Below are 72,089 nucleotides of genomic sequence, written 5' to 3' on the forward strand. Positions count from 1 at the left end.
AGAATAAAATTTGAAGAAAAAATTAACAAGAAGTTAATAACAAAATTTAAAATCACAAAGAATTTCATAAGGTTGTATCAAAATCAATTTCATGACATGATATAGGGTCTCCTATTTCTACTCAAAGTATTATTAACTTTTGAAATGTTATAGATGAAGAGGGATTTTGAAGAGTCAAAAGTCGGTTAATAAATATTCGAGTAGTTATAGGGCTCATTACAACCAATTACACAAGAATTGATGTACATTGGGGCGCCTGTGGCATAAGGCTTGTGGATATAAGCCCCGCAATTAAGCCCAAGGGCGTTTCGTGAGTGCCTCGCTTCGGGGCGAGTCTTGGGCGAGCTCCTATTCTGCCTTTTAAAACACTAATCATCACATCTACTTATAATTGATGGACGTGCCTAAACGTCCAGCTAAAACAAAGGAAGTGGTTGAGAGTGACCGAGTCACGTTCTTGGATATTAGGGGGTCATTGTGAACATATCGTGACATATCGAGACCTGATCCACCAGAAAAATTACCACACGGCTTTAAAAAAAAATAAGTCTATTAAAATAAATGGGTAGACTTATTTTTTAGAACCCATGTGACATTTTCTAATTTAAAAACAAACTAAATGATTTTTTTTTAAAAAAATTGTCAGCCAAAAGGGTATATTTGCACCATTGTATAATGACAGGGATATATATGCACCACTTTTTTAACGAGGGGTATATCTGCTCTAAACCACAAATTTGAGAGTATATTTACACCTTTGCCCCTTTTTAAAATTATGAAACGAACCCCGAAAACATTTAATAGTTGTTAACAACTTGAGGCGCCGAAAATAAAAAGAAAAGAAAGGGGCTGTGTAATTTCTCAAAATGGAGGGAATAATTGTATAACTTTGAATTGGAGAGAAAAAAAAAAGGAGGAGATGCGATGGAAAGAACTACTTTCTCTGTCCTAGTTTATGTGGCACAGTTAAAATTTCGAGATCCAAACTTGTAAACTTTGACCGTGAATTCGGACATAAAAGCTTTAAGTTTTTTGAAATAAAATTTACATATTTAAAATCTACGTAATACTATAAATCACACTAATTAATAAATTATAATATTTAAAAGACATATAAAAAAATTCCAGTTAAAGAAAAACTTGGTTGACTCTCGAAATTCCAATTGTGCCACATAAATTGGAACGGAGGGAGTAAAAGAAGCTCGGAACGAGTGGTCAACAAAAGCTGAAGACATAAAAATACCGGCCCCTCTAGTACAAAATATCGTGTTATGATTTTAGGATAATGTACTATCTAGTTCATTATTCAAATTTTAATGTTGTGCCAAACGTATCTTGTATATAGAGGATTATGGTTTGTGATAATGATAATGAACGTCATCAATGAAGGTTCTACATAAGTTGGGGTTAGCAAGTATATTTGTTTGGTACAGTTGAGTTCTTGATAATTTTTAAAACTTATGAGTGTAAGTCAAATTTAATATTTTTTTAAAAAGTGAACTATGTTTTAAAAAACTAAGCGCAAACACATTTTCAAAATTTGAAAAACTTCACTCAAATAAGTAGGCATTTGGCCATGAAAACCAAATATTTTTCACTTTATTTGGAATTTTGAAGTTAAAGTTGAAGATGGAGTTGTGTTTGGTTATAGTTTTTACCGTTTCAACAAAATTGGGGGCCTAAAACGAACTTCAAACAGAGGCCCTAATTTATTTTTTAAAAAAGAAATATCGTCATATATATATATATATATATATATTTATTTATTTATTTATTTAACGTCTACTTTTCTAGCTTTTTCAGAAGAGAAGTCATTAATTGCTGTGCTATAATCAATTTGTTCTAACAATTCATTTTCAATTGATAATATATCTAATCCATTCAGTCTCAAGACTCTCTTGAGATATTATTGATCTTAGATAAGATTCTATCAATTTTAATTTTGAAAAACTTCTTTTGGTTGAGGCAACAATTTATATATAAAATATATCTTTAAGGAAAAAATGGGGCTCCAAAAAAATTGGGACCCCAAGCGATTGCTTTATTGGCCTAATAGTCGAGCCACCCTTGATTTTTACAAATAATATTTGGTTATTTTAATGTACTGAAAGTGAAAATAGGGTTTAGTTGTTTTCCAAAAGTTGTATTTGGAACATGGCTAAACGCTGATTTTCGAATAAAGTGAAAAAAGCTTCGAAAAATAATGAAAAATTCTCATGGCCAAACAGGTCAATTTTTCAGCTTTTGGAAAATCTATGGCCAACTGCTAGCTTCAAACAGGATTCCGGAACCTAAATGCCCCAAGAAAAAAGGGGAGGAACCAAAGTACCCCAATTAAAAAAAAAGTTACACAAGTAATCTTAACGCAGGAATTTTCTGCGTTAAAGGAGTCAATAATTCAACTAACTTTTCAGTAGATTCTACTACCCATCCGTACTTGATTTGACGTAAAGTTGCATGGTGCAATAATATTTTGTGTTATATGATACATTTAAGCTCATTCAAACTCTATTTAAAGCGGATTTTGGACGAGCGAAATACTCAAAAACTCATCCAACTCGTAAATTAGTAAAAATGGAGGATCCTACAATTGTTAGGGTTTCATTATTTTGGGATGGGGAGATTCTTCATGATTCTAATATTGTGCATTATAGTATTCCACCTAAATACCATGTTAGGTTTCCACTTGGACTGAAATACTCAAGATTACTCAAAGCCCTATATAGGAAAATTAGAGTTAGTACGCGAGATTTTAATTTATCTATAATCGGAAGATATCAAATATCTTTTTCACCGCAAGGTGCAGTTAATTATGGCGAGTGCAATATCATAGACGATGTCTCTTTGACTGATTATTTGAGAGCGCCAGATGATTATAGGAAATGTAGGACTCTAAACGTGCTTGAAATGTATATCGAGAAGATATCTATAAATTGTCGTGAAGTCAACACTAGAATTTGCTGGGAAGTCCCAGAAGTTCCACCTGAAGTCACAGAAGTCCGGCCTACTCATGCTAACACTTATCCCAATATGAGTTCTTATGGAGACATTTTGACGGGTCAAATGTCATAGGAAGCTTTAAGTCATCAATATAATCAAATTTATAGTGGAGAGTGGTAAATATCCATTATTTTTACGGAAAAGGGCCTAAACTACCCTTGAACTATTAGAATTGGTACAAAAATATCCTCCGTACACCTTTGAGCCCCCAAATACCCCCGCCGTTCACCTATAGGGTCTAATATACCCTTATTTCTAACTGCTCCATCTCATTTATTAAGTGTCATCATTTAATTGGTTAGCCCATATGATTAACTAAACTAATTAGTTTTAAAACCATTTGACCGGATCCCAACCCATCTAACCCGTCTACCCGACTAATTCCGCACCGCCTCAAATTAAATCCCCCATTTAAATGTGTCATAATCAGCATAATAGTTTAAACCTTTTGGATCCCATTATCTTTAAGCATATATGTACAGGTTTTGGAGTAATCACTTCTATCAATCAAAATGCACATATGTACAGGTTTTGGGTTTTGTATGATCACTGGAAACTAATACATTAAACTAAAAATGGACAAGATATCACTTTATTAAACTAAAGACATTTCAGCACAAGAAGATTGTTACATGTCGTGTTCTCATGCGTTGGAAAGTGTGCAAGTTAAATGATATTAGTAACGGACACGAGGTTATTCCCCAAGTTTATAAGTGGTTAAAGTAACAGTACACATGTATCGTAAGGATTTGAAGTTAAACCAATCGAAAAAAATAAGTTTGTCGAGTTTCAAAATTTATTCGAATAAAATACGGTCCACGCTATAATATCCCGTATTTTTGGACCAAGAAATGGAACTGTCCAACATGAGCGGTTTTACCGAGGCCGTAGGATTTGGTTATAATCAAGCACGAAAATCAAAAGCTTGGTGTATATGAGGAATGAAGTCCAAAAATAATTTAGGCCTTAACAAGTATGACCACGGTGATTGAGAATAATATTTTGTGTATACCAAAAGAGACTATGGACGAGTGCTATATCACATGATCGTAGCAATGAGTATATGAAGTGTATTAAAAATAATTGTTATTAAAGTGAATTGAGATCAAGAAATTAACTATGTGTATAATTGGTTAGAGGTTGGATTTTAAGTGGATTGAATAAATTAAGCTAATGCCACCTTTCCAATACGTGAGAGTAGCTAAACAAATTGATAGCATTACGTTCTTATAAGTGTAATAAATCAAGTGCACTTGAAAGTGCATAGTGCCACGTGAAAATAAGGAGACAAATGAGACAAATGACGATTTGTAGATAATTTCAAGGTGACAAGGATGTCCGCACGTGGCTTTATAGAAAGGAGCAGCAAGTGACTAGTACAAATTGTCATTTGGTGGCATCTTTATAGCCAATTTGTGTATACCAAAAGAGACTATGGACGAGTGCTATATCACATAATCGTAGCAATGAGTATATGAAGTGTATTAAAAATAATTGTTATTAAAGTGAATTGAGATCAAGAAATTAACTATGTATATAATTGGTTAGAGGTTGGATTTTAAGTGGAGGTTTAGAATTGAATAAATTAAGCTAATGCCACCTTTCCAATACGTGGCAGTAGCTAAACAAATTGATAGCCTTTAATTGTGTGGAGCCGTGGCCTTAAATAGAGGAATTCTTCACTTAATCTTTCATTTTAATGATATGGAAGTTAATAAAATAGGGCTGCTCTCTGCGGAGCCATGACAAACAAAAACGAACAGAGGATTGGTCATGATTTCGGTCTCGTTGTTCCATTTTGTGGTGTTGTTGAATCCGGGTTTTCTTCGTAGTGAAGTAAGGTGGAAGAAAATTATTTCTTGGAATATAAGGTAAGAATTTTCCTCTACTAGATATATTTAAATTCGTCCGGGTCATAGTTAAATTGTGAGACGGGAACTACGAAATTAATTGCGGGAAGTCGGATAAATTGTTATTACTATCATGTGGGCTGTTTTGGAGGTAATTTAAGAATGAATTTAATTTTAGTTGATATGAAATTATTGGTATTGTTTTTATTGGTATAATGATTGATATTTTGGCTAAGTTGGAAGCACGAGGATTATTATGTTTTTAGAGAAGATGTTGCCCGAATATTGTTAGATTTCTAAGTAATTAAGGATTGGTTTGAAAGAGTATCCTAATTTAATTATTAACATATTTGGTATTATTTGTAGATGGTATGAGATTAGTGAGACGTGGGCCGAATTCTATAGAGTTATGAAGTGAGTTATCGTTCTATTTCCATAGAATTTATGTGATGACATTGTTGCAGTCTTTATTTGTGATGCGGAAATGATATGAAGTTTGGTTGGAATGAATTATACAGGGGATTCATTAAATAATTTGTTAAGTTAATGTGAGTTAAAGCTAATCCCTACGGACTAATTTGAGCATATCGCTTTGGGATATAGACTTGCAGGTTCAAGAAATGAGACATAGGATGAGTAAGTAAGCGACGAGGTATGTAAAGTTGTCCCTTCCTTCTTTTGGCATGTCTCAGATGTAAGTGATGAATGATATGAACTTTGGGGTAATTCCATTCATAAGTTTGAGTGACATTTATGATTCTTATTCACTTCTTGATATTACCATTTTCAAGTGATTGAGCCTCCCTCTTCAGTTTTCTATACATCGTATAATAGTCGATATATACACGCTCCTATTCTTGCAAGTCTCAATATGTCTTTCACTGAGTCCCGGGCCAGGACACGTTTTCGTGCACAGCTTCACTGCATTGTTCACCGAGACCCTCACTAGAGGGTCGGGACACGTTATATGTATATGTATATGATGATATGATGACATGATGATATGATGATACGGTGATGGTGGCCAGGATGACATATGATGACTTTATTCACCGAGTCCCTCACTAGAGGGCCGGGACACGTTATATATATATGCATGATGATGATATGATTTTATTTACCGAGTCCCTTACTATAGGGCCGGGACATGTTATATATATACATATGTACATGATGATTACCTAATTATGTCACTACGTCCCATAACGGGTTGAGTATGATATATGATGTTGACATGCATGAATTATGTTTCAAAGGCAAAGTGTTTTGGTATTCTGAACATTGTACGTGTTTCCTGTACTCCTTATTTCAGATATGATCCTTTTACTGTATTTCATGCTTTACATGCTCAGTACATATTCCGTACTGACCCCCTTTCTTCGGGGGGGCTGCGTTTCATGCCCGCAGGTGCAGATACTCGCTTTGGTGATCCGCCAGCTTAGGATTCCCTTTCTGCTGTCTTGGAGAGCTCCGTCGTTCCGGAGCCTAGATTTTGGTACAGACTTCCTGATATGCATATATATATGTTTTTGTCCATGGGTACGACGGGGCCCTGTCCCGTCATATGTTACTGTTGATACTCCTAGAGGTCTGTAGACATGTATGTGGGTTGTGTTCAGATGTGGTCAGTTGTGCCTATATGGTCATTATGGATGTTCTAGCGCTGTAGCAGCCTTGTCGGCTGGCATATATTATCGTTGGTTGTGGCAGCCTTGCCGGCTTGCATATATTATTGTTCTGTTGTAGCAGCCTTGTCGGCTTGCGTGATATTCTGATATGTAGTGGCAGCCTTGTCGGCTTGCGTAGAATAATAATATATATAGTGGCAGCCTCGTCGGCTTGCGTATGTTATTACGTTGTGATTGATTGAGGACCTATAGTATCAGTCCGATTATGTTTGACAGGTACATATGGGTGTCCAGCTCGGGCACTAGTCATGGTCCACGGGGCTGGGTCGTGACAAAGATGAAGAAGAAGCCTCGGCTGATTTTTTTATGAAATGGGTTTGTGGGTTTCTAAATCGATTAAATGGGGGATTTAATTTGGGGCGGGTCGGGTTTTATCGGGTAGACGGGTTAGATGGGTTGGGATCCGGTCAAATGGTTTTAAAATTAGTTTAGTTAATCATATGAGCTAACCAATTAAATGATGCCACGTAATAAATGAGATGGAGCCGTTAGAAATAAGGGTATATTCCCATAGGTGAACGGCGGGGGTATTTGGGGGGCTCAAAGGTGGATGGAGGGTATTTTTGTACCAATTCTAATAGTTCAAGGGTATTTTAGGCCCTTTTCCGTTATTTTTATTATTATTTTGTGTAATAGCATATGTTAATTGTTTGTATAGTAATAGTAATGTTGTTTCTATTTTTAAGGGTTATACACCTGATATGAGTAATATCGGGCAGTCCTCTTAGTCAGGATGGATGAATCATGCTGGAACGTCCTCAGCCTATAAAACTTTTCAAAACAATGCTCCTTCCTCAAGTTTTGGTGCAGTTGATTATTATCGGTAGGTCTACTTTTTGAAGATTAAATAATATTATATTTGATATTTAGTAGTTAAAATACTTTACTTTCTTGTGTAGGAAATGTTTTACACAAAACGAGCCCGTGGTACCAAATGTGGACCCTTCCTCAAGCACATGCAATGTTGATTCTTATCGGTAGGTCCATCATTTTGATATTAAATAATCTATATATTTTGATGTTTGGTAGTTAATATATTTTACTTATTTTCTATAGGAAAAGACTTTTAGTAGATGGTATTGATTCCGAATCATATTGAAACATCATCGAGTGATAGTGACGACATACCTAATGCGGAGGTATGAGACGGTGAAGTCCCTTTCTTAACGAGTGAAAGTGAGGATGATATTAATCCTCAAAGTCAATTACAACAGTTAGAAGCGATGATGCAAAGTCAGTCACACTAGCAAGAACTGATGTCGCATCACCCATTTCACTAGCAAGAGCTGATGCCACAAAGTCCATTGCACTAGCAAGAATCGATGACGAAAGCAGACCCGACCCGGTGGAATTCCAATGATATTCCCTATCTTGATCATCTTCAAGGTCGCCCTGATGCCTTTGTCTATACTAGGGATGATGATCCTATTCGTCAAGTAATGTGGAAAGAGCCAAACGATCTTGTAACAGAGGAAGTTTATATTGAAAAAGGCATGATGTTCGCCTCGAAAAAGTCATTGCAAAGGGCTGTTAAGATTTTCCGCATCAAGAATATCAGGGAGTTCAAAGTGGATGATTCCACTCGAAAATTTTGGCGATTGGTCTGCAGGCAACAATATCAAGGTTGTTGATGGATGCTCTGTGGTAAGTAGACTCATGATCATATGTGGACTATTTCAAAATAACCCAATTCACATTTGTGATATGGGTGAATGCCGAGCAGATCATTTCAATCTAGATACCAATATGATTGTTGCTGTGTTAGTTGGAGACATTGGACAAACCCCCAGGTACCCCCTTCACCCAAGTTTATTTTAATTTTGATGTTATATGAGGCTCTTCATTGCTAAATTCTAATATTGAAACTTCTACAAGTTCGTCATTAAAGATTGCATTACAGCAGTTCTGAACGTATATCGCCAAAAGCATAAATAGGCAAAAGGCATATCTCGGGCGTAGACATGCTTTCGAGATGGTCTATGGCAATTGGGAAGGCTCTTTTAAGACGTTGCCGAGATACATGACAGCTCTATAACACTTCAATCCTAGTACTGTTGTTGAATGGAAGCTCAAGTCGAAACCTGGTGTGACCGGTAATATTTTTAATTTTGTGTTTTGGGCATTCAAACCATACATTGATGCTTTTGCACATTGTCGGCCAGTAATATCAATAGACGGCACGTATGTGTACGGGATATACAACGTCAAGCTACTAATTGCAGTAGGAATGGATGCGAATGGGTCGATATTCCCTCTGGCTTTTGCATTGCAGCTAATGAGAGCACGGAGACATGGGGTATGTTTTTTAGCTACTTGAGGCAACACATTATTAAGGATCGAATGGGTATATGCGTGCTATCAGACAGAAATCATGGCATATTGGCTAATATGTTTAGGTTGCAGAGGTGACAACCGCCCTTTGCCTACCATTGTTATTGTTTAAGGAATCTAATGGTAAATTTTCAAAATGCATATAAAATCAGTTGATTGAACAAATGGATGTGGGCGGCTGCAACAAAGCATCAAGCGAAGAAGTTTCTTATGCAGATTGAGTTGATTAGGGAGACGAATGAGGAAGTCCACCATTGGTTGAAGCCACTAGATATCGAAAAATGGACATTACACAAGTATGAAAGTAGAAGATGGGGGAAGTTAACAACAAACAACTCTGAATCATTTAATGGCTTGTTGAAATCTGCAAGGGATTACCCATTACTGCAATGGTGAGAATGATTTTTAAGCAAGTTGTGGAGCGGTTCGTGAGTAGATCAAAGGAGTATTAGCAAAAGGTCTTAAATGGATGTCAAAACCAGCACAACTATTCGAGTATCACAAAAGAAAGTGTGAGCAACGCTCAATGACTGGGTACAACCTGACACAACGTACATTTGAAGTCAAAACAAGTATGCACTAAGGTCGGGGTGGGTGGGTGGGTGGGTTAACATTCACAATATTTGTGACATATCAAGAACGTGCTCATCTGGCAAGTGGCAATCATACCACATGCCATGTTGTTATGCCTTAAAGTGTTTCGAGATAATTGGAAAGGGGGCATTGCAATATGTGGCTTCGGAATATACCGTGGAAAACTATGCAAAAACGTATGCTGGTTGGTTACTCCCACTTGGTGATGATTCCTAACAAAGAATTTATCCGTAAATTGCGTAAGTGAGCAACCACCCGTATTCACAGTGGAATGGATGTTTCAGAGGGGACATACTTTTGGAAATGCTCAATTTGAAATGAATTTGGCCATGATAAGCACAAATGTGCCCTAAGGGATCATGGTGAAAGTATCTCTCGTAGTGGAAGAACCTCTCGTGGTGCAGATCATCTCGTGGTGGCCGCACATCTCGTGGTGGCGGAACATATCGTGGCGGCGGAACCTCTATTCATGGGCATGAATTTTATGTATTTTCGGTTTGTTATGGATGATGTATTTTAAGTATTTTCGGTTTGTTATGAATGATGTATTTTAATATTTTCAGATTGTTATGAATAATGCAATTCAGAAATATTGCTTCGTGAAGTCGCGGTGTCACACTCAACCGGAGGCTTTTTAAACTTCGCAACCACCGTTTTATCCACGGGAACGTCATCTTCCCACCGAAAATATTTGCACCCACCATTTGCCTATAGAAATAAGAAATAATAATTAAGTTTTTTTAAAGTATAATATGTAGACAATGTGATTAAACTTTATAAAAAAATGCAAAAAAACTTTACATCGGTCGCTTATGACGGCCCGGATTGTCTGGGGTCCTTGATGTTTTGAGCTGACAATAATAACTGCACTTACAAACATCGCGTTCTACAACATATATTTGTATTCCGGAGTCTTGAGACATGACTTTTAGGGGGCTAAAGTATGAAAAAGAGTGAAAATGGAGGAGATGAAGGAATGGAGAAGTGTGAAAAATGGATGTTCTGCCCTAGTTGTAATGACTCCTTTGACGCGGGAATTTCTGCGTTAAAGGACTTAACTAAATCGTTACGGTTAAATTAAAAATTCCTATGTTAAAAGTACTTTGCCAACCACTTTTTTTTTTTTTTTTTTGGTTACTTTGTTTTTTCTTGGGGCATTTAGGTTCAGGACTCCTTCAAAGATACGAGTGTGGAAGACATGAAATACGGGCCCCCGCAGTGCTAAGAAATTGAAAAAACGAAGGGAATCATAATAGAAGGATCTAGAAACCCTAACAAAAGCTACTATATAAGCTCGCTACTCTTTCTACTAGTCCTGCCTTGTTTTTTCACTCTAGGAAAATCTCTCCTCTCTGTTCGCTTCGCCTATACAAATCGTATTAGCGAAAAAAACATCACAAAACAATGGCGGAAGCAGAGACGTTTGCTTTTCAAGCAGAGATTAACCAGCTATTGAGTCTTATTATCAACACTTTTTATAGCAACAAAGAGATCTTTCTTCGTGAACTCATTAGTAATTCTTCTGATGTGAGTATTCCTTCCTATCTCTCTTAGGGACAATATAGACATACTTGTGTTTAATTGTGAATACCTAAATATGTAACCAATGTTCATGTCTAGGTGATTCTATATTTTTATTACATGTATATTCAATTGTTTAGTAAAGCGAAAGTTACTTGATGAATTTAACTAGGGTTTGGACATAAATTTAGCTACAATGTGAATGTCTTAGGGTTATAACTTAGATTTTCTCTACTTTTAAATGTATTTACTCTAAATATGTCCCCGATGTTCATGTCTAGGTGGTTTGATTTAAATGTATTTACTCTAAATATGATATATGATTTGGTGTCAATTAGATGTAACGAAACAAACAATTACGAGAGCATTATAGGTCTATTTATGTTATGTTTGGAGACTCTATAGGGTAATGGTTTAGGGTTTTTGTGCTTTTAAATGTGAATGCAGTATGTATGTAACCAATGTTCATGTCTAGGCGGTTTGATTTATATGTCAGATGTATGATATATGATTTGGTATTAATTTTTTTTTTTTGTAAAGCAAAAGTTTGCTGGTTAATTTAGTGTTGTAGCAAGACGTACGGATTATTTTTTCATACACGCGCACCGAAACAAACACTCACAGGCAGTATAGGCTTATTTATGTTTCCTTTGGATTCTATATAGAATATTGACTTAGGATTTTTGTGCTTTCAAATGTGACTGCGCTAAATATGTAACCAATTTTCATGTCTAGGTTATTTGATTTATTATATCTGATGTATGATATATTATATCTAGGCATAGTTATATTTCCTATATAGACTATATAGGGTTATGATTTAGGATTTTTGTGCTTTTAAATGTGAATATCCCAAGTATGTAGCCAATGTTCATGTGTAGGTGGTTCGATTTATATGTCAGATGTATGACATGTATGTAACCAATGTTCAATGTCTAGGTGGTTTATATAAGAGGTATGACATATGATTTGGTGTTGATTGTTTTGTAAAGCGAAAGTTAGCTGATGAATTTAGTGGTTGCAGCATGACATACAGATTATTTTTCCCCTTGAAAACAATTAGCACGTATCTGTCTGTGTTTCAACATACAGGAAATATAAATAGGTGTGAGCTTTGTGAACTTGGTTATCTGAAATATAAATAGGCGTGAACTTTGTGAACTTGGTTATCTGAAATATAAATAGGCGTGAACTTTGTGAACTTGGTTATCTGAAATATAAATAGGTGTGAGCCTTCATTATCTGATTGCATGCCTTGGTTTACTTTGGGCTAGATGCTGAATGCACAATAATGCTGGTTCTGTTATTCCTGAAGCTGAATGTCGATCTAGGGTTTTGTGGATGACTACGCCTCGTGCAAAACACTAGACAATGTTATTGGCATGTAGAAGTTCTGCAAGAAAATCAAATATTGTAAAATTTGTTGGTAGTTTCGAGAGTTGGAGTTGTGATACTTGCACATAAAGGAGAGCTTCTTAATCAAAGAAGCAATTTTATTGTTACAGGCTTTCTGTTCCGAGTTCAATTAGTGTCATTTGCTTAATGATATCAGTTAGTAAATTCCAGTTATGGTCCCCAAATTAGTCAAACTTATGGTAGTTTTGGAGATTCTTTGAATCAGTTGTGGTTGTCTATGTCATTGTATTATCATCAGATATTTTGGGTAACGAAGTATCTAATTATTATTTGGGTATAAATTGCAGGCACTGGACAAGATCCGCTTTGAGAGTTTGACTGATAAGAGCAAGCTCGATGCTCAGCCAGAACTTTTCATCCATATCATTCCGGACAAGACCAACAATACCCTCACTCTCATTGACAGTGGTATTGGTATGACAAAGGCTGGTAAGTTGAGGATACCTCATGGAAGCTTTGCTTCTTTTACTTGACGGTCTACTCATTTTATCTAATTTGACTGCTAAATACTGATCTTATTTGTTTCATTTGCAGATTTGGTAAACAACCTTGGTACAATTGCTAGGTCTGGTACCAAGGAATTTATGGAGGCACTTGCTGCTGGTGCTGACGTAAGCATGATTGGTCAATTTGGTGTTGGTTTCTACTCGGCTTACTTGGTTGCTGAAAGGGTGGTTGTGACCACAAAGCACAATGATGATGAACAATACGTTTGGGAATCTCAAGCTGGTGGTTCATTCACCGTTACAAGAGATACATCTGGTGAGAACCTTGGCAGGGGTACAAAAATTACCCTCTTCCTCAAGGAGGATCAGCTTGAGTACCTTGAAGAGCGAAGGCTCAAGGATCTGATTAAGAAGCATTCTGAGTTCATCAGTTATCCAATCTCTCTCTGGGTTGAGAAGACCATAGAAAAGGAAATCTCTGATGACGAGGATGAAGAGGAGAAGAAAGACGAGGAAGGAAAGGTAGAGGAGGTTGATGAAGAAAAGGAGAAAGAAGAGAAGAAAAAGAAGAAGATTAAGGAAGTCTCTAATGAGTGGTCATTGGTGAATAAGCAGAAGCCCATCTGGATGAGGAAGCCTGAGGAGATCACCAAGGAAGAGTATGCTGCATTCTACAAGAGCCTGACAAATGATTGGGAAGAGCATTTGGCTGTGAAGCACTTTTCCGTGGAGGGTCAGCTGGAGTTCAAGGCTGTTCTTTTTGTTCCAAAGAGGGCTCCTTTTGACCTCTTTGACACCAAGAAGAAGCCCAACAACATCAAGCTGTATGTTCGTCGTGTCTTCATCATGGATAACTGTGAAGATTTGATTCCTGAATATTTGAGCTTTGTGAAGGGTATTGTGGATTCTGAGGACCTTCCCCTCAACATCTCCAGAGAGATGTTGCAGCAGAACAAGATCCTGAAGGTTATTCGCAAGAACTTGGTGAAGAAGTGCATTGAGCTGTTCTTTGAAATTGCTGAAAACAAAGAAGACTATGACAAGTTCTACGAGGCCTTCTCAAAGAACCTCAAACTCGGTATCCATGAAGATACACAGAATAGGTCTAAGTTTGCTCAACTGTTGAGATACCACTCCACAAAAAGTGGTGATGAGATGACCAGCTTGAAGGACTATGTAACCAGGATGAAAGAAGGCCAGAATGACATTTATTACATTACTGGTGAGAGCAAGAAGGCTGTTGAGAACTCGCCCTTCCTTGAGAAGCTGAAGAAGAAGGGTTATGAGGTTCTTTACATGGTTGATGCTATTGATGAGTATTCAGTTGGTCAACTGAAGGAATTTGAGGGTAAGAAGCTTGTTTCTGCTACCAAGGAAGGCCTCAAGCTAGATGAGACTGAAGATGAGAAGAAAAGGCAGGAAGAACTAAAGGTGAAGTTTGAAGGCCTTTGCAAGGTGATTAAGGATGTTCTAGGCGACAAGGTTGAGAAAGTGGTCGTCTCTGACCGTGTTGTGGATTCTCCTTGCTGTTTGGTTACTGGAGAATATGGTTGGACTGCCAACATGGAGAGGATTATGAAGGCACAAGCTCTTAGGGATTCCAGCATGGCTGGATACATGTCCAGCAAGAAGACCATGGAGATCAATCCTGAGAATGCCATCATGGATGAGCTCAGGAAGAGAGCTGATGCTGACAAGAATGACAAGTCCGTTAAGGATTTGGTTCTATTGTTGTTTGAGACTGCTCTTCTCACCTCGGGTTTCAGCCTTGACGAGCCCAACACCTTTGGTAACAGAATTCACAGGATGTTGAAACTTGGTCTGAGTATTGATGAGGATAGCGGAGATGCGGAGACTGACATGCCACCATTGGAGGATACTGAAGCTGATGCCGAGGGCAGCAAGATGGAGGAAGTTGACTAAATCTAAGACACTTCTCTTGATAATCAGCCCTTTAGCCCCAGTAGTTTTTAGGTTTTTACTTTGCTCCACCAGCAGGGCATGATATCATTAAGTTTGTGTTGTTTCTTAGACGTTAAAATTTAGGGTATTATTCATGGCTCATTTTGTTGTGACGTTTGCCTAAATGCTTTCTGCACCGTTGATGCCTGAATTCTCTGCCTTATTTTTAGATATCACCATGCTTTATAGGATTGGACGCGACAGAGTGATGTCAGCCTGTCTGTTCATTACTCCAGAAGATAGTTTTTGTTCTGTTTAATTGTCAATTATCGCGACTTGATTGGAGTTTATACCCACTTTAATTCTTGATTCCACCAATATGGCTGTTCCTTTTCGACTTGCAAGTTTAGCAACTACTAGAATTCTATTCCTATCAGTTATACAGGCGTTAGAAGTGAATAGCTGGTTGGCCGTCAAAAAAAAAAAATTCTACTCCCTCTAAGATCCTAGAGATTTTAAGACACTATATAAGCATAATGTACAAACTGGAAAGTTGATTATGCCAAGATTAATCTAATTTTTTGTGTATTCTGATAGGTATGGCAGTTTCACTATAATTTATAATCCAACTAATCCATCAAATAATGAACGCCCTAAGAAACACGTAATAGCATGCAGAAACGGATGTCAACGAAGTTTGCTAAATCACATTTTATAAATTGGGTAGTTGTCTGGTGATAGTTAAATGATCATTCAGCAATTAAATTGCAAAATTAACAAAATTAACGGGGCTTTACATGCAATTCATTAAGTGGGAAATGAATACAGTGGGCAAGTTTCCACAAACCCAAGTCAACAATGCTACATGCTAGCATCGACTGACTACTTCTCCAAATGATTAAAAAGCCAGTGACTACGCCAAGGTAAAAGAATCTAATGATTTAACTTTTGTCTTAAGAAAATACAACATGCAGGTTCAGACTTATCGTAATATGATAGCATCTCATAATTTATTGAAAATGAATTCCGAGCTTTTTTTGTGGGGAGTGGGTAAGCCTGATAACTAGTCCGGTTGGACCGGTTTCCCGGTTCACGGTCTACCGGTGATTTTTTACTACTCTGTTTGTATTTTTGGGACCGGTTAACCGGAACCGGCCGGTTAAAACCGGATAACCGGTCAAAAAAAAAATATTTTTTAAAAATCTGTCGGTTGGCTGACTGGGCTGGACCGTTGGGCAATGGTCCATTTGCAAAAATGGCCGTTGCCAATGGCTCCAAACTCTCCTTTTGGCCCCCCAACCCCCCATTTTTTTTTACTTTAAACGATCCCCCACCCCTATATAAACCTCTCTCCATTTCCAATTTTAATTCACATCAATTCACTCTTCTCTTTCTCTCAATTTCTCTCAATTATAGCTATTTTGCAACAATTAGCCACTTTAAATTTCTCTCAATTAAATATTATAAAGTTTTATTCCAGTTTCAATTATTAATTTTGCAATTATAAAAAAAAATTGTTGGTGGAGTTGGTGATTTTGCAACAATCCGAAGTAGCTCCAAAGCTTTGGTGGATTTGCAATTCTAGCCGCTTTCACTTTGGTGGAAATTAGTCCGGCAATTTGGTACATTCGTTCCAACTCTATTTTTATTTTCCACTATTTAATTTACGCAATATAATTTTTTGCAATTTATTTTCTTGTGATTTAAATTAATTCTATTTAATAATGTCGAAGAGATTCAGACGTGGTTCCGGTAGTAGTGATATTGTTAGGGGTGGGTTTAATGAGGAAACATTTGTGAACGAAACACCTAATTTAGGTATTGATATTAGTGGAAATAATCCACTTTTAGATCATGAGGTAATGCAACAACACTATACCAGAACTTTTAATGAATTGATGATGATGATGAAACACAAGCCCCCGAAAATCCATAGGAGATACAGGTCCTGCCCAATCACATACACAAGACAAACCACCAAGAACTCGTAGGCCAACTGCTAGAATTTGGAAATTTATGACTAAAGATAAGGAAAGACAAACAGCTACATGTAATTTATGTAGACAAGAATTTGTTTTTAGGCAACAAACTAGTAAGGATGGTGGAATGGGTTCACTAACGGGTCATATCAGAGGTAAACATAAGGAAATTTGGGGAGAGAAAACGGGTTCAAATGTAGGGGGTATTCAAATGACAATAGACCCACGAACCGGTAAAATTTTTAGCTATGACAAGAACAAAAAGCGTGTAAAAATAACTAAAATGGTAGCTTATGATTGTTTACCATTTTCCTTTCCTTCGGGTTTGAGGTTTGTTACTTATATTCAATGTTGTTACAATCCAATGTTTGAGGGTATTCCTAGAAGCACTTGTAGAGCGGATATTATAGATTTATATAAAAAATATAGATTTTATTTGCACCATGTATTTAATTCTTTAAATTGTAGTGTTTCTCTTACCGCCGATTTGGGTCTTAGTCTTAACAAGTTAGATTTTTTTGCTATTACATGTCATCGAGTTGATGATAATTGGGTGATGCAAAAAAGAATTATAGCTTTTTTATATGATGAAAGGAAAGGTCGTCATGACGGAAATTTTTTAGCAGATTCAATGTCAACTATTATGATTTTTTTTAACATTTATAAAAAACACTTTGTATTGCTTTAGATAATGCTTCTAATAATACAAAGGCAGTTGGTCTTTTAAAAAGGGAATTAAACCCTCCGCTAAAAAATATTTTCATGTGAGATGTAGTTGTCACATTTTAAACTTGATTGTTAGAGATGGTCTTGACTATTTTGAAGATTCTATTCAAAAAGTTAGAAATGCGATTGCTTTTGTTTTTTGTAATGCTAATAGGCAAAAAATGAGAGATTTTAAGAATTCTTGTGTGCAAAATGGACTTAGAGCTAGGAAAATTCAAGTAGAAGTTGACACTACGTGGAACTACACTTACATAATGTTACAACAAGCATATGATTATAGGATTCCCATACAACAAGTTCACAACCATTTTAATACGGATAGTGATGATTGGTTAAATATTACCGATTGGGAAGATGTTAAGGAATGTATTGAACTGTTACAAGATTTTTATAATGCAACTCTTGTTTTTTCTAGACAATTCTATCTAACGGTAATCAAAATTTTAGCTTACTTAGCGGAAATGGCTAGAGTTTTACATGAATATAAAGATAAATCCGGTTATCAAGCGGCTATTTTTAATATGACTACAAAATTTAAGAAGTATTGTTTTCCCATCCCAACTTTATTTATATTGGGTTCTCTTTTAAATCCTTGTTTTAAAATGTCCTATACTAGAGCATTGGTTGGTCAAATTTATAACTATTTAGAAATTGACGAGGAAGTTGAACCATCTTTAGAACAAGCCAAGCTCGCGATTGATGCTGAGTTTAAAAAAGTTTTTAGTCATTATTCTAATTTGAAAGAAAGTGCTACACCCGTTGCTCCACGCCCTAATACTTCTCAAAGTAGCAAAAAAGGCTTGTCGAATTTAAAAGTTTTACATTCACATCCAACTCCTTCTTATAATGCAAAATTTGATGAATATCACCTTCATTTGATGCAGCCAAATGTGGATATCAACCAACTAGATGATTTGGACGTCTTAGCATGGTGGAAGAGATACAAGGTGAATCATCCGATACTTTCAAGAATGACTCGAGATATCCTTACGGTTCAAATATCAACCGTGGCTTCAGAAAGTGTATTTAGCCAAGGAAGACAACAAATTAGAGACCATAGACACTCATTATCCGGATTTAGCTTGCAAGTACTAGTTTGCATTCACGATTGGATTAGATCGGAGCAACGCAACCAAAACTCAAAAGCGGTGGAAGGCAAAGAGGAAGAGATTGAAGATTTGATAGCAAGTGGAATAGACTAAATGGTAGACTATGAAGATATCTCAATGACCGAATATGATATGGCGAATATTAGCCAAATGATTGACACTTTTTGATTTTATTATTCTACTACTTTTTTGCAACTCATGTATTATTTGCAAGTTAAAAAAAAACTACAACTTGTAAATAAATGTTATCCATGAATGAATAAAATATATAGCTCATTGAGCTTTCTTCTATTTACTTGTGTTCATAATTTTACTTATATTAAGTTAGGAATATACCTAAAATATACTAAAAATATACTTATAATATACATCTACTTAAATTAAAAAATAGAAAGTTATATACTTGAAAAATAACTAAAATATACTTATAATATAAATATACTTAAGTTATAAAATAGGTATTTATAAACTTAGAAAAAACTTAAGCTATAAATAACTTAAGTTATAATACATATAACTTATATATATAACTTAAACATATATATTTATTTAAATTATAATACATATAAGTTAAGTTTTTTCTCATAGTTAAGTATTTATAAGTTAAGTTTTTTCTAAATTTGTAAATTTCTATTTTATAACTTAAGTATATTTATATTATAAGTATATTTTAGGTATATGTAGCTAAGTTAAGCATATAACTTAATATATATACATATATGCTATTAGTAAGTAAATATATAAACTTTACTTATAAACTTATATAACATATATAAATATATCTAAAATACACTAAGAGATACTATAATATACATATACTATACAAAAAATTAAAAAAAAAAAGGATTTTTTTGCAGTTTGAACCGGCCGGTTCCGGTTTCCAAGATTGGAACCGGTTAACCGGAACCGGTGACCGGTTCTGGTTCCGGTTTTTTGACCGGAAACCGGCCGGTTTTATAACCGGTTGCCGGTCCCAACCGGTTAGCGGGCTTAGGAGTGGGTTATTCAATTAAACTTCTCAACCCCAAGATACCATCAGTCTAACGGATAAGTGAGTCAGCAACAAGATAATAATCTCCTCTCCTAAAACTTGGCTCAACGCCTCAGCCAAGCCAAATAGTGGGGTGATGAGTTCCCCACAATACTATGGGCCTACTGAATGACCGTTTGTGCTTCAACGGACGAAATTCTTACACAGTTTATGGAGAAGAACTTTTGCTTCCTGTTGAAGTCGTATACCCAACCTAGATGCACTTGGGGAAGAGAGGAACCAAACAAAGAAGGAACCAGATAAAGAAGCAACAACAACAGAGCTAGACTTCGTTGATGAGCGAAGTGAACAAGCGTATGTCCAGATCGCAACGTACAAATAACACTACTAGAAAAACTCAATTTACATTGGAATAAAAATTCCTAATTTCTAAAAAATTTACCTATATATACGATTTTCCCAAGTAAATCCACAAGTAAATTTAGAGCCAAATTATTACTTGCTGATTTATTTGGAATAATAATTCCCAAGTATCATTTTCGTAGGTAATTCTGCACGTAAATAATCAAAAATATAAAAAATATCGTTTCCTCTATGAACTCGTAGGAAAATCCCCATGTAATGGTTCTTGCGGATTTACCTAGGGATTATTTCGTGGGGAGTTACCTGGGGATTGTATTATTTGGAAAATTATTTGGGGATTTCGTTGTTGTGAATTTATCTGGAGATTATTTCTTGGGAATTTACACGGAGATTTTATCACATAGGGAATTACTTGGGAATTTTGTTCCAGCGAATTTAGCTGGGGATTATTTTGTTGAGGATTTACCTGGAGATTTTATTTCCTAAGGAATTATTTGGGGATTTTGTTGCTGCGAATTTAGCTAGAGATTATTTCTAGGGGATTTACCTGGATTTTTGTTACCTAGAGAATCACTTGGGGATATTATTGTTGTGAATTTTGCTGGGGATTATTCCATGGAGTTTTACCTAGGAATTTTATTACCTAAGAAATAATTTGGGGATTTTACTGATGAGAACTTAGCTGTGAATTATTCATTAGAGATATAAATAAGAGTATATAATTTTTAAAAGTTACAAAAATTAGTGATTGTATGAAAATTAAATAATTTACAATTTACCTCCAAATAGTGAAAGTTAATATTCAAATAACATTCTTCGATATTGATTTCATCTATTTTATATTTATTGATTACTTATACATAAGTTTAGTTAAATGTTGATTCCATATGAAAATCAAAGATGTTATATTTGTTTGGATTGAACATGTCAGTAGCCATGTTATGGTTGGTATTACGATTCTTTTCGGCATATGGTACTACCTTCTAGTCCTATTTCATGTGACACATTTTCTATTTTCATCTCATCTGTCTAATAAAAAATATTACATTTCTATATTTTAGAAGTTATTTAGTTCTGAACTTCTCACTTGACCCTTAATGAAATGATTCCTAACCACATAAGGGAAGAAGGGAAGAGAGTAATTCGATAACAAAATAATTATCATATTTTTATTTTTTTTGATAATTAATAATTTCATATGATTGATATAAAGTGATATAACAAAGCAGAAATGATCACATATCGCATTATTTGGCTAATATCATTAAAAATATGATTGATATAAAATGATATAACAAAACTAAGAAACGATTACATCTCACATTTTTCGATTAATATCATTAAATATATACTAAATTTTGTATAATTAAAATTATATGTTTAGCTTTTAAATCAAAAAAAGAAAAGAAAAAAGAATAAGTTGCATTTATTATTAAAATGATGTAATTGATTTTTAACTGTATTTCCTACTTGATATGTTATTTTTTCATATGCGTTTAAAATATTATTTTACTAATATGCTAAGTCTATATATTAAGTAAACACTTATAAATAATTATCACTTAAGTATCAAGTATTATTTTGATTCTATTTCCAAACACCATCTTAATTAACATGTAAATTATTAATATTATTAGAGTAACTTAAATTTTGTTTATATTGCTAGAATTGGGAAATAATATTAGCAATTACGTAAATGAGGTACAATATATTTAATCAGAGGCGAATCTAGGATTTGAATGTAGCAAGTGCCGCAATTTTCTTCAAAGTACATCTTGTTAGGAACGTGTATTTGGATTGGATCCATCTCTTTTTAGTTTATTCGTGTCAACTTAATAGGCGTTTTTTAATTTGCAAATATGAAATTACATCTCAAAAATCAAGAAACGAACATAATTAGCATCTTAAACAAGGAATGACACCCATTAACAACAAAAGTAAAATTAACATTTTCACCAAGGGACTTGTATCTCTTGTATATTAAAAAATGAATTTGCACAAGTAAAATAATATCTTCAATAAGGAAATTACACCAATCAAAATAAGAAAAATAATAGAAAAACTCTTCAATAGGTAGATACACCCCATAAGTAAATGTAAAATTAGATAAACTACAAGTTCTTAAATAAATCGTAAATTTCATGTTTTTTCTAGGCAGTGCTTATGAAATTTCCATCACAATTTAACTATTAAAGTAATTTAAATTGAATTTAACAATTATATAATAGCAAAAATTTTTATAATACACTCCCTTCGTCCATTTTTATTTGTCCATTATACTAAAAATATATGTCCACTTTTACTTGTAAGTTATACAGTTTGAAAAACCAAGACATAATTTACCATTTTATACCTATTTTACCCTTATTATTAAGTACTCCAATTCATTTTTTTTGTTGCTTATTAAGAGTGTCCCAAGTCAAATCACAAGTAAACATTGACGGAGGGAGTAATAAACAAAAGAAATTATAAAAAAAAACAAAAATTGAATTTGATTTCAATCCAAAATTCCCATTGAGACCCAAGTTTTTCAATTTAAATACTCACATATTTGAGATTAAGAGAAATGCTTAATTTAAGGGATTTTGAAGTTTCTAATTTGTGTATTCTTGCTAGAGATCACAGATAAAATAATAGAAAAAAGAAAAGACAATATAAATAATAAAAAGATAAATAGAAAATTAGGAGAGCCGAAAAGGGAATTACTGGAACAAAGCAAGTTAAAAAGCACAAAGAAAAACACGAGTCGAAAAATGTTCAAGATAGATTCAAACTTGTGTCTACCAGCCGTGACACTTTTGTGTAATTTAAGATTGAGGGTGGCAGGATCAAATATTTAACCTAATTTAAGCAAATTATAACATAAGTATATAAAATTTATGGGGTGCCATGCCACCCCCACCCCTTAGGTGCATCCGCCCCTGTATATAATGAAGGCATTTCTCATATAAACGGAAATTTTAATGTGGTACTCAAGAGTCTCAAGACAATATCTTATTCTTACGAAAAATGATGGTAGTGCACTCCGTGGCACATCGGCTACAAACATACTCGTTGAGCAATTTATATTCGTAAATGGCAATAGAGGTGCCGCACAGTTGCACGGGTGAGTCTCCATTACACTTCCGACATTGGGAATCTTCAATTTATATTTGTAAAATAATATAATATATATAATATAATAAATAAAAATAACTAAAATTGTAGCAGCAGTTGTGTGTTAGTCATAATCCATCCATTGTTACGGTAATAACCTGTTTGGCCAAACTTCTAAAATCAACTTATTTTGAAAAGTGTTCTTTAAAAAAATACTTTTTGTGAGAAATAGTTTGTGTTTGGCCAAATAATTTAAAAAACACTTTTGAGCAGCAATTAGCGTTTGTCCAAGTTTTTAAAAAGTGTTTTTAAGTGTATTTTTCTCAAAAATGCTTTTCAAAAAAGTGCTTCTAGGGAAAAGCTACTTTTTTTAGCTTTTGAAAAATTGCTTCTGCTACTCCCCAAAAGTACTTATTTTCTCACAAAAGCTTGGCCAAACACCTCACTTTTTTAAAATAAGTACTTTTTGAAAAAAATAAGTACTTTTGGAGAAAAATAAGCTTAGCCAAACAGGCTATAAATTTGAGTTGAGATATGAATATGAATATATAAATAATGGATAGGGCAAGAATAAGCATTTGATAATGTTGGAGGACTGTGATGAGAAATGAAAATATGTTGAATATATTTTTATTTTTTATCTAAAAAGTCTTTTAGATTTAATTGAATTTTTTCATGAGGATTTACCTACGGATTTTTTCCGATAAAATTTGCAAGAAAATTCCTCATTTTACAATTTTTTCCCAAAAGTTTCTTGCGAATTTTTTATATTCCTTGCGGAAATATCCGCAAGTAAATACATGCGGATTTAAAAACCCCATATAATTTACCTAGGGAAATATAAATTTACATGTAATAATTACCCACAAAAGTTTTTCCTTCAAATTTTCTTTCGCAGGAAAATCTCCATGAAATTGACTTACCTGCAGATTTTGTTGTATAATCCCCAAGAAAATCTCTATGTATTTCGCATTTTTCTAGTAGTGTAAAAAATTTGCTCCATACTAAAATGATGGACGCACTCAAATTTCAAATGAGGAAACAGGGTCCTTGGGCACGTATTTTCGAACATACAGAACCCAACCTTTAGAAGGCCAATTAGGAAGGCCCGTACCAGATCATAAAGCAGTCAAACAATGTGCGTACAGACTCCGAAGACCGAACGACATGGAACTTCAAAGAAGTTGGAATGTCAAGTAACTGAAATGATAATATTAATGAGGTAACTGCTGAGTTATATAAATTATTTATTTCTTGTATATTCGTATAATTTTGCAAGAAACTCAAAGCACCAATGAGAAGACACATGCCCAATGATGGAGCCAAATTTTTTGTTAAGGGGTTAAAAAATATAAAGAAGTAAACATATGAAAAAGTTAAGGGGGTTCAATATCTACGATATGTTATAATTTTAACCTAGTATATATAGTATAACTTTTCGAGAATTCGGATGAACCCCCTGAGCCCTCACTAGCTCCGCCCCTGCACATGCCGCCAAAACAGACCATCTTGGTGGTCTTATAGCGCTAGAATAAATGGTTGGACAACAGATCTTGTGAGTGTACTAAATTGGGGGCCTCCTACATACATTAATAGACAAGGATTTTAAATACAAATGCAATACATGACCAACTGCCATTTAGCAAAATATTTGACTGTAGTGTTAATGTGTTGGAATTAACTGAAAATATCCGGTTAATTGATGTAAACCGGATGATATCGGGAGAAAATTCTCTAGCTCTAAAATCTGACTATCTCCCTCCCATAATCCTTTTATACTATCTAGGTTGCGTGTGAGGGTAGCATGCGTCGTGAGAGGTATCATATTGATAACTTATGCTTTTTCGTGTTTTGATGATTGCTAAACATATTTGAGGAACCAGATAGGGACTAGATACGATCAGGTCCCTTACAACTCTACAACTGTAAAACTGCTACACTAGACTGACAGCAGTGTAGCAGCACAGCTGCAGTTTGCTAGAGGCCAAAACTACATGAAATGTCTCTTTCACATCATCTCACATGCTTCCCTATATAAACAACATGTTACAAGTGTAACCCTAACACTTTACAAATCAAAAATCATATATTTCAAAGTGCCAGCTACCACTGTTCTCCAGGTGCTCGCAAAGAACAAAGCTTCAACAAACACAAGGACCAGATCCCAACACTGAATATGTATTAAGTTCTTAGGTTTGTTAAGTCTGTATTTCGTTCTTTGTTTGTACTCCTATGCTACTTTCAAGAAGTGTCATTGTAGGATAGATTGTCAACCTTTTCAGTTTTACTTGGCTAGAGTTAGTCAAGGTGTGTTATTTGTAATTAAGTTATTGTAAAGGTCTTAAATAGAGTTTATGTAAGGGGGAAGGGATTAAGAGTTTAATTCCTAGGTTGCAATAGGTTGTAATCTAAAAGTTGCTTAGTTTTAGTGAAGTTCGGGAAATTCTACTCCGGCAGGTCGTGGTTTTCAATCCCTTGAGCAATGAGTTTTCCACGTAAATATCTTGTGTTATTTACTTTTCGTTTTACTCGAGGGAACAAATAGAGAATCTAGTTTTCTATACTATTTGGTGGACTTATATATTCTATCAATTGGTATCAGAGCAGGTTCTTTCTAAAAGGTTAACACCTAGAAAAGATCTTTCTAATGCCTGCTCCACCGATCCTAGAGGAAGGAAAATCTAGCACAAGTCTACCAAGATTCAATGGAAAATATTACGGGTGGTGGAAGACAGGGATGCATGACTACCTCATGGCTGAGGATTCTGAGTTGTGGAACATCATCTGTGATGGTCCTTTTGTTCCTATGAAGAAAGATGATGCTGGCATTGCAATGGTCCCTAAGATGAGGAAGGAGTACAATGAGACCGACAGGAAAGCTGTTGAAAAGAATTACAGAGACATGAAAATACTTGTCTGCTTTATTGGAGCTAATGAGTACAATCGTATCTCGTCATGTCAGCCTGCGAAGGAGATTTAGGCTGCTCTTCAAACTGCTCATGAGGGAAAAAGTCAGGTAAAGCAATCTAAAATAGACATGCTTACCACAGAGTATGAACTCTTTAAGATGAAGAATAGTGAATCTGTTGATGAGATACATACCAGATTCACCTCCATAATCAATGAACTCCATTCGCTTGGTGAAATCATTCCTATCAACAAACTGGTTCGTAAGCTACTTAGTGTTTTGCCTAGTTCATGGGAAATCAAAGTCAATGATATTTCTGAAGCCAAGGACTTAAAATAAGATCGGGAAAGAAGGGGGCCAAAGAAAGAAAGGAACCCGGTTCTCGAAGCTCCTTCTAAAAGTGACTCTAGTGATGATGAGTCAGACATGGCTTATCTTACTGGAAGGTTTCAAAAAATGATACGGAAAATTGTGGTTTCCAAAGAAAGGGAAACACAAGCAAAAATCATAGAGGAAATGATTGTTGTCACAAATGTAGGAAACATGGATATTTCATCAGAGATTGCCCTCTTCACAAGCAGGACTACTACAAGAACAACACTGAAAAGACTGCAAAAGGAACCAGGTCACTGACATGAAAATCAAAAGAAGAGAATTTTCTAATAACTTGGTGAAACAGCATCTGGCGGCGTGGGGAGACTCCTCAAGTGAATGTGAAGATGAAGATGATCAAGGAGATGCTTCCTTGATGGTTGTTGATGATGGTCCATCGAGATATGAATCAATCTTTGCACTCATGGATAAATCTGATGCTGACGACGATAATGAAGAGGATGAGGTAAATTTTCTAGATGTCCAGAAGAACTTGAAAAATTACTCTTAAAAAAAAATTAATGTCATTAGAAAATGTTATTAATTGATGCATTTCATAGTCTCATTGAAGAAAAGAGTGCTCTAGCTAAAGAAATTGGTAATTAGAACAAGAGAGGGATGACATGGTAGTGCCTGTTGTAGATTTTAATGAACAGGTTGACAAAGTAACTAGAGAAAATTCCTTGCTAAAATATCAAATGAAAAATGGATGGACACTCCCTCTAAAGGAGAAGAGTAGGCTAGTAAGATCCAGTTTGAGCTTGAGAGAACCAAAATGAGTCTTATTACTGAGTTAGAAAAAAATAAGCAGCTTCAAGAAAATTTGAAAATAGTAAAAATTAAGCTTGATAAGTCACTTCAGTGGACCTAGTCCTATAACGTAATTGCTTATATGTACAAGAGCAATGGAGGAGGCCGGCAAGGCATTGGGTTTCAAAAGGCCAAAATCCCCTATAATCCCCACAACAAATAGGTCACTACGACTGAAAATTGGTTGTGCACTCACTGTGCTCAGACTAGACATTATAAAGAAACATGCAAAACCAAATTTTAGTCTCTACAGAAAAATAAGAATTTCATTGGAAAGAAATTCATAGTTGAGGGACTTGGTCCCCGGAAAAAAGAAAATTGTCTTACCTGCATAGACTAAAAGAAGCTTAATTCACCCGTTTTACCATTATAAGGGATCCAAGTTGGTTTGGGTTCCTAAGTCTAATCAGTGATTCTGTTTGCAAGCTGGAGTGAGAGGAGGCAGTAAAAGATGGTACATGGATAGTGGCTGGTCGAAGCATATGACTGGAAGAATGGATAATTTCCTCTCACTCAAGGCCTTCCAAGGAGGGAGTGTGTCTTTTGGAAATGGCAAGAAAGGATATATTCTTGGTGTTGGCAAAACTGACAAGACACTCTCTCATGCAATTGAAAATGTGTACTACATAAGTGGTTTGAAGTATAGCTTGTTGAGTGTGTCTCAAATCTGTGATAAGGGAAATAAAGTAAAAGTCTTGTCATGTTCCTGCACTGTCAGCAACATCAAATCTGGTGACGTGGTGTTAATAGCAAAAAGGTTCAAGAATATCTATGTGGCAGATTTTGATTCATTAAATGATTGTGATTTGACATGCCTCAGTGGCATGGATGATGATGCTGAACTATGGCATACATGGCTGGGACATGCAAGTTTTTCTATGCTGAACAAGCTTATTGTGAAGGACCTTGTCTGTGGGCTGCTGATGTGCCGCAGATTCGAGGCACATTTGACGCTTTTTTACTATGAATTTTGATTGTTTTCAAGTAAGTCTGGTTCTCGTTAATATGTTTGGTTGTGTTTTAGGAAAACAATGGCCCAAAAGCACAAAGCAAAGAACAACAGAAAAATTGGCCAGAAATGAAGAATCGACGGTCCGTCGATCAGCTGACGAACCGTCCTTTGAATCGTCGATAAGCTCGATTTTCTAGTGATGACAAAGTTGAAGACGACAAAGGACAGAGGTATCGACGAAGCGTCGAACTGATCGACGGTTCGTCGTTTGTGTCGTCAAACAGGATCTCTCACCAAAAGAAGAAAAAGACGGAATACTCGACGGAGCATCGAACTAGTCGACGACACCGTCGAATGTAACACAGTACTGAAGGTACAAAGGACGGAACACTCGACGGATCGTCGAACGATCGACGGTCCGTCGATCTTGCTATCGGGGGCACTTTTGTCAGTTTTCTGCTTTGCGTTTTTGGAGCCTATTTAAAGAACATTTTAGGTTTTTCTTTCCATTCAGATTTTATTGTACTCAACTAAAAAGTCCCATTGGTGGGTGAGCATTGAATACTCCCCTTTTGGAGCCTAGTGAAGACACAAGATTCTATATTCCATCATCTTTATTGCATTTGTAAGCTTTATGTCTCATTTATTGCTTACTACTTTTGAGACCATAATGTGTGAGTAGTCTCTTTAATAAAAGTTGTGGACCCAAATGATGGGTGCTATGTAATGGGTATCTAACATTGTATATATATATATAATGGGTTGTGATGTATTTTATTATTTCTCATATTCATTGTTCTATAAGTGGTTTCAAACACTTCTTCATGCACAAACCCTAGTTTATTTGGAAAGATGAACTAGGGTGTGATTTGAGATAATATAACATGGACTCGGGGCGTTAACCCTCGTTTAATGAACTCGCTTAGGAATAAGATGAGTTCTACTTGGCATATTTAATCAACCTTATTTATAACATTTCTGCATTTGGGAAAATCATGAAAAGAAATACTTTCTAACTATTAGAAAATATTAGAAAGTGTGTTAGAGATTAAGTGCATACATAACCGCGACCCATTAGAAATATATCATATTGACACCCATAACATAACGTCTAATCATTGCGGGGACACAACTTTGGTTCTCCAAATCCAAACAAATCTCAAACAGTTCAAAATAGAAAATACAAACCAAATCTCCTTTTTAAAATATTCGGAATAGGATTAAAGCCTTTAAAGACTAGTATCGCATACAATTAGTATCCTTTTCTCTCCATATTCCCTATGGGATTCGACCTCAACCTTGTTTGGGTTACTATTTTTGACAACGTCCGCTTTACGCCATTAATAGGTGTAATTTGAGCGTATCAAATTTTGGGGCCGTTGCCGGGGAATACGGTTTAGAAATTATTGATTGTTGTGTACTCTTCTTTAAAACTTTTTCTATTCCATCACACCTCGTTTGCTGTTGTGGTGAACCAGGTGAACATGGCAGGAAGATCGAATCGGAATCAAGGAAACCAAGGTGGACTCCAAGTGAACCCACCTGCACCAGAAGAGGATGATGATGAAAATATATTTGCGGAATTCATCAATGAAGCTGATTATGCTTCTGCTGTGGTTCCTCCTAGAACTGGAAATGCTACCTTCAAAATTGATAATTCTATCTATCAGCTGCTGAAACTTGAAGGTTATTTCTGAAATTCTTCGGAGGATTGTCCACTTCGACATTTGAAGAACTTCTTGCATGTATGTGCTCAACAATCCCAAGGTGCTGTTTCTGCCGATGCACTTCGGTTAAGGGTCTTCAAATATTCCTTGGCTGGTCAAGCCAGGGAATGGTATGAAAAGCTCCCCAGCAATTCTATTCATACCTGGAACGAGTTAGCTAATACATTTTTGAAGAAATGGTTCCCTCCAAGCAAAAAGGATGAGCTTCGGGATAAGATCTTTGAGTTCAAACAACTTCCGAGGGAACAATTATATTCAGCATGGGAGCGTTTCAAGTATTATCTAGCTCAATCTCCAACTCACGGATTTCCAGATGCTATTCTCACGGAGAAATTCTACAAGGGCTTAGATACAATGAATCAGATTGCTGTCAATACTGCCGCAGGAGGATGCTTCATGGACAAGTCATTTATCGTTATCACCCGTTTGCTTGATAAGCTCACCACCCACAATCAAGCTTGGCACTTGAGTGATAGCGAAGTCATGTCATATGGTAGTCCCTCTGCTGCCACGGTGGCCAAAGAAAATCATGAGCGAGATCATGCTTTTGCTCAGTTGCAAACCACCGTGGATTTGTTATCAAAGAGACTTACGGAGAAAGAATCTAAAAGTGTGAATGTTGTCGAAGAGATGCCACCTCATACCCTCGGAATGTACTAAGTCTCGGAGGAAGCTTATCTAGAGGGGCAACCACAACGTGAGGATGCTAATTATATCGATCACTCTCAAGGGGGTTATCAAAAGCAATGGAGACCTCAACCACAAGGCAACCAATATAGCCGAAATGAATATGGTGGTTCGGATAGGAGGGATTACAACAACAACAATTATGGTAATCGGAATCCCAATGCCTAACAACAATTATGGTAATCGAAATCCCAATGCCTAACAACAATTATGGTAATCGGAATCCCAATGCCTATGTTCCACCAAAGGGCCGCACGTCTAACTCTCAGAATTGGCGAGAAGGTCTGTCCAATGATCAAGGGACTTCTCGAATGGAATCTATGCTTGAAAAGATACTGGACAACCATCATAAGAGTGACAAGAAGATGGAGAATTTGACCGAAGTGGTAGGCTCTCACACCGCTTCAATTCATAAACTGGAGTCACAAATGCGAGATCTTTCTCGTGAGAAACATCCACCGCAAAGAGGGGGCCTTCCTAGCGACACAGTTCCGAACCCAAGGGGTAGTGGAGGCGACCAAATTGCCTCATGCAAAGCTATTTCCACTAGAAGCGGAAAGATCCTTGACGCGGTAAATCAGAAAGTGGTTGAACCTATCAATGTCGAGCAAATTATTGATGAGGTCGTTGAAGAAGAGGTTGAAGAAGAAATAGAGGCACCAATTGAAGTGCCTATTATTGTTGAGGAAGAGAAGGAAGTGCACCCTAATGTTCAAAAGGGTGACGAGGAGCCAAGTGTTGTAAAAGCTACCGGTGAGAGCTTTCAAAAGAGCAAGGTCACAGGGGCAATTAAACCCTTGACTCAATCATATAAGTCTCCTCCCCCGTTACCACAAAGATTGATGAAAAGAACGGAGGATGCCAAGTGCCAACGTTTCTACGACCAATTGAAAGGGTTGTCAATGAATATCCCACTCCTAGACGCATTCCAAGAAATGACGGGATTCGCTAAATACTTGAAAGATTTGTTGACGAAGAAAAGGCCAATCAAGCATGATACGGTGGGAGTCACCCACCGTGTGAGTTCTATTATTTTGTTATCAAATGTTGAGAAGAAGGGAGATCCCGGGGCTTTCACTATCCCCTGCACCATCGATCATCATGATTTTTCTCTTGCTTTATGTGACAATGGAGCTAGTATTAATTTGATGCCACTAGAAATATATAAGCAAGCTGGTTTGGGAACACCTAGACCAACGAGCATGCGTCTCCAGATGGCCGATAGAACCATCAAAAGACCGGTAGGGGTTGTTGATGACATCCTTGTTAAAGTGGGGGATTTCTTATTACCGGCAGATTTTGTCATCCTTGATTGTGGGGTTGACAAAGAAGTCCCAATTATCTTGGGAAGACCATTTCTTGCCACCGGGAGAGCCCTAATGGACTCGGAAAAGAATGAAATAAAATTCCGGGTCAATGATGAAGAGGTAACCTTCCAAGCTAGCAAGGGGTTAAAATTACCTAGTGCTTATGAGAGCATTTCGGTCATTGATTCATTCGATGTGATAGACGAAGCGGTGGAGCATCAGTTAGAGGAGGAGCACTTTGACGAGACACTTTCGGCTATTTTGGTGAACTTCGAGGCGGATAACATGCAGGGGTATATTGAAACAGTTAATTCTCTCATTGGCCGGGGTTCATACTCTTATGAGCCGAAGAAACTATCTCTTGATCTTGATAAAAGAACAACTCCTCCGGCTAAGCCTTCGATTATTGAGCCTCTAAAACTTGAGCTCAAGCTACTTCCTTCTCATTTGAAGTATGCTTTTCTTGGCCCAGATAATACTTTACCGGTTATTCTCTCATATTTGTTGAGTGAGGAACAAACTCAAAAGGTGCTTGAAGTGTTGCGGGCTTATCGAAGATCTATTGGATGGACTATTACGGATATTAGGGGAATTCCCTCCGGTATTTGTGAACATAGAATCGAGCTTGAGGAGAATAGTTCATCAAGTGTAGAGCATCAAAGGAGGCTAAACCCTCATATGCAAGAAGTGGTCAAGAAAGAGATAATCAAATGGTTGGATGCGGGTGTTGTATACCCAATTGCAAATATTCCATGGGTTAGTCCGGTGCAATATGTGCCAAAGAAGGGGGGCATCACTGTTGTCCCTAACTCCAAGAATGAGTTGATTCCTACAAGGACAGTCACCGGATGGAGAGTGTGTATGGAATACAGAAAGCTAAACACCGCAACGTGTAAACACCACTCCCCTATGCCTTTTATTGATCAAATGCTTGATCGGCTAGCTGGAAGAGCTTATTATTGCTTTTTGGATGGGTACTCGGGGTACAATCAAATCAACATTGCATTAGAGGACCAGGAGAAGACCACTTTCACTTGTCCTTATGACACTTTTTCTTTCAGCCGCATGCCTTTCGGCTTATGCAATGCCCCAACTACTTTCCAATGGTGTATGATGTCTATTTTCTCAGATATGGTGGAAGATTTCTTGGAAGTATTCATGGATGATTTTTCTGTTGTTGGTGACTCCTTTGACGAATGTCTCACCAATCTCGGTAAGGTGTTGAAGCGGTGTGAAGAAACCAACCTTGTACTTAATTGGGAGAAATGTCATTTCATGGTGACAGAAGGGATTGTACTGGGCCATAAGATTTTCGAGAAGGGCATTGAGGTAGATCAAGCAAAAGTTGATGTCATAGCCAAGCTGCCTCCACCAATCTCTGTCAAAGGGGTTCGCAGTTTCTTGGGACATGCCGGTTTCTATCGGTGATTCATCAAAGATTTCTCCAAGATCGCCAACCCGATGTGTAAGCTTCTTGAAAAAGAAGCTAAGTTTGCATTTGATGAGAAATGCCTTAAGGCATTTAATGAGTTGAAGGAAATGATCACCTCTACTTTAATTATTGTATCTCCGGATTGGTCAATGCCATTTGAGCTCATGTGTGATGCAAGCGGATTTGCTATTGGTGCGGTGCTTGGGCAAAGGCACAACAAAATCATGCACCTAATTTATTATGCTAGCATGACCCTCAATGGAGCTCAAATGAATTATACCGTCACCGAGCAAGAGCTTCTAGCCATTGTCTATGCGTTTGAGAAGTTCCGGGCCTATCTACTTGGATCCAAAGTGATTGTCCATACGGATCATGCGGCTTTGAGATACTTGATGACAAAGAAAGATGCAAGCCAAGGTTGATTCATTGGGTCTTGTTGTTGCAAGAGTTTGACTTTGAGGTCAAAGATCGAAAAGGTTGTGAAAACCAAGTTGCAGATTATCTGTCTAGACTTGAGGAAGCTGGGAGACCAAGTGGAAATCTTGAGTTAAATGATGTTTTCCCTGATGAGCTGCTCTTGGCTGTATCTTGTGAGGTTGCCCCTTGGTACGCAGATATCACCAACTTCTTGGTGACAGGTCTTATCCCCGACGATGTCAAGGCTTACCATAAGAAGAAATTCTTGAGAGATAGTCGTCAATACTATTGGGATGAGCCCTATTTATTCCGCACTTGTGCCGACAACATCATTCGGCGATGTGTGGCCGAATTTGAGGCCATGGAAATCCTGAAAGCTTGCCATGACTCTCCCGTGGGGGGTCATCACAGTGGGAACCGCACAGCAGCTAAAGTGCTTGAATGTGGCTATTATTGGCCCACTATTTATCATGATGGAAATTTGATGGTGAAATCTTGTGACCAATGTCAACGCCAAGGATCAATTGGGAAGAAGCACGAAATGCCAATGAATTTTGTCATGGAGGTTGAACTATTCGATGTGTGGGGCATCAACTTTATAGGCCCCTTTGTAAGTTCTCGTGGCATGCGATACATCCTTGTCGCGGTTGACTATGTGTCCAAGTGGGTTGAAGCTGTAGCATTGCCCAACAATGATGGTAAGAGTGTCACCAAATTTCTCAAAAGAAACATATTCACAAGGTTTGGCACTCCACGGGCAATCATTAGTGATGGTGGCACTCACTTTTGCAACAAGCAATTCACTAATCTCTTGGAGAAATATGGAGTGCAGCACAGGGTGGAAACTCCTTACCACCCCCAAACTAGTGGGCAAGTCGAGGTCTCAAATCGGGAGATAAAGAGCATTTTAGCCAAGACGGTTAATGCAAACCGAACTGATTGGTCATCTAAGCTTGATGACGCTCTTTGGGCTTATAGAACAGCGTTCAAGACACCCATTGGTACTTCTCCTTATCGGTTGTTGTTCGGTAAAGCTTATCATTTACCGGTTGAACTTGAACACAAGGCTTTGTGGGCATTAAAAAAATTGAACATGAATTGGGACGAAGCAACCAAGCTGCGGTTGTTTCAAATGAATGAAATGGATGAGTTTCGGTATTATGCCTATGAGAGTGCGAGTTGTACAAAGAAAGGATGAAACACTATCATGATGTCAAACTTCTCAAGCGAGATTTTCAACCGGGTGATTTGGTGTTGCTGTTCAATTCAAGGTTGAAGTTCTTTCCGGGCAAGTTGAAATCCAAGTGGTCCGACCCTTTTACTCTGGTGAGTGTGTCACCCAATGGGTCAATGGAGTTAAAGTCTGACGACGGGACGCGTACTTTCAAAGTCAACGGCCATCGGGTAAAGCACTACCATTGGATGGTTGATGGAGACAAGATTGTCAATGCTCACCGGTTAAAACACGGCACCGGACCTTAGCATCCAAAGTGGTATCACGTCGTGCCGCGACGTTAAATTGTGCGCTTCTTGGGAGGCAACCCATGTGCATTTTTTGCAATATATTTTTCTTTCATTCCGTTGATTTTTGTTGTTGTGTTGTTTTATATGTTTGTTGATATGTTGCAGAACCGAAGTGTTGAAACCCAAAAAATTGCCAGGACAGCAGTTACACGACACATTCGACGGACCGTCGATCAGATTGACGAAACGTCGAATGCACCGTCGAGTGGATCACATGAAAGATTGGTCACAGGAAATACTGACAAATCGACGACAGGTTTGACGCTCCGTCGAACTGATCGACGAGCGTTCTTCTGCTCTTTTTAAATAAAAAAAAAGGAGAGAGACACGGAGGGTAGTGTTAAAAAGACGGAACGTCGATTGAATCGACGCCCCGTCGATTGAACACTCCCTCCGTCGTTTTACCCCGATGGTTCGGGATGTGGGTTTTTAAACCCACGTCTGTTACCCCCTTTATTTCATATGTAATGTCTCCCTCCCTCTCTATTTCTCTCTTTCTCTTGCTACTACTTCTCCCCCTTTGCCTTAACTGCTACCCCAACCCTACCCACTCTCCCCTTTCTTCACCAGCCACTACCGCCACTTCCCCCCCCCCCCCCCCCGCCCTACTACTTTATCCCTCTTTGTGTGTGCTTTTTCGAGCAGTTTCCATTCTAGAAAGTTGAAATCATCTTCATGGTATGTGCCTTACTGGATTCGCTTTCCCTTATGATTTTTGTTTTTGCGTTCTAGGGCTTATGTGCTTATTTTTGTTTGCTTTCCTTGTTTTTGCATCGTGTTATTTTCGCTTGGTATGCTATTTTTGCTCGGGGTGGTTTGTTGATTTGTCTGTGATTATTGGGTGGTTGATTTTTAGCCAAGTCGGAGGGCATTACGACAAACACACCTCAGTCATGAGGTTGTTGTTGTTTTGCCCACCAACTGTTTGATGAAATGCCAATGTGGGGCATTGTGGGTCACAATGGCTTGGAGGGCATTACGACCTTCGAGTTGTTTTGCCCGCCAAATGCTTTCCCTAGTCTAACCCAAGCCAACATGGGGTGAAGTCTGAGTAACCCCAAAATACGTGACGATTGGCATATCGGCCAAAGAATGTATAGGATCTGTAGTCTAGCATGCGAAACACATTCGACGCTCAATTCGACGGCCCGTCGATTCAATCGACGGACCATCCTATTCAACGTCGAATGAGCCTTGTCTAATGTTCTTGGCCAAAATAGCATCGACGGTGGAATTGACGGCCCGTCGAATCGATCGACGGGGTGTCTTTCCCCACCGTCGTTTAGTTCAAATTTCCAGTAGCCACTTTGATGCTGAAATGAGATCGATGGCCCGTCGAATCGATCGACGGGGCATCTTTATCACCGTCTTTTGATCGATATTTCCAATGGCCCACCAGCGATCGACGACGTGTCGAACAGCTCGACGGGAACTTCGACGCTTCGTCGATCTATTCGACGATTCTTTAGCACATCGACGGACCACTGGCAGCTTTAACAATGATCGCATGTCTTGTACTTTTGACTGATTCTTTTATGTTTTTATGGTTATCTTAACAATGAAGTGTATTCTTTTCTCAGGAATGCCTCCAAAGAAGCAAGTCAAGCGGGGTGGTGGTCCCAGACAAGGCCGAGGTCGGGGTCAAACAACCCTTACTCTTAGGGACGAACCATCTGACTCTGAAAATCAAGCGGTAGTCCCAAGTAGAATCACCCAGTTTGGTCTCCTGTCAGTCTACCGAGGGGACTTCATTCTCCACATCCGCTGATTCTAGCGATGCAGCGACAGACCAACCAGCCGCTCCTGAGCGAAATTCAGATGAGGAGCACGAGCGGTTGCGGCTGAAAAAGGTGGAGATAGCGGCAGTCCGCTTCCCCTATCAAGGGTACCGCAAGTACTATGTCAAAGGGGCAACTACAGTCGATGGGGGTCATCCGAGGAGAAATATTCAGGAGGAAGAACAAATCAGTATGAACGGTTTGGAGAGCTACCCTCAGATTACCAATCTCATCCAGCACTATCATCTTGAGGCATTCACCCAGCCTCCAGGGGATAATTGCCCGACCATGATTCGGGAATTCTATGCTATATACAGGGTAATGCTCAAGCAGCGCCATAAGAACAAGAGAGCTTTGAAAGCTGCCCCTCCATGACACAGTGTATGTTCGAGGTGTCCATGTTGACGTCTCAGCGCGCACAATCAACCGATTTTATTTTGGTGATGACTTCGTGGTGCCTACCACAGTGGAATATGATGATAAAATGGAAAGACGGGCTGAGCAATCTGTACGGGAATAGTTTGCGACATTGACGGCTAGAGGGCCAGCGGACCATGCCCCATGGTTGAGAAAATTGGATGCCAAAATCCATAAGGCACATATCAGCTTGGAAGCTAAATTTTGGTGGAATTTCGTCATCTATCGGGTTCTGCCCACGGGAGCAGATAACATAGTCACACACCAGATAGAGTAGTGGTTGTGGCTTCTATGCTATCGAGGTACCCAATGAACTTGAGTGATTTGATCAGTAGGGCCATCCGGGCACGCGCACCACAGGAGGCGACAGCCTTGATATTCCCGTGCCTCATCACGCAGTTGTGTCGGTTGGCCCAGGTGAGGCACCTTGAGGCATTTGCAGCTACTTTTCAGGAAACAAAGGTGTGCGACATCACGCGGAGTAGGGATGAGACCCTCTGTACATCTTAGGCCACCAGTACTTCATTGCTAGAGCTCATGGATGAGCAGGCTGAGCATGTCACGGATTCAGTACCTCAGGGCACAGAAGGATTGTCCACCACAGAGGCCTCCACACCATCTGTAGCTGCTGCTACCCTTTCTTCTAAGGCACCACCTCAGCTCGCTATCCCATCTGCATCTCCTATTCCTCCGACAGCCACAACATCAGCTTCCAAGGATCTCTTTGTCCTCAACAGAGCCAACTTCAGAGAGTTTGCAATCAAAGCAGAGCATGCTGATCAGCAGGTGACCCGGATACTACAGCAGTTGGGTAGGTTCGTCCGGCAAGAGATTGCACCGGAGTTGGAGCCCCTTCAGGAGGCTATGGAGAGGCATCATGCTTGAGTCAATGCACGACTTGAAAGTTTGGAGATGCGGATACTCACTATTGAAAAGAAGAGTGAGTCTGGCACTTCGGGAGATTTGAAGACCGAGCTTGACCATATCCGAGCTGAGATTGCGGCCCTTCGGACTAGAGAGCAGATTATTGTGGATGACCCGACACCACCTGCACCAGTTGCCAGCATTTTCGATTTGATCAGAGTAGTTGATTTGGTGACTGAGGATGAGCCGAGGGAGAGTCGCAAAAGAAAGAGGCCTGTCAAAATAGCCGATGATGAGGATGAGGAGGAGGACAATGAGGATGAAGACCTCGAGCTTCAGGAGGGTATTCGACGGTCACGCCTGGATATGCGATTCACCGGCGTATCTTCCAGCACTAGTGCTATCCCAGCGCCAGTCAGGCCGATCACGAAAGCTCCTCAGGACCTGCAGCCACAGAGCCAGTCAGCTCCACTGCTTCAGTCCACCGAGTCAGCCGCCGAGAGGACCCCCATTCAGACTGCTGCAAGGGAGGCACCTCAGCAGCAAAAACAGGATTAGAGTGTTTCAGGTCGGCACCACCACCATGGGGTGATGGTATGATTTTTGATGCATTGGGGACAATGTATCTTCTTTTTGCTGGGGGTGGGGTAACCTGATGTACTTTTCAGTAGTTATATTTGTTTTATGGATATTTATATTTGTTTTATGGATTAAAGTAATTGTGACTCTCATGGTTGTTACATTGTGAACTTATGGCATGGATTTTGGATGAAAAAGGATCTTTATGATATGTTTTATGGATCTATTTGAAATTGACCCCTCCAAAATTTGGTGGCGTATCTCAGGTTGTAATGAATTGACATATATGGTTCTTTTTGTGACATCATAGACATTAGAGTGTGTATGAATTGAGTGTTCAAATCCTTATGCCATTGTGAGTGTGAGAACTCCTTGTGTTCAGTATTAGCATATGTGGATTCAGAACTTGCCTGGTAGGTCGTGCCATATTGCTTAGGATAATCGGTTGTGAAGTGATCATAGGCTTTCCTTCTGAATAGTCACGTCAGCCTTAAAAAGCCCAAAACCTGTTCTATATGAATATCACTAGTTCCCATGTTGAGCCTTTGACCTTTTCTCTTGATTAGCTGTAACAAACCTTTTCCCCATTTCATGACTTCATTCCATCTTTGCACCCATTCCCTCCTTGACACTACTAGAGAAAAGAGGCGAATCGCCTAAGCTGGGGGTGGTATATGTGTGAAGTAAAGGCCAAGAGCCTAAAGCTGGGGGTGTGTAAGTTGCATAATCAAGAACTAGATGTGATAGCGGATTAAATTTGAGAAAAGTTTATAAAAAACAAAATCATGTACATATGTGTACGTGTATATATATGTATATATATAGTTTTATAGCAATAATAATATTGTCTCATAAAAATATTGTAAATTCTAGTAAGGGTAAAATCACATCTTAGTCATAAGTTGAAGAATGAATAGATTGGGCATGAGAAGAAAGGTCAAATTCTGTAGTGTCGAGGAGGATGAGTCACTAATTCCCAAAGTATCCTACCCGTCCCCGAGCCTACATTACAACCCAAGAACAAGTCCTATAGTGATCACAAATGAACCATCCGAAAGTGTTAGACATTGAAATTAAAGGCAAGCATATGGTATCTGCACTTGTAAATCATGAACTTCTTTGTGAGCGCGAGTGCTTTCTATTCTCATCCATCCTTCTCCCAAATTCTTATTGAAAAAATTGTGTGTGGGACATTTTCCAAGGTAAGTGAGGGCATAATGGTGAATACTCGCACGCATAAATGCTTCTAATAATGTGATGTCATCAATTGAAGCGTCAAAGTCAATTCCAACAAGTTGTTTTGAAAAGAACCCTGTTTGGAAATGATGAAAGAGGGAGTTGATTTGAAAAATGCACATGCCGATAGCGATGAGAAAACACCATTGTAGTCACTTTTCCTTTATTCTTAGCATAGTTGCAATTTTATTTTGTGGTTGTTTTGTTTGACTTGCTTGAGGACAAGCAAAGATCCTAAGTTGGGGGTATTGATGTGCCGTGGATTCGTGGCACATTTGACGCTTTTTTACTATGAATTTTGGTTGTTTTCAAGTAAGTCTGATTCTCGTTAATATGTTTTGTTGTGTTTTAGGAAAACAATGGCCCAAAAGCACAAAGCAAAGAACAACAAAAAAATTGGCCAGAAATGAAGAATCGACGGTCCGTCGATCAGCCGACGAACCGTCCTTTGAATCGTCGATAAGCTCGATTTTCCAGTGATGACAAAGTTGAAGACGACAAAGGACAGAGGTATCGACAAAGCGTCGAATTGATCGACGGTTCGTCGTTTGTGTCGTCAAACAGGATCTCTCACCAAAAGAAGAAAAAGACGGAATACTCGACGGAGCGTCGAACTGGTCGACGACACCATCGAATGTAACACAGTGCTGAAGGTACAAAGGACGGAACACTCGACGGATCGTCGAACGATCGACAGTCCGTCGATCTTACTATCGGGGGCACTTTTGTCAGTTTTCTGCTGTGCGTTTTTGGAGCCTATTTAAAGAACATTTTAGGTTTTTCTTTCCATTCAGATTTTATTGTACTCAACTAAAAAGTCCCATTGGTGGGTGAGCATTGAATACTCCCCTTTTGGAGCCTAGTGAAGACACAAGATTCTATATTTCATCATCTTTATTGCATTTGTAAGCTTTATGTCTCATTTATTGCTTACTACTTTTGAGACCATAATGTGTGAGTAGTCTCTTTAATCAAAGTTGTGGACCCAAATGATGGGTGCTATGTAATGGGTATCTAACATTGTATATATATATATATATATATAATGGGTTGTGATGTATTTTATTATTTCTCATATTCATTGTTCTATAAGTGGTTGCAAACACTTGTTCATGCACAAACCCTAGTTTATTTGGAAAAATGAACTAGGGTGTGATTTGAGATAATATAACATGTACTCGGGGCGTTAACCCTCGTTTAATGAACTCGCTTAGGAATAAGATGAGTTCTACTTGGCGTATTTAATCAACCTTATTTATAACTTTTCTGCATTTGGGAAAATCATGAAAAGAAATACTTTCTAACTATTAGAAAATATTAGAAAGTGTGTTAGAGATTAAGTGCATACATAACCGCGACCCATTAGAAATATATCATATTGACACCCATAGCATAACGTCTAATCATTGCGGGGACACAACTTTGGTTCTCCAAATCCAAACAATTCTCAAACAGTTCAAAAATAGGAAATACAAACCAAATCTCCTTTTTAAATATTCGGAATAGGATTAAAGCCTTTAAAGACTAGTATCGCATACAATTAGTACCCTTTTCTCTCCATATTCCCCGTGGGATTCGACCCCAACCTTGTTTGGGTTACTATATTTGCCAACGTCCGCTTTACGCCATTAATAGGTGTAATTTGAGCGTATCAGCTGTTGAAGACCAAGTTCAAAGATCACAAGGCATGTGATGCATGCATAAGAAGGAAGAAAATCAGATCCTCCATCAAACCAAAGAAAGAAGTGAGTACCTCAAGACCACTTATCTTTTTCACATGGATCTTTGTGGGCCTATGAGAATTCCAAGCAGAGAAGGAAAGAAGTATATGTTTGTGATTGTTGATGATTACTCCAGATTCACTTGTACTATACTTCTAAGAACCAAGGATGAAACATTCCCTTTGTTCGTTGCCTTTGTGAAACAAATTCAAGTGAAACTGGGCAATCACATTGTGAGTATCAGAGCTGATCATGGCACTGAATTTGACAATGCCAAGTTTAACGAATTCTGTGCTAAAAATAGTGTAAGTCACAACTTTTCCGCACCAAAAACACCTCAACAAAATGGTGTTATGGACGGGAAAAACAGAACACTTGAAGATATGGCCAGAACTGTTGATAGTGAGTGGTATATCAAAGAGTTTTTGGGCTGAAGCTATCAATAATGCCTTTCACCTGATTAACTGGTGCATGATCAGGTCCATGATTGAGAAGATTTATAAACTACTAAATGGGAGAAAACCTAAGCTTACTTACCTAAGATATTTTGGTTGCAAATGCTTTATTCTCAACAATGGTAAGGATCCTTTGGGGAAGTTTGATGCTAAAAGTGATGAAGGAATCTTCATTGGTTATTCTTCTCACAGCAAGGCTTACAAGGTCTACGACAAGAGAACTCAATGTGTAGAAGAAAGTGTCTATGTAATCTTAGATGAATCAAATGAATTAGGTGATAAAGGGACACGTGCTAATGAAGGGGAGTTTTATAAAATTTGTGATGAAGCCATATAAATCTCTAATGGAAATACAGAACTGACGAGCCAAGTCAAGCAGAGCAATAAAGAAGAAGATTCAGCAGAATCACCAAAAAGCACACAGGAACCTGGTCCCTCCATCACTCCACTCGAAGCTCAGGATCAAGCAGTTGATGCAGTATCAGGTACCCCTGAGGATCGACAGACCAATCATGAAAGTCAAGCCTCTGGTGAAGTAAGTAACGGATCCAACACATAGGAACTTGGTCCTTCGAATCCTGAAGTGAAAGTATCAAATTGGAAGCATAAAGGATCTCATCCATTGCAAAATATAATCACTCCTTTAGATTCTGGTATTCAAACTAGATCTAGGGAAATAAACATGCTTGCCGTCTCAGCTTTCCTATCTCAAATTGAACCAAAGAACATCAAGGAAGCATTGAAAGATACTGGTTGGATAATTGCTATGCAAGAATAGCTCTATCAATTTGAGAGAAACAAAGTATGGCACCTGTTCCCTAGGCATGTAGACAGAGCAATGAATGAAACTAAGTAGGTGTTTCACAACAAGCTTGATGAATTTGGAAACACAACAAGAAACAAGGCAAGACTAGTGGTTCAAGGATACAATCAAGAAGAAAGGATAGACTATGATGAGATCTTTGCTCCTTTTGCAAGAATGGAAGCAATCAGGATTTTTATTGCTTTTGCATCTTATATGGCATTCAAATTGTTCCAAATGGATGTGAAGAGTGCTTTTCTAATGGCTCTCTAAAAGAGGAAGTCTTTGTCAAGCAACCTCCCGGTTTTAAATGTCATAAGCACCTTGAGTATGCTTATAAGCTTGACAAATCACTGTATGGTTTGAAGCAAGCTCCTCGAGCTTGGTATAAGGGATTGTGACAATTTCTTCTTGAAATGATTTCACAAGAGGGAAAATTGACAACACCTTATTTATGAAGAAATGAGGCAGAAACCTGTTGATTGTTTAAGTGTACATTGATGATATCATTTTTGGTACTACCAATGATTCTCTATGTGAATAGTTTGCAAAGCTCATGGGAAGTGGGTTTGAAATAAGCATGATGGGTGAGTTAAACTTCTTTCTTGGGCTGCAGATCAAGCAAACTCCAAAAGGCACTATGATCAGTGAACAAAAGTACATCAAAAAGCTGTTGAAAAGGTTTGAAATGGAGAATGCTTAGACCATTGATACACTATAGCCACTGCTACCAAGCGGGAGAGGGATGAACCTAGCTCTCTTGTAAATGAAACCATGTACAGGGGGGAGGGGGGGGGGGGTGTATCATTGGGTCTCTATTATATTTGACTACTAGCAGACCTGACATTATTTTCAGTGTCGGTTTGTATGCGAGGTTTCAATCAAGTTCAAAAGAATCTCGTTTGAAGGCTGCAAAAAGAATTCTGAGATATCTCAAAGGGACACCGGACCTGGTCCACTTCTATCAGTTTGGAGATACTTTTTGACTTGGTTAAGATTGCTGATGCTAATTATGTTAGATAATTGGTTAATAGAAAGGGTACATCTAGAATGACATATTTTCTAGGGTCATACTTGATCTCAAGAGGTACAATGAAAAAAATTATGTAGCTCTTTCTACTGTAGAAGCTGAATATGTAGCTGCTGCTTCTTGTTGTGCTCAATTGCTGTGGATAAAATAACAACTCGAGGATTTTGGTGTGCTTACTAATTTGTGCCCTTGTTGTGTGATAATACAAGTGCACTCAATATGGCAAAAAATTCAGTGCAATACAAGAGAACCAAGCACATTGATGTTAGACACCATTTCCTAAGGGATAATGTTGAAAAGGGTTTGATTTGTATGAAATTTTGCAAGACAGAGGACTAGGTAGCATATATCTTCACTAAGGCACTGAGAGGGATCATTTTGAAAGAAATTACTTGGAGTAGGGGTTAGTTAAGCTTAACTAGTCGCCTTTTTGATTGGCCATGTTAAGAGGACAGGTACAATGCTAAAACGTATTTTTTGGTGGCATCTAACTCAATTATATATTGTTACAGGTATATACGCATGGCAGTTTCAGGAATTTACATTGCACTTCTCAGAGATTTTGCCTTTATTTTAAAAAATTGTAAAGGAACATGGTTCCTGTGACTTAGGTTAGTAGTCTTTTCAGTAATTATGTGTTTTTAAAGTGCTTAGAGTGCCACATCATTAATTTATTCCAGCCTCCAATCCAATCGTCCTGTCCTTTTTGAAACGGTCCGAAAAATGAAAAACTTTTTCATTTTATGCCCAATCATAACCATGTCCTTGTCCACCTTATTACACCTCATTTTCAATCATCAATCCACTTAAACTCCCAAGGCAAAATCTTTTCATTTTGTAACGACATATTTGGCTGTTACAGAGCTTTCCTTAACTCGTATCCTAAAACGTTCTTGATCAATTGTGTCGAATAGTTTTACGTAGGATGTTTTTCAGTTTAAGTTAACCCGTAGTCGAGTTAGAAGGAAAATAAAAATTGAATAGGGCCACTAGACCCAATACTTCGCGACAGGAGGGGTAGACCGCTGCAGCAGGTCCGTCTTAGTGAATCGCTGCTCACTACAACAGGCTGCTCATGGCTAAAGGCTTCCGTTAGTGGCTCCCACTTCTGCCACAGCGGAAGAGACGGATTTCCTTGAACTTGCTCCCGTAGTCGATTGTTCACTGTAGCGGTGGCTCGCTACAGCGGCCCTATGTTCTCCACAGCGGATGACGCTGGGCAAACCCAGTATTTAAAGTTAATTTATGGATTTGACCTCATTTTTCATCCAACTCTCAAATCAAGCCGCTATTTGGGGAATTTCCAGAGCAAATCTCAAGGAACCTTCGGAAAGGTAAAATCTATACATTATTTATTTCATCTCTCTTGAATCTATTCCTTCATTTACTATGTTTTGATTATAGTGATTAATAAAAATGGTGAATTCCCTAACTTGCAAAACCCTAGGGAGGTAAAATGGATTTTCATTACTTAGACTCATGGCATTTTCGAAGGAACTCTTAGGTTCATATTCTAGGCTAGTTAACCAACCCCAGTCCTATTTCTTCAACTATTTTTGCAAATGGGTTAAGTCTTGGTGTTATTGAAATTGAGGATTTTAAAGAAGAATGCTATTTATGGCTTGTTTTGGTGTGGATAACCATAAGATCTAGATTATTAGTCAATGGAAACCTAGCAAATCTAATTTGAGAAAAAGTTCTGATTTTACCTTTGTGGGCCCGAAGTTGTATGTGGTTCTCTAGATCCTTAATGGGTGTGAATACCTTAATCCTTGACACTTGCTTATTTGAATTCCTTTCTATTCCTATACCTTTGCATCTCGAGTTCCTTTTTTGAAAATGGAAGGTGAAGATCAAATGGATGATCGCGGCACCCGCTCGGCCTCGAGGTAGGTTATGACTTACTTGAATTAGACTATGATTAGGATTTCATATATGTATAGTAGAGATTGACTGAGAAAGCATGACTAGGTCTCTATATATGGTGTTGGGATGGATAGTCCTAGGTTGGTACTGTTATGTGTGGCTCGTTGTCTCTTGATTCTTGTTGGGTGTCTCGTTGGTTGTGAGTGTTAGTGGCTGTTTAGCATGACTGAGTCTGTGCCATTTTATTAAGTTCTATTGATTAATCTAGTTTACCTTATGGTTAGACTTCAGTTAGCAAAGCATATGTAGAGTTAGTGATTGTTGGAGAAAGTATGTTACGCTTAATGATTGTTGGAGAAAACATGTTACGCCTTTGGGTATGAAGTAGGGTGGATTACCTAGGTTAGTATTATTGTTTGATTCTGGGTTATTGCCGTATTGTGATCTATTTGTTTGTCGCCACGTGTGTGATACTTGACTGGATGCTTAGTTTCCTTATCATGATTGTGAAACCGCATATCTCATTTATTGGGTAATTTTTGGTATAGTGGAAGGATATGACTTATTTTTGATATTATGGTATGTGTCCATGTGTGGCAAGAAAATATAGAAATCGGGTCAAACAATACAGAAGCCATCCGGTGACAGACTAAGATGTTACCTGTGATGACGGCATCAGAGCCTTTTACCTCCGACCTGCCAGGAAAATCATAACAGTGAACTCGTCCGCCAGTAGCCTGCGAACCATTATGATCAACCTGCTCTGTCTGAGCTCCGACCCTGCCGGGCTGATGTCTACCTCTACCAGACTGAAACCCTCCTCTGTCTAGGGTACCACCTCTATCAGCTGTGTGACCACCACGCCCAATCTGAGCACGGTTTCCACCATAAGATCCTCCCCTTCTACTTGATGCTAGAGCTCTGAGAGCCTGAAACTGAGTACCCTGGCCACCTTGCCTAAGTCTGGGACAATTTCTCTTGAAACGCCCTCTCTCACCATACTCAAAGCAACCACGGTCTAGCGTCGGACGCTGAATAGAAACTGACAAAGCCGAATAACCACCATAATCTGGAGCTCTAGCGTGCGAACCCCTGGATGACTGGAATACTGCTGACTGGCCCCTGATGGGCCTCTAACTGAAGCCTGCATGGCTGACTGAACATGGCATCTCGAATAGACCTGAGACTCTGGCCCTTAGAGAAAGAGCCACTGAAACTGCCACCCTTTTGGGCCTTCTTTTCCATGTACTTATTATAACCATTTTGCCTAACACCCTCGACGGTCCTAACATGATCAACCACTTCCCGAAAGGAAGCACCCGAGGCCGCAAGTTGAAGGGCTGACAACTAGAGAGAAGTATTTAACCCTTTCACAAATTTCCTAACTCTCTCCTCCTCAGTCGGCACAAGCTGGAGGACATAGCGAGACAACGAATGGAACCGAGCCTTATAAGCAGCCACAGACAGATTACCTTGCTCAATATTACTGAACTCATCACGTATCTACTCCCTCAAGGTACGAGGAACATACTTGTCAAAGAACACCTAAAAAAACTGAGTCTATGTCAACCGAGCGATCCACTAGCTTGCACTCTACAAAAGCCCTCCCCCATAACTTGGCATCACCCAAGAGCTGAAAGGTCATAAAATCAATACCATACTTCTCCACTACCCCCATCATAAGCATCCTCAACCTCTGTTCCAAAGAAATCTGGAGGCTTCATCTTAGTGAACCTCCAAAACAAATCATGCTCATCCTCGGTCATCACTGGACCTCCCACTAGTCTAGGAAATACCTCCAGTCTTGTAGCATCATCCAAACGAGGAGCCACAACTGCAACATGCTGTAATCTCGGAGCACGAACTCTGCCCGAAGTTGGATCACCCACTCTGGTACCCTGAGTACCTCGAACGGCTGGTAACTCACCCGCCTCTGTCAACCCGTTCAGCAGGTTCAACATTTGAACCATAACGTCTGACAACACTAGATGAGCTATAATATCTGGATGAGCTGGTGCTGCTGTAAACTCTGCTGCCTCATCTGGAACTACCTGAGGCTCAAAAGACTCAGCGCGAGCCTGACCAGCCGCAGGAGCCTGCCCCTAGCTGGTGCTGCTGTTCCCCTAACTCTGCCACGGCCACGGCCATGGCCCCTGGGCTGGCCTCCACCACGAACTACGGCCCCGGTGGCCTGCCCTCCACTGGGAGCCGCGGCCCTAGCGGCCGGTGCGGGTACCTCATTTGTTGCTGCTGCCAGACGAGCCCTCACCATCGATAAGAGAATAGAAAGAAAAGTCAGATTCCAATTTTAATCATCCATATACCAATTGGAATCAAGTAGCACGAAAGAAAGAAGGAGTTTGAATTTTTCTAGTGTCCCATATACTCTCGAAGAAAAGTACAGACGTCTCCGTATTGATCCGTAAGACTCTACTAGATATGTCCTTATACAACGATATCGACGAAACTAAGGCTCTGATACCAACTTTATCGCGACCCAAGTAGCCATGAGTGGCACCCACATAAAATCCCCTAGTGGGTGAACCATCCCCTTAACCCTTTTTCTTAATCACTTAAACAATTATAAATCAATAATCAGAATTAATTTATGAATAAGTATAAATCATTGCATAAATAAAATAACTGCGGAAGTCCTAACTATTACAACCCCAAAGATCCGAAAGTCATCGTACGAGGACTCTAAAACATAAAGCTGTCTAATGAATGAAATATCTGTCTAAAATAATCATAAATGTCTGAAATGAAAGTAGACATCCAAAAAAGGAAAGATCTTCAGGCGGCATGACATGGATAGGAGCTCACCCTTAGATCTGATCAGGAACTGGGCTCACACTAGATATGAGGTCTGGAAGATGTCTCTACTACACAATCTGCACTTAAATAAAAAGTGCATCAAGATAGTATCAGTACAAACACTATGTACCAATAGATATCATAGGCCGACTAAGATTAGTATTATGCATACTTCATAAAATCAATAAGATAGGAAGATAGGCACAATAGCACATAACCAAGTAATGTCATCAATAGAAATCAGCCAACACAAGGATAATATAAATCTAGCTATCAATCTATCACCAAGTTGATAAAAGTTCAGTCATCAACTAATAACAGAAGTAACATGAGTCCAATTGCAATGCAATAAAATAATGAAAGTATCTCAACCATGTACACACATGCTAAATGGTATTATTTCCCAAATAGTCATGACCTGCAGGGGACCCATGATGTCCATGTACCACTCGCTCCGGAACTGACCTCGGATCACGAGCCCATAACTAAGCCACATCCTCACCCCCTCTAAAATGTGCCTTTATATATTTATATTTCTGTATCTGTTAACAATATGAATCTCAACGTATTTTCAGTCCACCAGTCAATATGGAAGATAATCAGTCAATAATATCAATATCAATGTATTCAAGGAACCATGCCACAAGTCATACAAGACTCAGATAAATTCATTCAACACAACATAAATATACAGCCATCTCAATCAACAAGAAGGGTATATATTAACTCCTTCCTTTTCAAAACACAACCATTCCATCTCAAGTTCGGTATAGGAAGAAATGGCACAAGCCCACATAATCAAAATTTGTTCTAACCAACCATACTTTCTCCTATCAACTTCACTACATATACAATCAACTAACCAAAGTCTAACTCAAGTAAACAGTAGCCTACCTCAAAGCCGAACTGGAACAATGCAATTATTCTGCAACAACTTTCCCCTTTCGCAAAGCTTCGGAACGTTCAAAGTCTAGAAATCATAACTCTAAGTTGGTATTGGATTATCTACTAAAAAAATAACAATTGGGAAAAGAGAGCCCAACCATTCCTACCCTTTTCAATGGATTTTCTAATCAGTTCATCCCCTTTCAAATAGTTTTTAGGCTAAAGTTCACATTTTTATTAGAACCTTAAGTCTCGATATGCAATTTCCTCCATGAGTAATCAATTCTCATCCTAGAAAGTGATACTCTACACTCTTAGATGAATAAACAGTAATAAAATCAACAAACCATTCATTATCCAAGGGTTTACTATTTCTAGGGTTGCTATCTTTCCTTCACCATTAGAAGACCTTAAGCTAGTCATGGAACTTGAGAAAGAATAGGGAATGAAAAACGTAGAGATTAGAATTTACCTTCAATGAGGAGTAATGCCCTACCCTTAGAAAATAGCCACTTACTGTTCTTGGAAACTATTTTGGTGTTATATGGAGAATGGATTCTAAGTATGGAATATACCGCTGCAGCGATCGACGTTTCACTACGGCGGTCTCGCTATAGCAGGAAAGGTCCCGCTATGGAGGACCTCATTAAATTCCCAGACTTTCGCAGTGGCGACCCTCTCCCCGCTACGACGGACTAGCTACAGCGGTTGTTACAGTTCACTTTTGTGCGGGTTAAACCGTAAAAGCTACTAAGAGGTTGTTGGTGCTCTAATTAGATTGTAACATTTTAGAGTCGCCACCTAATTTATTTAAGGAAAACTAGGAAAATCGGGTTTAAAAGGGTTTATCAAGCAAAAGGAAAATCCTTTTTGGACTAGAGTTCTAAGGGTTCTGGTGTTCCCCTAGGGAAGGTTCTTAGCACCCTAGTATTAAGGATCCGTAGAATATGATTGACCGACGAGCTTTAGTGTATGATTGATGTATTATTTGCTTGAAAGTGTTTAAGTTTCCGAAAAATTGTCATTTCATTTCTTTATCATAAACCCACAAAATTTTGGCAGAAAGTTCCCTTAGAAAAGGGGTTTTGGGTTCAAAAATCCACATATTCAACTCACTTTATTTCCGGACTAAGACACACCCGAGATTTTTCCCGAGCAGAGTCGCTACTATTTTAGTCCTAATAAAATGAGTTTAGTACTTATGGGTTTTATTAGACATAATATAGGAAGTATGGAGTATATATATGCAAGTATTTTATTTAAGTTCAATTTCACCTTATTGAAGCCCACAAGGTCAATCCATATTCCAAGTCCAAATTTCGTCTCATCTAAGAACTAGCCCAAATAGGTTTTCTTTTGGTTTTTTCAGTCCAATAGGTTCTGGGCTTCCAGGCCCAAATTAGTCTCAATTTATTCAAGTTTCATAAATCTAGAATCAGTTCCATTTTTTAGCCTCTGAAAGTGTCTAGATTTGTACATTTCTTTCAACCCAAAATCCAGAAATTGTTCATTTGGTATTACAAAAATTGCAGTTTGGAAGTTAACTTGTTTCCAACTCAGTTTCAGTTTTAAATAAAACCACTAAGCAATTTATCTCTTTAATCACGGGTTTAAGGCCCAAAATTCATTACTCGGTCATTTTAAAGAACCATTTAGGTTAATTATTTAACACTGATCCAGTTTTAAGTAAAATCTTATTTTTATCATTTTGTACTTAATCGGTAGCCTTAAGCCATTTTTTAAAAACTCCAAAATCAAATCAAATTCCAATTTTGTGCATGGTTAGTTATCATCTGAGTTTAAAAACGGATTAGCGACTTCCTAAAATACTAAGTATTGATCTCCTAATTTCTACACATGCATAGGGATTTCAATAATTTTTCACATGTCTTTTACAAATACATATACACAAAAATTGAAATAAAAGAACGAGGGTTAGGCTGGCGGGCCTACCTAAGCCCACCAGTTAGCTATTTTCACCCATAGCTAGGCATTCACCATTTTCACCCATGGTTGGGCCTTTAATATATTTGCCTCCCTTTCATTTTTTAACACGGACTCGATAAAGGAAGAGAAGGTTGGGACTCTGGCCCAAGAGGTTTAATGCAAGAATGCGGCCCAAGTGGCCCGGGTTGAATCACATGGATCATGAAAGGGATAAGGATTAGTATTTATCTAAGTATTTAAACTAAGGCACATATAATTTCATACTTCAAAAAACAAGTGTTAAAATTAAGCAAATGTATAACAGAAATAAAAGTATAATACTGGAGAAAAGAAACTCAGGCCTAGATTAAATAACAATGCAAGAGAATACAACACCCAAATAGGTCATTTAGCGGAATCAAATAGAATGAGCTAAATATAAATCTCATTTAACACATAAGCAGAGGCCTAATAACTAGAAAGAAAGAAACAAGCCCAAAAAATAAACATATCCAACTGCAGTTTATACCTAATATAGTGATATTCTCCATATATACTAAATATACCAACTTATATACACTTGGGTGTATGTAGAATCATATACACTTTGTATATCTGAGTATACCTCTTGATTTACCACAAAGAATCAAGCACACAAAGAGCAAACAACAAGAAGAAACATGCCGTGACCTTAAATGTTTGAGGCAAAGTCAAGTAGAATCAAGATGAGGACAATATACAAGGCAAACACCAACAGTATACATGATATACATAGACTTCACTTATTTTTAAACACTCACAGGGTCCCATAGGACATAGATTCTTAAGAGGGAACCCCAGCAACCTAGAATAGGCGAATTGAACTGAGCTGGCTAGAAACTCCAAGTTGTATTCCCTTCTTTCTTGGTCCCAGGTAAGTCACACTCATAATTGTCCATATACTAAGTGACATCCTCTCTCAATTTAGACTTTCAATATCTAGATTTATGTGTCCAAACTTCAAACTGTGCTAAGGTCTAGACAGTTCACATAGAGAAAGAAGTAAAGGAGACAACATCTATTTTTAGCAGGCATAGGCAGTTTGAGTGTATGCACAAGCAGGAACACACAATTAGGCATAGTACATAGTCATATAAACATGCATTTGGCATTTCCTTTGAGTATAATAGAAAGACATAGCAACTCCATTATTCATGCAAGTCCAAACAAATATTAGACAATGGTATAAACACATCTAGTCCATAGAGTGTTCTCAACTGAGCCTAACAGGTTCAAACTTAGCAGGGAAGTGATCACAAAATACATAACTAGCATGTTTTGTCGATAGGAAACTTCAAATATCATTACAAGACCCAACAGAGCATTAGTATAGGTTCATAGATGCTGAAACTGAATCAAACACGTTTTTAATCATATAAATTAGATTCTGAGATCATAACACCAAAACTAGTCGACAAACTAACTTCACAGAGTCATTTTAAGGAGCATACAAAGGTCTGATTCATCCATTAAATTAAATGAAATGTCATTTTAACCTATATAAGTACAGTTTTAGATCTAGGCAAGTTAAAAAAAACTCCAATGCAAATCAACATCAAGGTCTAACAATAGTGACATACAAGCAACACTTAAACTCTCTAAAGAAAAACCCATCTTTAAAGTGCCAGCTACATCAACCACAGACTAGTATCATACATACTTAGACATGGTTATATGCTATCAGGTACCAGACAATAACTCAAAATCATGTATAGATCAAGTAAACCAACAAACAGGCTATTCAAATATAAGCATTTTTTGGCAACAGTTTTGACTTAAACAAGATACCAAAGTTGGCACAATATTCATCAAACCACTCACTCACATAGTTAAATAAACTCCAAATGAAAAGGACCTCATGAGGAAACAGGGACAACATGTTCATTCATACATCTCTGAACTTATAAAACATACAAATCCTAACAGGATCATACATGTAACATATACATGCTGAGTTGACTCATTAATACTGTCAAACCTCTCTATAATTGCCATTTGATATACCAACATATCACTATAACGACATGATTTTCTCCGGAACCGATTTTTCATGTTATATTTTACATCTCTATAACAGTATTTTACCTATAACAGCAGTGACATTCATTATAGCAGTACAATTCTTTGTAAAATTACCTCTCTATAACAGTCATACTCAAATATTGTGTAATTATATTTTGTAAGAAATATATTATGTATAAAATAAAATATTAAAATATTTATGGTAATCATCATTAATGTCATGGACATAGTAGAAGAGTCAACTGTTAAGCCCTTATATAGGCTTCAAAGGAAAGCTATTTAATTCCCTTTTGCTAGAAGTTTGGACAAAATTCTTCGACATTCAAGCGTTATATTTTCGCTAAGAGACTAAAATTTATGGAACAACCTATAATTGCAGAATTCTTACTTCAAACTTAAAACATAAAAATTCTTAATTAGTTTTAAAGCATATGTTCCTTAGGTTTTAATTCTTTATCGGGTGGTACAACTAGTTATGAATTTATCAGTAATTTATTAGTCTTTTCAATTTTTAATTAATGAGATGCGAAAATTAATTGAGATTTAAAATTAACAAGTATACTATTTTCGTTTATAACACAAAAAGTAACTGTTTGCGTATTTTTATTTAGGGGAAAGATCTCCCATGCCCCCTCAAACCAAAACAATTACCCGCTCATACCCCTATTACTTTCGTACCCCCGGAAGAAATCAAACGTATTTAACCGAGATTCCCCTCAATTATGATACCAACATAGTATATAAATATACTGAGATGGTATCATGGAAGATGCTTCAATCCTTCTCTTAGTCCTCCATGATACCATCAAAGTATATAAATATATTGAGACGGTATTATGAATGAGCATGTTCATTTATTAAATATATACATATATTGTGATGGTATCATGGAGGGTTGTTTCAGTCCTTCAATGAGACATGCCTCAGGACCATGGTACCACTGTGGTATATAAATATAATGAGACGGTATAATGGAGGACTGCTTCAGTCTTTCTCTGAGTCCTCGATGATACCACCATGATATATAAATATACTGCGATGATATCATGAAGGAAGGGTTTGGGTGAGGGGGCACGTCGGGTAATTAGTTTGGGCTGGGTTGGGCAGAAGTGAAAATAGTTTGGGAGGGGGCATAGGAAGGTAATTAGTTTGGGTTGGGCGGGCAATAGTGATGTTTTCCGTTTTATTTATAACAGCTAAATGGGGTCTAAGCACCAAATGCCAGTATATATACATAACAGTACCTCAGTATAGCAGGCATGAAATTTTTGAACAAACACTACCATTATAGACAGGTTTGACTGTATCACTAAATTAATCAAACATGTGGCTAAACCTAGATAATTTAAAGTAGCAGCACTATAAATAATGCATAAGAGACTACTTTAGGCTACACACTAATCATGTTTAGACCACACACCAGGAATTTAAGGGTTACATGACTAATCACAGTTCATGATGCTAAACTAACATATAAACAAACACATCCTTAACTAAAATTTGAACTAATAAACACGCTAAATACACAATTGAACTAATCTGACACACAATTAACAGACAATTCATAGCTAAGCAGAAAAATAACAAGAAATTAAAAGGGGAGAAGATTACCTCTTTTGAGTGCAGCCTAGGTCGAGGTTTGAACTTGGAAGAATTTGTTGCCTCCTTAATTCCCAACACTAAGCCACAAACTCACACAAGAACAGAAAAAATATTTTAAAATTTAAACTAACTTGAACTATTAAAATCTTTAAAAGCAAAAGCTCAAAAACTTAAGTAGTTCGAGTATGAAAGTGATATTTCCATTTCCAGGTGTGTCATTAGTGCAAACCCTAGACTTCAAATCGATGCGGGACAAACCCAAATTTGTGAGAATCAAGTCTCACTTTGAGTATCAATAGTCTAGATTCGAGCATATCAATGGATAAAGGGTCAGATTTAAACTAAAATCGGTCAATCCGCTTGGTTCCTCATGAACCAATGGAAATCAAGGATTCAAAATCACAACACAACAAAGATAATTAAAGAATTTCAATCAGTCGACCGTTGTAAAGCAGAAAAATAAAAAAATAAAAAGCAAAGAAATACCTTGTTTGGTGGTGTATCGAGATCGAGATCGAGATCGAGAGAGAGAGAGAGAGAGAGAGAGAGAGAGAGAGAGAGAGAGAGAGTAAGACATTAATTGCTTTACCTCAAATGGTTGAGCACCAACTGTGTAAAGTGAAAGCACACTGTGCAATGTCTATTTTTGGGATGACGACAATGTGAGAGAAAGAGGTGGGGCCACGAAGGTGCTAGGGTTTGAGAAGAAAACCCTCTCTTCAACCCTTAAGGCGTCATTTGGTTGCTGAAACGTAAAATATAAAGAAGGTGTAGAGGCTTTTGCGCTCTTAACATTGTAGTGGGCTGGGTCGATTCTTAATGGATTTGGCCTGGTCCGGTTTTAAGAGAAAATAAGGGGGCCGCCATATGTGTGTATATATATATATACGCGATATATATACGCGTATATATGCGATATATATGTATACGCATGTATACTTGCATATAGATATGTATATATACGAAAGTAATTCGACACTAATTTAATAACTGACCACAATTAAGAAAGTCAATCAATTGGCCACTCCAAATATAGTCAAAACATAAGTAATTAACCAATTAAGCCATTAGTAATTATGACCTAAAATTGCAAACGTAGCCTTAATTGACTTTGTCCTATCAAATAGGTTATTTCAATTATGGCCACATTTGGCTCAATTAAATAACTAAAAACTAATTAGGCGTTAATGATCGCGATTAAAATTCAACCATGAGTTTGGTTGTTTCAACTACGACCGAGTTAAACTAATCAAACAATTAAGCGCTAGTTTTGCAATAATGACCTGAATTGACTTAAACTATGGAAATTGGCTTTCAATTAAGGCCAGAATTAAACAAAAATTGTTTATTTCAATTATAGCCACTATTAATTACATGTAATAAACAATTTTATGGAATTAACCACAGTTAAACACTCAATTAATTATGATAAATTCTAATAAATTGAATATGCAAAATTAAGAATTCAGGGGTAAAATGATTAATTCATTTAATTAATTAGGTTCCTTGGATTAAAAAAAATAAAAATACGTGCTAATTAATTTTTGATACTTTAAACAATTAAATAAATAATTGTTTTAAATTATTCCCTTGGTTAAATTTAGCAAATGTCATACTTATTTCCAAAAAAATATGTAAATTAATTTGCAAATGATTCATAGCATTATAGAAGATATGTTTCCTAATATAATGGCAAAAAATATTTTTTAAATAATTTTATAAAATTATTTTTACTTGTTAAAAATACATATTTCACTCGTTTAATATCTAGGGACTCTGGGTAATTAAAATAAATTACGGGAGGTCAAAATTAGGTGTCAACTCCTTCTCCTTCGATTTTCGAGGATTGCGAGGCCATTCCTGAGCAACAAAATTGATTAATCCTGATTTTTGACTGACCCAGCTCATTCCACCTATCATTTTATGCAATTTTTTCAAATACGTGGCTAGACCCTGATTTTTGAGTTTTATACATATATCAGGTTTCATGAGAATGTAAGCTATTTGTAGTTCGACTCAATTTAGACTTCTAAATGCAAATTCAGACAAATCTAAGATTTCCTAGTTATCAAGCTGGGAAGTCTGGTGTGATTAGACGGAGTGTGACTGACTCTCTGGTATTGAGTCTGACTCCATATCCCTGTTCTTGGGAATCAAGTCAATTGTAGTTCGATTTGATCGGAGGAAAAGGATATCCCTTATGCGGGAATGCCTTTGTGTGTGTGCCGGCATTCATCCGACTGGTTGCGGAATAAAAACAAATAAAACAGATAAGCAAATAAACATTCTTGTGTGGATGAGCAGGGAGGAGTGATCTTCCAATTCCTGGCCGAAGAGCTTGACTCTCATGGGAACCCTATCTCGACCAGCTGCGTAAGAAAAAGTTCCACGTTTGCTCCACATATGTCGGGATTTGATTTGATCAACCTGCTCCATCTAGCCACTGTAAATCTGCTTCACCTGCTGAGTAACTTTGGTTGATTTTGGTGACAAATACTGCAGTCGCCTGATCGGATTTACATCGTCTTAAGCTTCGTAGCGAATATTGCAGTTGTCCGACCGGTTTTATATAGCCTTGGCCCTCAGAGCGAATACTGCAGTCATCTGACCGGTTTTACATCGCTTTGATACTTTGATTATATTCGATAATTTGTATGCATGGATGGCCCTCTCGGCATACTTGTATGAATATGGCCTCTACGGCATGGTTGTATGAATATGGCCCTCATGACAAATAAGAAAATACGAATGGCCCTCATGGAAAATAGAAAAATATGCAAATGGCCCTCACAACAAATAAAAAAAACATGAATGACCCTCACGGCAATAGAGAAGAAATATGCAAATGACCCTCTTGGAAAATAAGAAAATATGAACGGCCCGCCCGACAACAAAAAAAAACTGCAAATGACCTTCATGACAATAAAAGAAAATATGAATGGCCCTCACGGCAACAGAAAAGAAATATGCAAACGGCCCTCATGACAAATAAGAAAATATGAATGGCCCTCATGGCAACAGAAAAGGAATATGTAAATGGCCCTTGTGGCAAATAAGAAAATGTGAATGGCCCTCATGGCAACAGAAAAGGAATATTCAAAAGGCCCTCATGGAAAATAAGAAAATATGAATGGCCCTCCGGCAACAGAAACGAAATATGCAAATGGCGCTCATGGCAAATGAGAAAATATGAATGACCCTCATGGAAACAAAAAAGGAATTTGCAAATGGGCCTCATGACAATAAGAAAATATGAATGTATGACAGATATGGCTCCTTCGGCTAAATCATCTTCATTTCATCATTTATGTCGGTCCTGACGCTCGTGGTCAAATATGTTTGTGATGAATCTCTCGGTCAGATATTTGCCCTTATGGTGTTTACGTCCTTCATCAGCTCTCGTGGCCAGATGTTTGCCCTTGTGGCATTCAAATATTTATAGCTCTCGTGACTTGCTATTCCCAGAAAACCCGCCTTCAGTGGTGGCCCCAATCTTCTTTGGCGAGCCATATCCTGCACATGAAGCAAAGTTAGAAAATTAGGTCATCCTTTTGATCACGTAGGAACCTGCATTAGAAAAAGGTTAGTTCCCTATCAAATTTGATTCATGTTGCGGGCGCTGCAACATCTTTAGGTTTTCCTGGGCTCAAACCCCCTTAGATTTAGTATTGATAAGATGAATTCTTTTCGTTATGCAGGAAAAATCATTTTTGTAAAAAATTTGTATGGAGTTATTTACTTATGAATAAATGCGTTGTTTTAAACACAGAAAATTTTGTTATCATGACATGTGCTTTCGAATGAGAACAGTCTTTCTCTATTGCTGGCTGAGGCTCCCTCATTTTCCTTGTGCGAAATTTTTGAGACCCTCTAAAAAATTCTGCCCCAGTTTAAATTTATCTGGCGAACTCTCGCGCTGAATCTTTTAAGATGTAGGAAATTTTGAGATTTCTGCCCGGTTTAGTGTTGAAAAGGTGAGAATTTTGAGATCCTCTCATAATTTCTGCCCTAGTTTGAGACTTTAGGTTGGCTGACTCTTGTAGCAGATTGGCGGCACAAATTTTTGAGACCCTCTAAAAAATCTGCCCCAGTTAGGCGTATGGAGATCTTGGCATTCCCCTGAAGTCTTATCTTTGAGGCTTCTTAGGGGTTTTTTGGGTTTTTCTTTTGGTCCGACCGAGCTCAAAGAGCGGCTACGTATCATGTTGCAGCAGGAATCAGGTTGAACGTAGTTTGGAATAAATAATTTTGAGCTTTGGTTTTACTAAAATTGCGACCGGGTCCCAAATGGACTGCCTACGTATCCTACTGTAGGGAAGTCAGGTCATTGCGTAGTTCATATTACAATAGTTATTTTGTTTCTTATATCTATTACAAAACTATTACAAAAAAAGGAAATAACTAACACAGGTGAATAAAATAACGATACAAGCAAAATATGTTATTATAATTAAAAACTTATTTTCACACGTAGTAGCGTTTGATTGCGTCTGAGTTGATTGGTTTGGGCCACTCTTGCCCATCCATTTTTATTAGTACTACTGCTCCTCTGGAGAGTACTTTGCGGACCACGTAGGGGCCTTTCCAGTTGGGGGCAAATTTCCCTTTAAATATGTCCTGTTGCGGGAAACTTCTTTTGAGCACCATTTGCCTGATTTAAAAAATTCAAGTTCTGACTAGTTTGTTGAAGGATCTTGCCATCCTTTGTCGGTATAATTGGCCATGGCATACAACAACCATCCTCTTCTCATCAAGTAAAGCCAGTTGCTCATATCGAGCTCAGATCCATTCTGCATTGTCCAATTCGGCCTCTTGAATGATTCTTAATGATGGTATCTCGACCTCGGCCGGTATGACTGCTTTTGTGCCATAAACCAGTAAACAAGGAATTTCCTCTATTGAAGTCTGGGATGTGGTACGGTATCCTAGTAAATCATATGGCAATTTCTTATGCCAACCTTTGTAATTATCTGTCATCTTTCTCAACATCCTCTTGATATTCTTGTTGGCTGCTTCTACGACTCCATTCATATGTGGCTAGTAAGCTGTTGAATTCCTATGAGTGATTTTGAGTTGCTCATAGACGTCCTTCATTAAGTGGCTATTCTGATTCGCTCCATTGTTGGTTATGATGGACTCAGGTATGCCGAATCGGCATATGATGTTGTTCCTCACAAAGTCAGCCACCACTTTCTTTGTCACTGATTTATGTGATGTTGCTTCTACCCACTTAGTGAAGTAATCAATGACGACTAGAATGAATCAATGCCCATTTGAAGCGGCGGGTTCGATGGGTCCAATGACATCCATACCCCAAGCGACGAAGAGCCATGGTGAACTCATAGCATTGAGCTCACTTGGCCGAACTTTGAATATCACCATGAATTTGAGACTGATGGCATTTCTACACAAACTTGCAGCAATCATTTTCCATCATCATCCAGTAGTATTCGACTTGGAGGATTTTCTTGGCCAACTTGAGTCCATTCATATGGGGTCCACAAGTCCCAGCATGTACTTCTTCCAAGAGTTTTATGGCTTCGATGGCATCCACGTATCGGAGTAAACCCAAATTCGGTGTTCGTTTGTACAACACTTCTTTGTTTAGAAAGAAATGATTGGCCGTCCTCCTTATGGTTTTCTCTTGCCGACTTGCCCTTGGGATATTCCTATTTCTCTAAATATATCTTGATGTCATTGTACCATGGTTTTCCATCTGGCTCTACTTCCACATGGGAATAGTAGGCATGTTATTCTTTCAGACTTATCTCAAGCGGGTCAACATGACTACTTTCGGGGTGCGGGATCATTAATGCTATTGTGACCAATGCATCGGCAAACCCGTTCTGAGCTCTTGGGGTGTGTCGGAACTTAATTTTTTTGAATTTCTTACACAACCTTTGTGCCAAATTTACATATGGCAGGATTTTGTCATGTTTGGCGGCCCATTTGACTTGTACTTGGTGGATTAGTAAGCCGGAATCTCCGATGATCAGTAATTCATTTATATCCACGTTCAATGCCATCCTGAGGCCTAGAATGCAAGCTTTGTATTCTGCCATGTTGTTGGTACAACGAAAATTGTGCTTTACGACCATTGGTTAGTGTTGCCCATTCTATGATATTAGAATTGCCTGATATGCTCAAATTACACCTATTAATGGTATAACGCGGATGTTGTCAAATAGAGTAACCCAACGAGGTTGGGGTCGAAATCCACAGAGAATATGGTGTGAAACGTTTACTAAACAAGTATTATACTAATCTTGTGGTCTTGGTGTATTCCAGAAAAGGGTTTTATAGTTGATTTTGATATACTTTTAATGGACTATTTGTATGGATGCACTTAACCTCTATGTGAATCTGAACTATTTCGCAATAAGAAAAGATTATTTCTTTCTATGTTTTTTCCAAAGATAAGAAAGTATGCATGAAGAACGGTTAATTATGCCAAGTAAATTCCTCTTATTCCTAAGTGAATTTATTAAACAAGGTTTAAAGCCCTGAGTTCTTGTTATTTGTTCTTACCTAACCCTAGCTATTTTCCCAAATAAACTAAAGTTTATGGCGTTAGCTAATGTTTGCAACCACTAACTATATGATGAAAATGAAGAACAAATCAACCCTAACAATCCATTATGCGTATATCTTTCACGATCCCCAATCACAACACACCCATCCTTGGGTTCACTCTGCAAGAAATCCACCGTCGAAGCACTTCGACGGACCATTGATCATGTCGATGGTGCAAGTCGACGATCTGATGATGCTCTGATGATTTGTTACTTCGCAGGAACTTATTGACGAGGCAATTCGATGGACCGTCAAGCATATTGACGGTCCGTCCTTATGCTTATCATAACAGATTGCCTATTTTCCTTGTTTTTTTGCTTTCCGAGCATTCTAACTTCACAATACCTGCACAACACACAAAACACATCAAACTAACACAAACTTGCTATAAAACTTAGAGTTAAAAAGCATTGGATGTGCCAAAATTCTTGGCACATCAACACCCCGAACTTAAAGTCTTTGCTTGTCCTCAAGCAAGTTAACTCATAGACTCAATCTACAAATGTCTCGATATCATAGAGTAAAGCTGTCTACAGTGGTTGTGGCAATTAACTTCCGGCATCTCAAGTGTATCACAATGACTCTACCCCCATTAAAGACAAAACCAATCAAGGACTTGTTGCAACTAACCATAAGGCTTCAATTTATGACATCTAGTTATCAAAGGAACCATAGCGCACAGGAATCAAGACTCACGGGAAACCAGTCACTTAACAAATTCTAATGCCCTCACAAAGACCAAAGAATGTCCCAACATATATGTACACACAGAATGGGACAGAAGACAAAGGAGAAGAGAAACGCTCACAAAGAAATTTTCTAGCTATACATGCAAATGCCATAAGCTTGCCCTTATTTTCAGCACCCTCGACTTTGGACAGTTCGGCTGTGATCACACTAGGACTTTCTGAAGGTTGTAATGTAGGCTTGGGGACGGGTAGGATAGATATTTGGATAACAGTGACTCACCCTCCTTGAACACTACATCTTATTCTTCTTTTTTACCTTTTTCGCCTTTTGTTTTCTTCCCTTCTTTCTTTTTGTTGCCTCGGTGTGGTTTTATTGCTATTCTACTTCCCTAATTTTTTTTCTTTGGGTTGTTTTTTTTTTTTTTTTTCATTTTTTCTTTTTTTTTTCTACAATTACCACACCGTTGTCTTTTAACTAGGCACTTTACTTCAACCCCTCTTTAGGCTTATGCCTCATATTCCCCTTTGTCCACCTATCACTCATAACTTAGGCTTTTAGCCTAAATCTTATTATTTTAGTGCCAAGGAGGGACCGGGTGCAAAGAGATGGATATTCAGAACGGGTATCGGCTTGTTACGGCTAATCAAAGAACATGTTTTCAGGCTCAAAATGGCTAACAAGGGATATTAATCTATGGGTAGGCTTATATTCAGGCTAAACAAGGGTTCCTAACACAAACAAGGCCTAAGATCATTTCACAACTTCACTTATCTTCAGAATACAGGCAGGACTAACTAGGCAAGTTCTAGATTACATACAAACCTAGTGAATATATCTACAAAACCTCATAACACAAAGCATCAGAATTGTCAACACACTAGTCTTCCCGCTATAATTCCGTACACAAGGTAACCCAATAATCTAAATGTCACACAAAGAAGCATGCATGTCAATTAAACAACTAAGTCCTTTTTTCCAAAAAATTTCGAAGGGGAGTACATTTTCTCAAATCAAAACAAGTCAACAATACTCTACTTTATCTACATACGACCTAAACATTCCAGGTTCAACAAAAAATAAACCCCTCAGGAAAAGAACTATGGCAAAGAAAAGCCGAGGGGGTCCTAAACACATATATAACAAATCAAATATTCCCACCCCAACTGAAAAAGTCTGCAATGTCCCCAATGCAGTAAAAGTAAAACCAAGGAGTAGGGATACCTGTGGCGCACTAGGCGCGCTGCTCATCTCGCGACTCCTTGGTCTGCGAGGCATCAGGTGGTGCAACCGCACCAACAATAGTCTTTGTAGCAGCGTCAGCAACAACATCAGTAGTGGTGCCCGTAGGCACTGGCATTGGAGTAGGAAGGGGTGCTGGCAATGTCTCACCACTGGGAGCACTGCTCGAGGTGGCTCCCCTAGTCCCAAACTGGACATTCTCCACGATCGATCTCTGACTGGCCTCTGCCACCTACTGCTCCTCTATACTCAGGCCCCTAGGTTGAGTTCTCTCTCGCACCTCCTCCTCATCACAGGCCACTCTCTTTTTCTTTCCCCGATCACCCGCTGCGGTAGGCGCAAATAACTGCACCACTGGAAGCTCCTCTTTAATCTCCTTCGCAATAGACGGTGGTGCTGCTACTAGGCTCAGATCACGGGCCTTCAATAATGCAACATCAGCCTTAAGCTACTCTAACTCTGCCCTCAAAGCATCAGTGGAAGTGGTCGGGCGAGCCATCTCCAATGCAGTCAATCTCATATCAAATCCATCCAGCCGAGTGGATAGTGTCTTTCTCACAGGATCTAATGCCTCGTCCACTCTCGATCTCACATAATCACCGAGCTGGGCCACTATGATCTTTGACTGCTGGTCCACTGTAGCAGCCAGTTTTGCAAATTTCCTAAAGTTGTCCATTGAGAAGGCATATGGATCAACTCTGGCTGTACCCTGGGGCTGTCCAGCTGGACCCGCTGGGCGGTAGAGCCGACGTCTGTGGCTCAGGAATATCAGTCTGAGTCTTAACAGAATCATCTCCAATATCAGTAGCTGGGATCTCAGAATCTGTAGCCTGTATGGTCTCAGTAATAGGGGCAACAGTGGCGGGTAAATCCTGCGTAGAGTTACCCGTGGCCTCAGGATGAATCAGCTCCTGCGGTAGGGGTACCCCTCCAAGTGCCACGGGGAACCTATCTGCTTCCCCTTAGCTCTCATCAACGGCCTCGTTCTTGCTCTTTTCTACCGAATAAACTGACGGAGCTGTAATTCGGTGATCGATATCATCTATAAATTGCACCTGTGACCTCCGTACAAGCTCTGTAATCAGGCATGGAAATATCAGGGAAGTGTTGGGCTGGGAAGCACTGTATCTTCGTACTGGCCAATGCCCCGAAATTAATCGGTTATCTGGACATTAACGTGGCTACAACAACCTGCCTGTCAACCGTAAGAGCATTATCAGCCTGAGTGGGGAGAAGCCGCAATTGCACCATGCTCCACCAAAATTTTCCCTCTAAAGTCAGCCAACTCTTCTTATCCGATTCTTCAAGTTAGTACACTCGGCTCTCTTGGTCGGGCGACCCAACATTGTAGCTATCCAGTCCCTGACGGACTGTTCCTTGCGTCTTAGCCATTTGTCATCTAGTTCAATTGTCTGCCTCGGGGCGGTGTAGTTATTACCGAAATATACTCTGTTGATGGCCTGGGCAGATATATCAACACTCACCCCTCTGATATCAACCTCGCTCCAAGGCGGTATCTCCCTTAATTTCTGGCACCTCTTTCTAACTTTTCTGATCAAAGCCCCATATGCGACATATATCTCACGAACCAAAATCGGGCAATACTCCCCCAGCGGCTCTTGCATAAACTCTAGCTGATAGTGACGAATGAGCTTTCTGGCCCTGGGTAAGATCTCGAGCCCCTCAAAACTGATCCACCTTTCTTCATTTATTGTGCGGTTCTCATGTTGGGTGTTGTCACCTTTTAACTCAATACCGTACTTATACAACTCTCTAGCACCCTTAACAGTAAAGCAATCCAAGCGATCCTTAACCCTCTTCCTTCTAAGTTCCGAGCCCTAGCCGCCTCAGTATCAGTATCAGCCTCATCATCATAAGGCTATGAGCTCTGACAGGTCTGGATCTAGAAGGTGCCTGAGAGGACTGAGCAACATCCTCAGTAGACTGTGCTCGTCCAGCAGGTGAGGTTTCTCCAGATGTAGCCTCTGATCCCATCTCCTTGGATCCATCACCGGACCCAGATGTAGATGAATCCTCCTCGTCAAACTGGGAGGAACTGGGAGGTGTAGGATCCGGTACTGTGACCTGCCTTTTCCACAAGGGAGGAGCAGCCCTGTTCTTCTTTACGGGCATCACCTCAGGCTCATTATCCTCATCTCTAAGTGTGGGTTGGCCACTGGGCCTCCTTTGACTCGTCGTTCTTTGAGTTTACCTCGAGCCACCCCCTTGGGTTGTTGTTAACTTGAGTAGAGCCATACTTGTTAACGAGCACTTCGACAACGTCATTGAACGTGTCGACGGTCCGTCGACATGCTCGTAGATTTACTTATCTGCAGATGAGCGCATCGCTAATCCTCAGAAGTTCAGATCTGCATACCGTCATTGTACATTGACGGTCTGTCGACATGTCGATGGCCCATTTTTGTGCTCTGGTGTAACTTTGCCGGTTTTTCGAGTTTCAGTTCCCGCGCACTCGATACCTGTAAAAAATAAAAATAAACTAAAACCTACAAAAACAAAATTACAGAATTTTTAACTTGGGTTGCCTCCCAAGAAGCGCTTGATTTAACCTCGCAGCACGACGGTGTTATCAATTTACTCTTGGTCGGGACTCGCCGAGTCAGCATTCGACCCAAGGTGCTTCAACCCATATCAGTCCACAATTCTATCTCCCGCAATCATACAGTAGTGCTTCACCCTCTGCCCGTTCACCTTAAATGTCCGAGTTCCGTCTTCGAACTTCAATTCAATAGCTCCATGGGGTGAGACACTTACCACTTCAAAGGGACCTGACCACCGTGATTTCAATTTTTTCGGTAGCAGCTTCAATCTAGAATTAAACAGCAAGAAGGGGTCACCCTTGTAGAATTCCCGCTTCAGGATTTTCTTGTCATGATACTGCTTCATCCTCTCTTTGTATAGCGCTGCACTTTCATATGCCTGATAGCGGAACTCATCCATCTCGTTGAGCTGAAACAACTTGAGTTTGGTCGCTTCTTCCCAATTCATCTTCAATCTCTTCAAGGCCCACATGGCCTTATGTTTAAGTTCAACTGGCAGGTGGCATGCTTTACCAAAAACTAGTTTGAAAGGAGAAGTCCCAATCGGAGTTTTGAACGCAGTCCGGTAAGCCCGTAGAGAATTATCAAGCTTGCGGGCGCAATCAATTCTGTTCGCATTCACCGTTTTTGCTAAAATACTCTTTATCTCCCGATTAGAGACTTCAACTTGCCCGCTTGTCTGAGGATGATACGGGGTTGCCACCTTATACTTGACTCCATACTTCTCCATCAATCCCTCAAAGGCTTTATTGCAAAAGTGAGAACCACCATCACTGATTATCACATTTGGGGTAGCAAAATGAGTAAATATGTTCATTTTCAAGAATCCCATGACACTGTTGGCTTCGATATTAGGTAAAGCTACTGCTTCTACCCATTTAGAGACATAATCAACAGCCACCAAGATGTATTTCATTCCACAAGAGCTTACAAAGGGGCCCATAAAATCAATTCCCCAAACATCAAATACTTTAACCTCCATTACAAAGTTCATAGGCATCTCTTGCCTTCTACCAATATTCCCCTGCCTTTGGCACTGATGACAAGAACGCACCATCAGATTAGCATCATGAAAGAGAGTAGGCCAATAATAACCACATTCGAGAAGCTTGGCAGCAGTCCTCGTACCACTATCATGTCCCCCAACTGGAGAGTCGTGGCAAGCCTTCAAAATCTGCAATACCTCACTCTCTGGGACACAACGCCGAATAATATTATCGGTGCAAGTTCTGAATAAATATGGTTTATCCCAATAGTACTGACGAACATCCCGCAAAAACTTCTTTTTTCTGATATGATTTTATCTCGTCGGGAATGATACCAGTCACCAAGTAGTTAGCAAAATCGGCAAACCAAAGTGCCACCTGCATAGACACCGCCAAAACTTACTCATCCGGAAACGCATCTTCAATATCAAGTTCATCCGCTGGCACCCCAATTTTCTCAAGCCTAGAGAGATAATTTGCAACCTGATTTTCGGACCCCTTTCGATCTTTTACCTCAAAATCAAACTCTTGTAACAAAAGGACCCAACGAATCAGTCGCGGCTTAGCTTCTTTCTTTGCCATCAAATACCTCAACGCAGCATGGTTAGTGTACACCACAACCTTGGACCCCAGCAAATAGGACCGAAACTTCTCAAAGCATATACTATCGCAAGCAGCTCTTGCTTAGTCACCGTGTAGTTCATCTGCGCCGCATTAAGTGTCCTATTAGCATAGTAGATCGAGTGCATAATTTTATTGTGCCTCTGACCAAGCACCGTACCTATCGCGAAACCACTAGCATCACACATCAACTCAAAGGGTAAGGACCAATCCGGAGTAACAATCACAGGAGCAGTAGTAAGGCGCTCCTTTAGTTCATGAAACGCCTTTCGGCACTTGTCATCAAACACAAATTTAGCCTCTTTTTCAAGAAGCTTGTACATCAAGTTAGCAATCTTGGAGAAATCCTTGATGAAGCTCCTATAGAAGCCAACATGTCCTAAGAAACTTCGGACACCTTTGACTGAGATGGGTGGAGGAAGTTTCGCAATCACATCTATCTTTGCTTGATCGACCTCAATTCCCTTTTCAGAAATTTTGTGACCGAGGATGATCCCTTCCTTCACTATAGAGTGACACTTCTCCCAATTTAGCACGAGATTTGTCTCCTCACATCTTTTCAGCACTTGACCCAGATGGTCAAGACAATCATCAAATGGATCACCAACAACCGAGAAATCATCCATAAATACCTCCAAAAATCCTCTACCATGTCAGAAAATATCGACATCATGCACCTCTGAAAAGTGGCTGGTGAATTGCACAGCCCAAAAGGCATTCGGCTGAACGCAAACCTCCCATAGGGACAAGTAAATGTCGTCTTCTCTTGATCTTCTAAGGAAATGTTGATCTGATTATAGCCCGAGTATCCATCTAGGAAGCACTAGTAAGACCTCCCAGCCAGCCTATCCAGCATCTGATGAATGAAAGGCATGGGAAAATGGTCTTTACAAGTGGCAGTATTCAGCTTTCTATAGTCCATGCTAACACACCATCCAGTAACTGTACAAGTGGGAATCAACTCATTCTTTGCATTAGGTACCACAGTGATACCTCATTTCTTTGGTACACATTTAATAGGACTTACCCACTTGCTGTCTGCAATCAGATAAACTACCCCAGCGTCTAACCACTTTATGATCTCTTTTTTTACGACCTCTTGCATGTTCTAGTTCAATCTCCGCTGATGCTCAGCACTCGGTTTGCTGTCCTCCTCTAGCTGAATTTTATGCTCACAAATACCAGAAGGAATACCCCGAATGTCTACTATGGTCCAACCAATAGCACGTCTGTACTCACGCAAAATCTCCACTAAACGCTCAATCTGTTCCTCAGTCAATAATACTGAAATGATCACTGGCAATGTCTTGTTCGGACCAAGGAACTCATACCTCAAGTGCGCTGGGAGCTGCTTAAGCTCAAGCTTTGGTGGCTCAACAATAGAAGGCTTAGCTGGTGGAGTAGTTCTATTTGCAAGATCAAGATCAAGCTTTCTTGGATGGTAAGTGTAGGAACCTAGACCCTCAAGCGCGTTTATAGTTTCCACGTAGCCCTCCATATCAAAAGCATCAAAGTTTATCAGAACTGCAGCGAGGACTTCTCCCAGACTTTCGTCTTCCATTTTATGTTCGACAGCATCATCAATCCGATCAAACGAATCAATAACCGAGATACTCTCATAAGCGCTTGGAAAATTCATCCCCTGGCTTGCTTGGAAAGTCACTTCTTCATCATTCACTCGAAACTTAATTTCATTCTTTTCAGAGTCCATAAGCGCTCTTCCCGTAGCAAGGAACGATCTTCCCAAGATGATGGGAATATCTCTAACCATCGCACAATCCAGAATCATGAAATCAGCAGGCAACATGAACTTACCCAGTTGTACCAACGCGTCACCTATAACCCCAATTGGCTTCTCGATAGATCTGTCTGCCATCTGTAATCGCATAGAAGCCGGTCTAGGAGTCCCCAATACAAATTGTTTAAAAATAGCAAGGGGCATCAAGTTGATACTCGCCCCATTATCACACAGAGCACGGGAAGATGCATGAAGCCCAATATTGCACGGAATGGTAAACGCCCCTGGATCTCCCTTCTTCTGAACTGTGGTGGAAGCAATAATTGAACTCACATGATGAGTTAAATTCACTATCTCATGTTGAACAAACCCTTTCTTCATAAGCAGGTCTTTCACAAACTTAGCAAATTCGGGCATCTCTTTGACAACATCTAAGAATGGAAAGTTCACTGTTAACTGCTTCAACTGATCATAGAACTTCTGAGACTTAGCATCATCATTCTTCTTTGCCAACCTCTGAGGAAAGGGAGGCTTTGCTTTGTACATCTGAGTCAAAGGGCGAAGAGCCCCTTTTATCGAGTGTTTCCCTGTATCAGCAGCAACTTCTGGAATATCAGCAACTTTTTCTTCACCACGGACTTCCTCATCAATACTAGGCACTTCAGAATGCACCTCTTCTTCCTCAATAATAGGATCTAGATCATCCACTTTCTTGTCAGCACCTTGAAGTATTTAACACTCCTTGTTCTAATAGGTAAAGTACATTCTACTCCCCCACCATTCTTCGGGTTTGGAATAGTATCACTAGGAAGCCCTCCTTTTCTAGCAGGATGCTGTTCTTTGGAAAGATCACGCATATGCTATTCAAGATTTTGAATAGCTGCTGAATGAGTGACCACCGTATGTGATAGCCCAGATAATATCTTTTCAGTGTTTGTTTGACTTGCCAACACTTTTTCAAGCATTGACTCCAACCTCGAACTACCTTGATCATTAGACTGCCCTTTTGGTGGAATATAAGGGTTAGAACTTCTGTTCCCAAAATTACCATTGTTGTTGTTGTATCTCCCTTGGTTTGGTCCACCATAGTTGTTGTTGTAGTTCCCTTGGTTGTTGTTGTAGTTCCCTTGATTGTATGACCCCCGTCCCTATTGGGGCATCCAGTATCTTTGAATTGGCCCAGGAATCTCCCTCTTCGCTATGTAATCTGCATACTGAACATTCTCAATTTGCGGAGGGGGGGCCCTCTTGATACGGACCCTCTTGGACTTGGTACATTCCAGGCGGCATGCCTGAGATATCTTTACAAACATTCACCTTCTTTGCTTCTTTATCATCAAGCCTCTTTGTCAGTAAAGAGAGACTAGTGGCCAATTGTGCCAACGTCTGCTGCGTTTCTTGCCCGTCTTTCACAATATTTTAAATCAACGGTATTCCAAGTGATTGCCCATCAGAATTACTTGAATGCCAGGCTTGGCTACGTGTAGTCAATCGATCAAGTATATCAGTAATAGTAGCATAGGACTTATTCATGAAACACCAGCTAGCAAAATTATTGGCTATCGCTTGGGTCATAGGATCCAACCCTCTATAGAACTTCTCGTTCAAAATCTGACCTGGAAAACCATGGTTTGGACTACTATCCAAATATTCTTTGTACCTCTCCTAAGCTTAAAAAATTTGTTCCCCATTAAGTTGTTTGAATTCATAAATCTGATCACGAATTTTAGCTTTTTTACTCGGAGGATACCACTTCCTGAGAAACAGTCTGACCAACTCTTCCCATGAAGCAATAGTGTTTCGGGGCAGCTTTGTGAACCATTTTCTCGCTTCTCCGGCTAACGAATATTTGAAGAGTTTCAGCCGAACTGCTTCTTGAGTCACACCCCGCTGGATATGCTGAGAGCACACATCCAGAAAGTTTGTTATGTATTAGTAAGGGTCATCATCGACTGCATTCCGAAAGTATCCCTCTTGTTTGAGCATATGATAGAGGGAATTATCAAACTTGATAGTAGTAGTAGTAGTCACCCTCGGATGAATGATTGCAGATGTAATGTTTTCATCTGCTTCTGGTTCATCAGCAAAAACATTCTTGATCGGAAGTTCGTTGTTGGCTATGATCACCTGGTTTACAAGGTAGCAAACAAGGCGTGTTGGAATATGACAAAGACTTTAAGAAGAGTAAACACTATTTAGTAATTTCAAAACCGTATTCCCCAGCAACGACATCAAAATTTGATACGCTCAAATTACACCTATTAATGGTATAACGCGGACGTTGTCAAATATAGTAACCCAACGAGGTTGGGGTCGAATTCCACAGAGAATATGGTGTGAAAAGTTTACTAAACAGGTATTATACTAATCTTGCGATCCTGGTGTATTCCAGAAAAGGGTTTTATAGTTGATTTGGTTTGTGGACTAATTTAAAGTGACTGGAAATTTAAAGTTGTAAATATATGGGTAAAAAGAACCAAGGTTGTGTCCCCGTCAG

General features: G+C 38.7%; 2 protein-coding genes, 1 long non-coding RNA gene and 1 other non-coding gene across 4 annotated transcripts; 3 read left to right on the forward strand and 1 right to left on the reverse strand.

Annotated features, from left to right (window-relative positions):
- Positions 1 to 4,626: 4,626 nt before the first annotated feature.
- LOC132638538 (uncharacterized) lies at positions 4,627 to 6,683 on the forward strand. Its single transcript, XR_009581785.1, has 3 exons — positions 4,627 to 4,871; positions 5,454 to 5,502; positions 6,258 to 6,683. It is a non-coding gene; the product is annotated as an uncharacterized LOC132638538 (long non-coding RNA).
- Positions 6,684 to 10,655: 3,972 nt separating this feature from the next.
- On the forward strand, positions 10,656 to 14,959 carry LOC132636281 (heat shock cognate protein 80-like). The gene is made up of 3 exons (XM_060353063.1): positions 10,656 to 10,990; positions 12,688 to 12,829; positions 12,935 to 14,959. Exons 1-3 carry the CDS (start codon positions 10,868 to 10,870, stop codon positions 14,767 to 14,769), a joined length of 2,100 nt encoding a protein of 699 aa, XP_060209046.1. The 5' UTR covers positions 10,656 to 10,867; the 3' UTR covers positions 14,770 to 14,959.
- A 10,805-nt stretch (positions 14,960 to 25,764) lies between these two features.
- On the forward strand, positions 25,765 to 26,259 carry LOC132637709 (uncharacterized). Its single transcript, XM_060354761.1, has 2 exons — positions 25,765 to 25,957; positions 26,063 to 26,259. The coding sequence occupies exons 1-2, from the start codon at positions 25,765 to 25,767 to the stop codon at positions 26,257 to 26,259; spliced, it is 390 nt and encodes a 129-aa protein (XP_060210744.1).
- Positions 26,260 to 29,983: 3,724 nt separating this feature from the next.
- Positions 29,984 to 30,089, reverse strand: LOC132638926 (small nucleolar RNA R71). The gene has a single exon (XR_009581983.1). It is a non-coding gene; the product is annotated as a small nucleolar RNA R71 (small nucleolar RNA).
- Between the last annotated feature and the right edge of the window lie 42,000 nt (positions 30,090 to 72,089).

The sequence above is a fragment of the Lycium barbarum genome, chromosome 4, assembly GCF_019175385.1.
Source record: "Lycium barbarum isolate Lr01 chromosome 4, ASM1917538v2, whole genome shotgun sequence".
NCBI classification, from domain to species: Eukaryota; Viridiplantae; Streptophyta; class Magnoliopsida; order Solanales; family Solanaceae; genus Lycium; species Lycium barbarum.

Excerpts from the sequence above, each read along its gene's own strand:
- LOC132636281 (XM_060353063.1), top strand. The coding sequence starts at position 10,868 with ATGGCGGAAGCAGAGACGTTTGCTTTTCAAGCAGAGATTAACCAGCTA. Across the intron at positions 10,991-12,687 it reads TCATTAGTAATTCTTCTGAT|GCACTGGACAAGATCCGCTT; the intron begins GTGAGTATTCCT and ends TATAAATTGCAG. Across the intron at positions 12,830-12,934 it reads TATTGGTATGACAAAGGCTG|ATTTGGTAAACAACCTTGGT; the intron begins GTAAGTTGAGGA and ends TTTCATTTGCAG.
- LOC132637709 (XM_060354761.1), top strand. The coding sequence starts at position 25,765 with ATGGCTGAGGATTCTGAGTTGTGGAACATCATCTGTGATGGTCCTTTT. Across the intron at positions 25,958-26,062 it reads TGGAGCTAATGAGTACAATC|AGTATGAACTCTTTAAGATG; the intron begins GTATCTCGTCAT and ends TGCTTACCACAG.